Source organism: Quercus robur, chromosome 2, assembly GCF_932294415.1.
Source record: "Quercus robur chromosome 2, dhQueRobu3.1, whole genome shotgun sequence".
Classification (NCBI taxonomy): Eukaryota; Viridiplantae; Streptophyta; class Magnoliopsida; order Fagales; family Fagaceae; genus Quercus; species Quercus robur.
This window is the reverse complement of record NC_065535.1, coordinates 81,583,764-81,655,636: the sequence shown is the minus strand read 5'-3', so window position 1 is coordinate 81,655,636 and position 71,873 is coordinate 81,583,764. Positions and strand designations below refer to the sequence as shown.

Sequence of the window (71,873 nt, the reverse complement as noted above, 5' to 3'; positions counted from 1 at the left end):
CATCCACTTCCATAGGACAAGGATTGGAGGGTTTGTTTAGTTATGACCATTATCCCCAACCTAATTCAACACCTTCCTCTTATCACCCATCGCCACCTCCATCTTATGCTGGGCAATACAATTATGGCCAAGATAGCCAAGACAACTATGATTTCTGCACACCACAACCTTCCCAACCACCCCCTCATGTTGGTGATTTTTGCACGCCACAAAATACATGGGCATGTGCTCCAAACTCCGAGGAAGAGGCTTCCGTAACAGACTCTGAGGAAGATGCCTCAAATGAGGACAGTGGGGAAGATGCAGAAGATAGCCAAGATATGGAGGTATCTTCAGATAATGAAGATGACGACTGTGGTAATTATCAAACAGAGATTGATATTAGAACACAGCCGAGGCGCATGGGGAGAAGTCCTGTGCAAGCACGAAGGTACCCACAACGAGAAAATAGGCATCCTCCATGTTGTGGAACACAGCAGAAATTGAATGTACCCCAACGTCGCAATCACTAAACAATGTAAAATGACTGTTTATTAAAAATATATTAAAGTATTATCATTATTTATGCATCATTGTAGCAAAAAATATTATGCGTAGATAGTATACATAGCACATTATACTACTAACCATAAGACCTTTGTGAAAACAAGAAATGTGTACTTATTTTTTCGCATTTGAAATTAGTGCCCAATTAATCTAATCATACATCTATTTACTATAATTGTCCATTCCTAATCCGACATAGAATCTATGTGTAGCCATAACTGTAGGCGCATAATAGGTGGAATAAAAAAAGTGTCAAACTTCAATAAATGGGAAATCTTTTGTCCTTTGCATGATGGCTACTGTGGTGTACATTTTTATTTTCAATCTCCACAGCCTCTCTTCCAAACCCTCGTAAAAGTGTCAAAGACAAAAAAGAAGTACATAGATTCTTATTCTCCACAGCCTCTCTTCCACAGCCTCTCGTACATTGATTCTTATTCTAAAGTGCACGTTGCAAAAAAAAGTACATAAATTCTTATAGAATAAAAAAAATGACTGATGTGCACGTTGTAAACAAAAAAAAACAAAGAAAGTATATAGATTCTTACAATAGAAAAGAAAAAATGATTGATGTGCACACTATAAACCAAAAAAAAGTAAAGAAAGTACGTAGATTCTTACAATATAGAAGAAAAAAATGATTGATGTGCATACTGTAAACAACAATAAAGTATATAGATTCTTACAATACCGAAGAAAAAAATGATTGATGTGTACACTGTAAACCCAAAAAAGCAAAGAAAGTACATAGATTTTTACAATATAGAAGAAAAAAAATTGATTGATGTGCACGCTGTAAACAAACAAAAAAACAAACAAAGAAAGTACATATATTCTTACGTGCACGCTGTGAACAAAAAAAAGCAAAGAAAGTAAAAAAAATAAAACAAAGAGTCAATCAACCAATCACTTCAACTCCTTATCTCATTTGGTTTGTGGCAATGGCATTGCCGAAATAGAGGAGAGAGATATAAAAAAAAGTACGCATATGAAAAAAAGTATCCTATAAGGATAGATTCAAGTACAATGACATTGCAGAGATTCTTTTCAGTATTTGTGGCATTGCAGAGATTCTTTCAGTTTTTTTTTTGTTGCGAAATAGAGGAGAGAGAGATAAAAAAAAGTACGCATATAAAAAAAAGTACCCTATAAGGATAAATTCAAGTACAATGGCATTGCAGTGGCATTGCAGAGATTCTTTCAGTATTTTTTTGACCGAAGGAGTTTTGTTTGTCATATTCTTTTATGGTAAAAGTACCTATAATGTCACTGAATTTAACTGATATGAAACTTGCATCCTATTTTAACAGCACTAACGTCACAGAAATTTTCATAGTTCTTCTTTTTTACTCTTTTTCCCCTATAAATTCCATCAACCTTCTTCTCCACTCTTGTTCCCCTCATAATTTTACCAACCATTTTCAAATCATGCGTGCCAAATATTCTACAAACAACTATAAGTAACAACACTTGCAAATATCTATCCGTTCGTTATCTCTTAGAAGGTGAGTTATATTTCTTAAGTAGTTACTTTTCTTTTTATAATATTCATGTTGATATGTTTTAGGGGCATAGCTAAGCATGAAAATCTTGTTTTTGTTAAATTATTTGTTCATGCAAATCTTGTTTCTGTATTATGTGTTTTGCAATATGAACTGATTTGTATGATATGTTTTACATTATTTATTAATGAATTCTTGCCTAAATATCAAATTTGACGTATATTTCCTTAAAGAAATACTTAGTTTGTTAGCCTATAATATACACGTATGTTTAATACTATTATTATCAGTGAATATTTTTAATGGATTACCTTCTTGTATTGCATTGTAATGGTTGTGTTGTGTTAATTTATTAATACTATTATTATGTTTTAATGTAGATGGCAGAAAAGTTGTTCATTTTTCTCATCCATTCCAGTGGAATAATTAAACATGGAGAAAATGGGGTTTATTACGAAGGGCCACCTCCTTCTATGCTTCCATTAAGCCGGGGTGTTACATTTGAAGATCTATGTGATGGAGTAGCATCCACGCTTCATATAAACAGAGAAGATTCAAAATTGACTATTTGATATAGATTTCCATTTCAATGTCATCCACATCCTGTGACTTACCAGCAAGTTTTGGTAGCAGATGATAATGGTGTCAATGCAATATTCGATATGTTAGACCGCCAATATGGATTTGTAGGTGCAGAGTCATTCCCCAATCAACATTGGCGGTGCTGACTATCATGCTCCATATACCCATGTTGCAATTGAGGACCAACATGTTCCTTCTCGGCCAATGAACAACAGTGATGCTGACTATGATAATCCAACTGAGCATGTCACACAAGAGACTACTTGTTTTGAGTTTGAAACTCAGTATGACCAAACCGCCACTCAGAGAGCTGCTAATGATCCCAATGATACACATCGCATAGCTGCTACTACTGAAAATGCGGTCCATACATTATCAGAAAGGATGCGGACCATGGATAGTGATGACCAACTTGATGACGATGAGGTCCTTGATGATATTGGAGATGAACAAGAGCCTCTAAATGAAGGTAATCATGAAAGCAGTCCAACTATGGCAGTCCATCAACCTTCATCACTAAGCTTTTCACAGAACACGTGGGATAATATGATTGATCCAACCTTACCATTTGAAAATCCCACTCAGAGTATTTGGGACCCTACCCAAGAGTTTTATGTGGGCTTGCTTTTTGCCGATAAGGATGAACTACAAGCTGCTGTTAAACGCTATCACATCAAGAGGAACCAAACATTTTGTGTAAGAGAGTCAGATCCAGAATGTTGGTCTGTAAGGTGCAAAAATTGTTCTTGGCGTCTTCGAGCATGCTTCCGGGCTACATATGGGTTGTTTGAGGTTAGGAAATACAATGGTCCACACACATGTACAGAGTCCACTCTCACACAAGATCACGAGCAATTAGACACCCATGTTATTGAGAAAGAGTTGAGGGATGTTGTCAAAAATGATCCAACCATAAAGATTGCTTCACTTCAACAGACTCTTTACAATAAGTACCAATACAGGCCTTCTTATTTTAAGGTGTGGGAGGCAAAAGAGAAAGCAATTGGTAGAGCGTTTGGTGATTGGGACAAATCTTACCAATTATTGCCAAAATGGTTGAAAGCTTTGACTGATTCAAACCCGGGCAGCAGGGTTATTTGGAGAACAATACCTGCTACTATGCCAGGCTGTGCGATATTCGAGAGAGTGTTCTGGGCTTTTGGTCCATCAATTGAAGGTTTTCAACATTGTAGGCCAGTAATTAGTATTGATGGAACTTTCCTATATGGTAAGTACAAAGGTACGTTATTGATTGCATCAACGTGGGATGTTGACAACAGACTTTTTCCACTTGCCTTTGCCATTGTGGAGAAGGAAACTGATGATAGCTGGTATTGGTTTTTGCGTTGTATTCAGATTAATGTCACTAATCGAGAAGGGTTATGTGTCATATCTGATCGTCATCCTGGTATAATGGCAGCGATACAGACTATATGTCAATCGACACGTTGGTATCATCGTTTTTGCCTTCGCCATGTGGCTAGCAATTTCAATCAACAAATTGGGAATAAAAACTTGAAGGCTATGGTAATGTGGGCAGGCATGGAGAATCAGTTACGAAAGTATCAAATCACTAGGGATAGAATTACTCAATTAAGTGCAGATGGTGAGAAGTATTTAAGGGAAATACCAGTGGAAAAGTGGACGTTAGCATACGATGGTGGACATCGTTATGGGGCAATGACCACAAACTTGTCTGAAAGCTTCAACGGAATTCTAAAGAGTGCTAGAAATCTGCCCATAACTGCATTAGTTGAACTTACATACTATCGTTGTGTCGCCTACTTTGCCGATCGGTATACTAAGGCATGTGCAGAGGTTACTACCGGTGAACGCATTACGGCCTATGCAAAAAATAAATTCAATAAATGGGAAAAAAAGGCACCAAAGCATTCAGTTATTGTGTTCAGTCATGAAGATGGTTTGTTTGAAGTCAGAACACCAATAAACCCTAACTCTGCATATAGGGGTAATCATCGTCATGAGGTAAATTTGAGGCAGAACACTTGTAGTTGTCAAAAATGGCAGGTTTATAAGATTCCATGCTCACATGTCATTGCTGTGTGTAAATATCAAGGCATCTCTGCAATGCGATATATCGACCGTTGCTACCATTTGGAAGAACAAGTTGCTTGTTATGCACCTAGATTTCGCATGGTTCCAGACAGTGTACATTGGAATGAGCCTAATTTCCCGGTCTTGTATCCTAATGTCAAGCTGCGCCGTGAAAAAGGTCGACCAAGAACAACTTGGCTTCGAAATGAAATGGACGAAGGGGCAGAGCATCAACCAAGGCCATTGTGCAGTCTCTGTAGGCAAGAAGGCCATAATAGAAGAACATGCCCCACTCGAACTGTGGCTGGCTCCACTAGTGGCTAAACTAAATGACCCAACATAAGTATTCAATCTACTTCAGTGGATTGGTTGGACTGTTGTTTTTTTTTTTTTTTTTTTTTTAATTATGTTTTTAGGAGTTGGACCATATTGTTAGTTTGTGCAATATGGTCCATATGTTATGATGTTACAGCGTGCACATCAGTCATTTTGTAAGAATCTATGTACTTTCTTTGTTTTTTTTGGTTCACAGTGTGCACATTAATTATTTTTTCTTTTCTATTGTAAGAATCTATATACTTTCTTTGTTTTTTTTGTTTACAGCGTGCACATCAGTCATTTTTTTCTTCTATAAGAATCTATGTACTTTTTGTTTTTGTTTACAGCATGCACTTTAGAATAAGAATCAATGTACCAGATAGGGTACTTGAATATATCCTTATCTATTTCTAAAAGAACATGACAAACCAAACTGGTTCAGTCAAAAAAATATTGAAAGAATAATATGCGTACTTTGTTTATATCTCTCTCCTCTATTTCGGCAATGGGAACAAATGTTTTTTCTCCTATTTCAGCAATGTCATTGCCACAATTCCATTCCATTATTCCCCTCCCCATTTTCGGCAATGACATTGCCACAATTATCCCAAAAAAAAATTCATCTATTTCGGCAATACCATTGCCACAATTACCAAAAAAAATTCGCCTAATTCTTTTTTTTTTTTTTTTCCTCACATTTTCGGCAATCCCATTGCCACAATTCTCTTTTTTTTTTTTTTTTTTTTTCTTTTCCTCAAATTTTCGGCAAACCCATTGCCACAATTCTGTTTTTTTTTTTTTTTTTTTTTTTCACATTTTCGGCAATCCCATTGCCACAATTCTCTTTTTTTTTTTTTCTTTTCCTCACATTTTCGGCAATCCCATTGCCACAATTCTCTTCTTCTTTTTTTTTTTTTTTTTTTTTCCTCACATTTTCGGCAAACCCATTGCCACAATTCTTTTTTTTTTTTTTTTTTTTTTTTTTTTTCTTGTCCTCACATTTTCGGCAATCCCATTGCCACAATTCTCTTTTTTTTTTTTTTTTTCCTCACATTTTCGGCAATCCAAGTGCCACAATTACTTTGCCACAAATTTTTTTAACTAATAATAATTAATTACATGTGATTTATTGTAAAAATGTTGTAAAAATATTGTGGACATTACACTTTTTTTTTACTCTTTTAGATATTTTGGAACCACTTTTTTTTTTTTTTTCTTTTCCTCACATTTTCGGCAATCCCATTGCCACAATTCTCTTTTTTTTTTTTTTTTTTCTTACATTTTCGGCAATCCCATTGCCACAATTCTTTTTTTTTTTTTTTTTTTCTTTTCCTCACATTTTCGGCAATCCCATTGCCACAATTCTCTTTTTTTTTTTTTTTTTTTTTTTTTTTTTTTTTTTTCACATTTTCGGCAATCCAATTGACACAATTACTTTGCCACAAATTTTTTTAACTAATAATAATTAATTACATATGATTTATTGTGAAAATGTTGTAAAAATATTGTGGACATTACACTTTTTTTTTACTCTTTTAGATATTTTGGAACCACTTTTTTTTTTTTTTTTCTTTTCCTCACATTTTCGGCAATCCCATTGCCAAATTTTTTTTTTTTTTTTCTTTTCCTCACATTTTCGGCAATCCCATTACCACAATTCTCTTTTTTTTTTTTTTTTTTTTTTCCTCACATTTTCGGCAATCCCATTGCCACAATTCTTTTTTTTTTTTTTTTTTTTTTCTTTTCCTCACATTTTCGGCAATCCCATTGCCACAATTCTTTTTTTTTTTTTTTTTTTTTCTTTTCCTCACATTTTCGGCAATCCCATTGCCACAATTTTTTTTTTTTTTTTTTTCTTTTCCTCACATTTTCGGCAATCCAATTGCCACAATTCTCTTTTTTTTTTTTTTTTTTTTTTTTTTTTTTCTTTTCCTCACATTTTCGGCAATCCCATTGCCACAATTCTATTTTTTTTTTTTTTTCTTTTCCTCACATTTTCGGCAATCCCATTGCCACAATTCTTTTTTTTTTTTTTTTTTTTTTTTTTTTTCTTTTCCTCACATTTTCGGCAATCCCATTGCCACAATTCTTTTTTTCTTTTTTTTTCTTTTTTTTTTTTCTTTTCCTCACATTTTCGGCAATCCAATTGCCACAATTCTCTTTTTTTTTTTTTTTTTTTTTTTTTTTTCTTTTCCTCACATTTTCGGCAATCCCATTGCCACAATTCTCTTTTTTTTTTTTTTTTTTTTTTTTTTTTTTTTCTTTTCCTCACATTTTCGGCAATCCCATTGCCACAATTCTCTTTTTTTTTTTTCTTTTTTTTCTTTTTTTTTCTTTTCCTCACATTTTCGGCAATCCCATTGCCATAATTCTTTTTTTTTTTTTTTTTCACATTTTCGGCAATCCTATTGCCACAATTACTTTGCCACAAATTTTTTTAACTAATAATAATTAATTACATGTGATTTATTGTGAAAATGTTGTAAAAATATTGTGGACATTACTTTTTTTTACTCTTTCAGATATTTTGGAACCACTTTTTTTTTTTTTTTTTTTTTCGGCATGGCCATGGCGACAATTACCAAAAAAAAAAAAAAAAAAAATCTTTTTCTCCCCTATTTCGGCAATTGCATTACCGCAATTGCCTTTTTTTTTTTTTTTTTTTTTTTCCCCTGGGCACTCCACACACGAGCACATAGGAGAGAGGGTTGGGCAGCAGAACTGGGCAGACGAATTTCGGTAACCACGTTGCCGAAATTCAACATTTTCTCTTTCCTCCTTTTGCATCTTCTCTCTCATACTTTTGGCTGAATTTCGGCAACGGTGATACCGAAATTCAGTCTCTCTCCTCAAAATCCCAAATAAGTTTCAATAGTACCTATAACGCAAATTAATTTCAGTTTTTGCAATATTAACCCAAAAGACTCCATGAACATTGCTGGGAATACGAGAGAACATGTCTCCTTGGAGTCTTTTTGGCACAATATTGTAAAAATTAGAGTTTATTAGGTTTATGTATACTGTGCAAAGTTTTTTAGCTAAATGAGGAGAGATGCAATTTTCGGTATTGGTGATGCCGAAATACAAGTAAAAGAAGAGAGAGAAACTGACAAATCTGATATAATTTTGGTATTTCGGTATCCATGTTGCCGAAATTCAAGAAAAATGTGGAGAGAGAAACTGACATAAATTTCGTCAGTTGGATTGCCGAAATTCAATTTCCGTTTGCTTCTTTTTTTCGTTAGTTTTCCGTTTGGTTAGTTTATTTTTATTTTTAAAAAATGATAAGCGCAGCCCAGGAGGGTTGAACCCTTGCACAAGGGTTGTTCCACATAAGAAGCAACCAGCAGACTACCGCGCAACTTGTTCAACAAATATGGGAACTAAATTAATTTATTCTAAACCTGGTAGGTATTTCAAGTTTTCAAAAACACAAAAACACACACATTTTTTTATATACTTTCCAAAAATTGATAGTTATGATAACAAGAATGGTAAATTGAAATTATAGTTCATCCACGATGATGTCAAAATTAATTAATATTAACTAAATAAAAATAACAATTGAATTTTTTTTTTTTGTCTGAAGGTTAATGATTTACATTCATCATAATTCGGAATTTCTACATTTTTCAATTACAAAAATACCCAGGGTATGATGAGATTCAGGCATTTATGGGTGAAATAATTTTTTTCGCATAATTCTCATCACACCCTAGTTATTTTTGTGATTGAAAAATGTAGAAATTCCAAATTATAATGAATGTAAATCATTAGCCTTTAGGAAAAAAAATAAAAGGGTTTCTAAGTACGCACATGATAAGTATTAATAATCCCAACCATACAAAACTTGAGGATAGAACTGTAAAAATACCTAGAGTTGTGATAAAAAAAATTATTTCACCCACAAACGCACAATATTCATCATATGTATTTTATGATTACAAAATGTAGTAATCTCTTAAAAAAATAGAAAGCTTCTAAGAAGCGTGTGATAATTACGGAATACTAGCCTTTGAGCACGCACTCGTACGTATGCTTAGAGACTTTTTTTTTTTTTTTGGTAAATATTAATAATTTACATCCATTGTAATTTAGAATTACTATATTTTTCGATCACAAAAATACCTAGGGCTGTGATAAAAACATTATTTCAACCACAAACGCATAACACTCATCATACCCCTAGGTATTTTTTGTGATTAGAAAATGTAGTAATTCCAAATTATAATAGATGTAAATTAATACATATTAAAAAAAAATGTATTTTTTTTAATTTTTACTCTTGAAATAAAATATTATTTTCCAAAAATTTAAACTATATTACCGATTTTAATCTATTTATAACGAGCCATACGAATTTTCAAAAGAAAAAAAAAAGTCATGGAAAAATTATGCTATACAACTCAAGACACATCATGCAAGTATGACTTGTATTGCCAACTTTGATTACTAAAAGAATTATTATGATATACTATTAAAATAATATAAAATAAATAACAAAATTTATCTTAAATTTAAAAATATTAACAATATCATCTTCTTTTTTTAATTCATGTAATATGTTTGTAAAATATTCAAATTTTTTTCGATAATTTTTTAATTAGACAAAATTTAGTTACAAAATTGGTTGTAGCCTTACTCAATAAAATAAAATATTACTGCATATTTTGATAATTTAATCGTTGAATTGTATGTCATTTATGCTTTTAATACACATGTCAAATTTTGTATCAATCGAATATTATTTACTATATGATATGTGGGGTCAGGGAACTTATGATCCGGCCCACGCTCTATTAGGGCCCGGGGCCCGTGCCGAGGAGGGTATTTGCCGAGGACGAATGGGGAAAGGCCAAAGTGTCGAGTGGAGCAGCCGAGGATGACCCTATCCTCGACATTCCAGGACTTCAAGGGGAAGAGCAACGTCTCGATATAAAGAATATGAGTAAAATAAAGTGAAACGTATAAAGTCTTGAAAAGAAACATGATGAAGTTGACATTTAATAGTAAAAAAATAGATACTAATCATGATATAAAAAGTAAAATGTAATCCAAATCCATTGCTTAAGTAAACTTGATACTCCTTTCATCTCAATCTTTTTATTTTTATTTTTATGCATCTCAAAATAGAGATATTCACTCTCTAATGATGAAAGATCTTACTTTTTTTTTTATTACTATGTTATCCTCGCCATAAACAAAATTATTATCATAATTTGAAGTTGTGGATGTGCCTAGCTGCTTTTCTATTTATTTATTTATTTACAAGATAAAATTTATACTCTAGCTTAATTTTTGTATATATATGTGTGAAACTCTCTTCTGGAGACTTGAACCCAGTCCCTTGCCCCTCACACCCCACAAATACTTATACTTGTAGAGTGACTACCGCACTAAAAAGGATGCACGACGCTTGGCTGCTAGCTATACGTTTTCACCTTTTTATTAATTGGGAATGGGAAGTGAGTAACTTGGTATATTCCACACTGCAACAAAATATTTTTTTATTTTTTTTTTATTTTTAAAGGACCGCATTAAAAATGTAATAAAGCAAAGTAACCCAAAAAAATAAAAATAAAAATAAAGAGTTCGACAATTAGACTTATGCCTTGTAAATAGCATAAGACTGTTTATCTCAACCAAAAAAAGAAAAAGAAAAAAACATAAAACTGTTAAAATAATAAAGTCAATGATATATTACTGAATCACACGTTTTAACTGCACATAAGAGACCAATTAACCTAGCTGATAATATGAAATGCAATGATAGTACAGTATCAATACAATTGTACAGGGAGTAATGTATGGGATCTTCCTATCTCTAAATTTTGTCAAAATTGACTCCAATGCAGCTATCAATAAGGAAAAAGCTTGCATAGTGGCAGTGGGAAGGGATTACAAAGGAGAAGTCGTCTTTGTATTGACAGAGATTACTCAAGACCAAGATCCCCTTAAAGCATAAGCTAAAGCTGTCTATCTCAGAGTAAAGAACAGTAGCTATGGGATTTAATTTTGTAATTTGTGAAGGACATGCATTGAATGTAATTCCACCACTCTAAGACTCCTCAACCTCTTGTCATTGGGCTATTAATTTCCATCATTGCTAGGAGTATATCAATTTTAAATTCCTTTATTGATTGGATTCTTATTCATTCCTATAGGGAAGGTTTCTCACAACTACAGGTATGTATCTAACACACCAACCGACAAAATTGACCCACAATTTTTGTTGGTTGGTAAATTGGGTTGGTTGGTATTTTGCTTTGAGTCATAGGTTGGGTCAAATTTGGGTTGATAGTTTTTTTAATCCATTTGATCTAATTGGATCCACCATATATATAAGTTTTTTTATTTTTTTTTTGTTATCCTTATTTTTATTTTTTAGTTTGATTGATTTTGGTTCCTAAGAATTATGTTTGATGAATTTGGAAATTTGGAATATAATTTAAGCATGTTATATGAATTGTAATAATTCATTGAAAAATGTGTTTAAATAAATTATGAAACCCCAATTTTTTACAAGACATAAAACATGCATTTACAACCCATCGATCCATCACAACTCAACATGGCCAATGTGGGTTGGCATGGGTCAAGTTGGTTTCTACACATTTGAAGGATTGGGTTAGGAATTTCTCAACTCGATAAGGTCGGGTTGGGTTGAAGAAACCCTCTAGTCCAGCCCGTGTAGACCCTTACTGACAACATCACAAAGTGGGCCCTTTTTGATTAAGCATGAGGAAACATCTATTCATCTATGTCTCCTCCATCACTAAAATTTTCATGGGGGAAACTAAAAGCATGATGATTATTGTTCCGCCTTTTTGTAGTTTTTGTTTCATTTGGTCATGAAAACTATTATTCAGCCAAAAAAAATAGTACGAAATGAACAATTGAATAGTATATAGAGTACATTGAGCCTATAAAAGTGGAGGGTTGAATATTCTAAGAGTCCCATTAAGGATCAATATGTATCACAAAAAAAACTAGCTTAAGTTTTGATAATAAAAAAAAACAATAAAATGCACTGGAGAAAGTGATTTGGTGAAAAAATTAGCAAGTTAACCATGAGAGGCAATACAATGAAATTGTATATAGCCCTGAAGGAGATGGTGACAAATCAGTGACAATCGATCTCAATGAGTTTTAGTCATTTCCATGGAAGACAAAAGTATAGGCAGGCAATATAAATATTACAATATACAAGAGTACTAGAAGAAAAGAAAAAAGAAACTCTCATATCCTTCTCCAACTTTCATAATCAAAGGAGGTCAAAAGTGGTGTCTATTATGACACAATACTATGCTTTTGTGCTAGATTAAGCAACAATAGTTTAGTGGGAGGCTACTAAATAAACATAGAGTATAAGGGAAAATTCATCCAAGACAAGGCCGACCCAAGATAGTCACGATTGTACTACTTGTGGTCAACCTACCTCATCCCATCAAATTGTCTCAACAAGAGGTTATCCCATCAGCGAAAAGTAGCATTGTAAAGCAATAATGCCCCCTACCATGCCACACTTGCTGTAAAGAGTATACATACCCTTCCCCGTCTTTGTTGGATAGAGGTAAGCCATAACTCAAGATCTTCCCTTCAACCTTTTGCTTTCCAAAATTAGCAGTTGACTTGAGTTTTGGAGTGCTCATTGATGCTCAAAGCGACATATTCGCTAAGCTTTAGCAGAACTTCTCTCCCCTCGAACCATATCTTGTGAACTCCTAGTACCGGACCATTTCTCATGCAAGGCTCGTATTGAGGATTAGGGGTGTGGTTCATAAATAAAGAAATTTATTGTAATGAGTTAATTAATCAATCCACAACAAATTTATTTCTTATTGTGCCAAGATATAAGTGAATCATCAAGCAAAAAGGGGTTATGAGGAGGAGTAAGCTATAAAATTATTTTTTTATTTCTTATTGTGCCAAGAGATAAGTGAATCATCAAGCAGAATAGAGTTAGGATGGAGAGTTATCCTACCATCTTGGCCACACGAGATCTCACTTTCTCAGAGCATAACATATGGTCTGCCATCTAAAGACAATATTCAGGTATTGCCGGATTGGATAACCAACAACATCAACCAAGTAAAAAGGTTAAAAGGCAAGTAGATTGCGCTATTTTTTTTATTAGGTCCCATTCTACTTTGCGTTCGACTAGTCATGTCGGTGTCGGATTTTAATATTTTATGGATATATGCCACTTTATTCTTTTCAAAATTAACGTTTTTTTGAACATACATATGTTTTCAAAGATTCAGATCAGCTTATATAGTAACCTAGTACTATTGTACTAGTACCGCACCGCATGTACGATAACAAAATCCTTGAAACGTAGTAAAAAAAAAAAAAAATCAAAATCAAAATCAAATCAAATCAAATTTCCCAAGAAAAAAATAAAAAAGAAAAAAGGAAAAACCTGAAATATATAAATATTAAAAAAAAATAAATAAATAAATAAAAGTCAGCAGGCTATATAAGAGCAGATCCACTTCTATTTCTCCTTTGCGCTTAGCCCTTCTTACACTTTGCTCTGTTCTCTAACAAATAGTATTTTATATATTAGAATTTTTCAATTTTTGTTTTATCTTTCTTAACTTTTCATATCCCAAATATCTATTTTACTTGTAATCATATATCAGAGCCATTGTTGAGGGTTAGGAGGTGTGGATTAATTCCCACCTGTGTTCAAAATACCGCCATTTCTCTCTCGCACCAATTTCCTGTAGATTTTTTAGGGTTAGGGTTTCCAATATATATATTTTAAAATTTATATTACAGATCACACAAAAAACCCGTAAATTAAAAAAAAAAAAAAAAAAAAACTGTTAGTAATTAGGTTTTGTTGGTATTGTTGTTATTGTAAGTGATGGAAAAGAAAAGGGTGGCTGTTCCGCTGGTTTGCCATGGCCATTCTCGGCCGGTAGTGGATCTGTTTTACAGTCCAGTTACTCCAGATGGGTTTTTCCTCATCAGTGCAAGCAAGGGTATGCATTTTATTTATTTATTTATTTATTTATTTTATTTCTCTTATCTTAATGTTGAGTTTTGATGAGGTAGATAGAGACCTGGTTCTGTTTGTTTAGTAGTATTTTTTGGTCATGTTAAATTGGATAATAAATTAATGGGTTATCGATTACAATAGCAAATTGCGGTGTTATTGACTGGGTTGTGCCTAATTTTTCTAGTTAGGCAATGAGATATTAGTTTATTGAATTACTAGCTGTTAAGTAATTCAGTTGTGTAGATGGATATTTGTGTCAACTGTGGTTTTGTGAACAATTTTAAAGTTGTTTATATATGTTATTGTTTTGAGAGTAAGAGCGATTTGACTCAAGTTGAGGGATTGAACATAGGTAGAGAATGACCTAAAATAACATTAGTAGAGGTCGTAGAAAAAAAGGAAGTGTTAATTAAGAAGGTGATAGAAAGTATGATTTTGGATACAATAGAATGCTGGAGAAGAATACATGTGAATGACTTTGATTAGTCTGTTGGGGATCTATAGCCAATTTCATAGTTTTGGTTCTAAGGCTTTGTTGTTGTTGGATATGCATTTTTATTGTACAAAGTGTTACATAAGGGAGTTTTTTTTTTTTTTAATATGTTATGTTAATCCAATGTTTAACACTGATCTTAATCATGGTACATGAAAGTGTGGCACTGGGACACATGTAAATACATGAATTTTTCTTGCAAAGCTTGTTTGATGTAATGGAGGTGATGGTCTGAGTTTTACTTGTGTGGTTCTCAGATTCTAATCCAATGCTCAGAAATGGAGAGACCGGAGATTGGATTGGGACATTTGAAGGACATAAGGGTGCAGTGTGGAGTTGCTGCTTGGATACTAATGCTTTACGTGCTGCTACTGGTTCTGCAGACTTTACTGCGTATGTGATTATATTTTTTTTCCTTGTTTATGTTTAATTGATCTTTTAATGCATTTGATAAATGCTTTAAACTCTGTGTGGCAGTAAAATCATTTAGAAAATTATGTTTGGAAGAGAAATTTATTTGAAACATTGGAACTGCCAAGAGCTTTGAAGCTCACTGGCATTGTTTGGTCTCCCTTATGAGGAGAATTAGGGTCTGAATCCCCCCTACCCCACTTGTTGTGACAATTGAATTATCAAAAAAAAAAAAAAAAAAAAAAACCATTGGAACTTTTTTTATGTTCAACTTACCCAGGAGACTTTTTCAAATTGTTTATTGCTGTGCAATATTAGCATTTTCTGTGTGATTTTGTTGAGACTTAGGTATCTTTTTGGTTTTGGCATTGTCTGTACAGCATTTTAAAAGATATTCTCCTTATTTTCCACTGTATTCTAAACATATTGACCATGCATTTCTAGTCTTTATTTACTTATCTAAAAGCTGGAAGATTGGCAAGTCTGCTGTTGTACTTGATGGTTTGTTTTACATCTTATCAGCAGAAAACACATTTACTGTTAGTTGAGTGTTTTGGTTTCGTTTTTAATAATTTATCCCCCCAAAAAAGAATAAATGAGTGGGGTTATAGTTTAAAGTAGTTATATTCAACATTATAGTTCCATAATCTAAGAAAGACTGAAATGAATGCCACATCTCATTAAGTTGTGTTTATTGATTACTCATAAAAAAAGTATTGTGTGTTGATTAAAAGTTATTATATTATGTGCCTTGATTTCATGTGCAGGAAAGTGTGGGATGCATTAACAGGCGATGAGTTGCACTCTTTTGAACACAAGCACATTGTTCGAGCCTGCGCTTTTTCTGAGGTAGATTTGAGTTTTTTTTTTTTTTTTGGTTCATTATCATTATTACTCCTTATTTTTTTGGATTATTTCAAATAGTTCCAACTGTCCAAGTGCTTATGAGGGAAAATTTAGGTACAATTTCTTAGGTGTAGTACGTAAGTTTCCCCATGTAATTCAAACACATGGATGCATTGACCCAATGAAGTATAAATAGTGTTATCTTCTCTGAGGACGATTAAATTCAATACAATTATGTGTTTGAATTCAATCGGGGAACCTAATTTATTGCACCTAAGGATCTGTATCTAAGTTTTACTTGTATTTATGTACATAAGTACATGAGTGATTCCATCAGTATTTCAGATTTCACACACACACATGCATCCATGCACACAGATGGACAGAGTGTATGGACAGAGCAGAGGAAAATATGGGAGGTGGATTGAGGAGACTTAATATTAGTGTATAGTGATTTGTTTAGAGCAACTCAGTTAAAAATACTGAGTAATTTCCATTTCTTGGGGCCTTATCTTTCCCATATTTTTTAGGGTTCAAGCTACATTGACCACTCCTTAATGGATTCAAGAAAATAATTTCTGGCAATATTAATTCTGTCACGAACGCCAATTATTGTACATATGAAAATAGTTACCAAATGGGTATCTCTCTCCGGGGAGTTACCTTTAATTGGATTTTGGTTGTTATTCCTTCTATTTTTGTTGGTGGACGTGACATTAGGGAGCTGCTTTAGTACTTTTCTGCAAGTACGGTGCAAGTTCTATGTGCTAACTTCTTGTGATCAACACTGCCTTTTGGACTTTTTACCGTACACATTGGTTTTAATTTAGGTAAAAATACACAAAACCCCATCAGTGAGCAAATTACTCTTTATCTTCAGGTGTTTTTAATGGTTTACAAATAAAACAATACCACATGGGGTTAAGTATTTTTTCCCTTTATTTTTATCTATACTTATTGTTCATCTAGTTATCCTTCGGTTTTAGCTAGCGTCTATTTTATTTTTATGGTTGGATCCATTTACACTATAGCTGTTGTCGTTCTGGTGGAATCATTCATTGTTGCTCATTTTTATGTTGTCTGTTGTTGAAATGGGGAATAGTTGTTTGTGGACACTTAAAATATGGGTTTGCCTATTTCTTCCCAACTATGTGTTTCTGTGTATCTCACTCTATTTTTTTAATCTGAGAACAGGACACACACCTTTTACTCACTGGGGGAATAGAGAAAATCCTTCGTATATATGATTTAAATCGTCCAGATGCACCTCCAAGAGAAGTTGATAAGTCTCCTGGTTCAGTCAGAACTGTTGAATGGCTTCATAGTGATCAGACAATTTTAAGTTCTTGTACTGATATGGGGGGTGTAAGGTATAAACATGCACTGTTGAAGCCACTTTTGTTTGAGTATTACTTGTTGAAGCTAATGTTTTTTGCCTAAATTTTACTTAAGTTTCTAGTAAATTTACAACAGATTATGGGATGTAAGAAGTGGTAAAATAGTCCAAACACTTGAGACCAAGTCATCTGTGACCAGTGCTGAAGTGAGTCAAGATGGTCGCTATATCACGACTGCTGATGGTTCTACTGTTAAGTTCTGGGATGCAAACTAGTGAGTTTCAAGCCAGGTTTAGTCTGTTTCTGGTGCCATAATTGCAGTTCTCATGGCTTATGATCTTTTATTTGTTTTCAAGCTTTGGGTTAGTGAAAAGCTACAACATGCCGTGCACAGTAGAATCAGCTTCATTGGAACCAAAGTATGGGAATAAGTTTATTGCTGGAGGAGAAGATATGTGGATTCGTGTATTTGATTTTCATACTGGTGACGAGATTGGTATGTGTTCCAACTTAAATTGGATCTGCTTAAAAATATCCTAATGTTACATGATTTCATTGTATAGATTTTTTCATACTTCTTTCTGGGTTTATTGATTTTCCATGTGGTTATTTATTTGATAGTCTGAGTTGTAATATGTTTCGATTTAAACTGCATGTAGGGTTAGATTGGATGGCCTGTCTGAGGATGTAAAGATCTTTTAATCTTTCGCTGAGTTTCTTATATGTATGCTGTAATCATTTATTTTTATTTGGATGCAGCATGCAATAAGGGTCACCATGGTCCTGTACACTGTGTGCGTTTCTCACCAGGAGGAGAGTCATATGCCTCTGGGTCTGAGGATGGAACCATCAGAATATGGCAGACAGGCCCTCTGACTCATGATGACACTGAGACACTCACAGCAAATGGATCGACTGGAAAGGTGAAGGTAACTGCAGAAGAGGTTTCACGCAAGATTGAAGGATTCCACATTGCAGATGAGGGAAAGTCCATAGAGAAGGAAGAGGCAGTGAATGAGTGACACGGCCAAGTACTTTATTTGCCTATTTGTGGCATATTGCTATGCTATCCTTGATAGAATCTCATCTTACAGATATTGACTGAAGTTTCTGAATTGATTTTTTTTTTACAATTTTTCAGTTAATGCTGCATTACATAGAGATATGGATCAGACCAGATGAACAGCTTTCTTGCCAGATCTGCACTCTTTTGTTTTTTGTGTTATGGTAGTATGTATAATGGAAGACTGCTGATCAGGTGGTGTTGAGCCCTATCTCCATCCGGACAGCCTTATTCTGGAAATCTTTTGAAATCAATAGAAAACAGACAGTGATAAAAGTAAAGGATTGTGGCCAGTGATTTATTTTAATTTTCCAATCTCTGTTTCATTAACCAGATCCTGGTTAATGCATCACCAAGTCTTCTAGATTGATTGGGCACATATGCTAGCACTGGTTTTGATATGGCTATTGGTTTTGAAAATTAACAGCCAATCCCTTGCTTCTGGATATTTTTTATTCTACTGCAAAAAGCTGATGCAAGATTTAATGATTAGACTCAGACATGTGAGTCTCATGCATTTTTGTTCTAATTGTGAATGTGTAAATGCTTATGCTGGCAGGCATAGGGTTGAATTTATATTTTTATAAGATCAAATAGCTGAAGATTCAGCAAAAAAAAGAATCCTTCTCTGAAGGTAAACGATGGTGGACCAGTCAAATCAATGAATGAAAACCCACTATTATTATTATTATTATTATTATTATTATCTATTAACTATATAAAATGCGGCTATGCCACTGCAATATTTATGTACTGTTTATATCACTTTTTTCCCTGTTTATCTACAGTGGAATTTTGGTGAGGCATTTGTCTTTTTTTTTTTCTCTTTTTTCTTTTTTTTTTAAGTTTTGAACAATAGCTACAGTAGTTACAGTTTTTTGTTCGGGTCGGGTTTATGCCCAACCCACGACCGACCAGATGACATCGGGTTTCTGACGAGAAGACCCGCCGCTGACCGTGAAAACCCACGGGTCAAGTCGGATCGGACCCGGTTGGTCGGCGGTCGGGTCAATCGAAGTTGAAAATATGCTGCCAGAGGTTCAAATCGGCGGCAACTACGTGTTTTTTAGCCGGATCTTCATCGGATTTGAGCAAAACCACTCGATCTAAGCAAAATAACACCATATCTTCGTCGGATTTGAGGAAAACCCACCGGATCTTAGCAAAAAATTACCAGATTTTCGTTGGATTTGAGAAAAACGCACCAGATTTGTGCTGTATTTGAGCGAAATCCAATAAATCGTAGCTGGATATGAGCGAAAATGAGGAGATCTGAGCGAAAATCAGTATGTTTTCGCCGGATTGGAGGTAGATTTGGCCTTTAGTCGGTCGGATCGGGTGGCTCGGTTTTTGGAGAAGGAGATCCGCCATCCGACCCGTTGGCATCGGTTTTGAACCTCTGACTGCCGACCGCCTCTCTCCTCGGGTCGGACGGTTTCGGTTCGGGTAGCTCCAAGTCGGACGGGTTTTGCGGGTCACGGGTGGGTGTGGACAACCCTAATACTAACACAACAAATTTCACAATATTTTCATAATTATTGAGATGTCAATTTCTTATAAGTCAAAATAAAATAATAAAATATGAAACTGTGACCAACCACAATTGAAAATAAATGTTTTGTAAAAATGTTGTGAGACTTGTTAGGTAAATATGTAAAAGCTACATTACTTTTGGTTTGTTTAATATGTAATTTTTTTTTTCAATCATTGATTTGTGCTCTTTTTTCTTTACACACTATTTTAAGTAAAAACACATAGTTTTGCATACAAAAACAAAAGCAAAAACTTAGGAAAAAAACATTTTTCATCCTTTATGTTTGGGGTAGTTTACAATTCTTCCTTAAACTTTAAAATCATGTAATTTTTCCATTAATATTTTAGAAAAGAGCAAATATATCATATTGTTATACTCTCAGTTAAACTCTTACGAAATCTTATGATTCTTAAAATATTTTATTGTGTAATGTCTAAATTACTCCTACTAAATTTTAACATCCTAAAAATTTTCTTTACGTATTTTGAGTTTTAAATGATAAAAATTCTTAGAAAGTTAGAATGATGATATTTAATGACACAAGCCTCTTTTTTTTTTTCTTTTTTTTTTTTAATTTTAAATTTCTTAACAAAACTCAGTTGTTTATTGTTGAAAAATGATAATATTCATTATCATTCTTAGAAGTTTTTAGATAATAGATATATTATCTTTAGCAAGTAGGTACTAAAAAATTATTATAATTAAAATAAATATTTATATGTTAAATAGCTACCCTAACTTTGTGGTTGATCAAAATTCTTAAACGAATGAGATTAATTTTTTACGACATAATTATCAAAATTCTTAAAATTAATGTCTCTTTTTATTAATGTAAATCTCTATATATTTTAAAAATCAAATGATTCATATATTTGTTTTATAATACAAATAAAATCTAGAATTGACTTTAATTATTACAGTACTTTTTTTCCACGGCAAGCACGTGCATTGTACATGCTGCCCTAACTAGTTATTATACATGGGCTAAAGATGAAAAATATTAGTCCACAGGCATGATTTTGTTCAATAAAGTTTGCAACATGCCATGCCCGCGGCTCCAAGAGTGATATTTCAACTTCTTGCATTCTTACATAATAATAAGCGTCATTAATTAAATTTATGTTAAAATTACAATTGATCATTAAAGATTAGCTCAAGCAATTTAGTATCTAAAATATGATTCTAATATTTGAAATATAAGAGGTATTCACACTAACCTTTGCACCATTTTAGCTTATTTGACATCGTCTTATGCAGTACGCACGAAATGCTTGGAGGCATAGTTGTTAGTATCGTATGATACGCGATACGTATCGTACGATATATATCGTATCGTGTACAAAAAGTTTCGTATCGTAGGGGTATATCGTAAGTGCTCATGAATCGTCCAATACATAGGTGCATACTATATGAATCGTATCGTACGATACATAGATATGTGGGTTTAAAATGGGTTTTTTTTGTTAAAATTTGTGATTTTATTTGATTTAAACAAGTTGTTAGACTTTGTTAATACAAAATTATTAGGAAACTTAATTGAGTCTAATGAAATAGCAAGTCCATGAGTTTTTTTTCCTCCTTTCTCTTTCTTCTACAAAATTTAGACTATACTCATAACACTCACTTTCATATGTACAAATTTATTTTTTATACTATTTGTGGGGTCGGGGAACTTATGATCTGGCCCACGTTCTATTAGGGCTCAGGGCCCATGCCGAGGAGGGTGTGTGCCGAGGACGAATGATGAAAGGCCGAGGTGTCAAGGGGAACAGCTAAGGACGACCCTATCCTCGGCACTCTAGGACTTCAAGGGGAAGAGCAACGTCTCGATGAAGGCTATCCCCAAACAGCCCCCTGAAGGGGATGCGAGTAGAATGGGGCCCATGTGGAGGTACGATGCAAAATTGGTTCAAGGTAAACACGTCCCCTCCGCATTAAATGCACCGGCCAGCGTCCTGACCATGTTAATGAGAAAAGACGTCTGGGCAGGGCGACTTCGATCATCGCAACTAACAGAAAGCAAGGAGGGACAGCTGATGGGACGGGTACAGAAGTAGACACCTACCTGACCAACAAGTGGAGGGCTAAGATCAACCAAGAAGGGCTATATAATGTAAAAGTTAAAGCACCAAGAGAGGGGCTGGGAAAAATGGCCAAAAACCAGAGCCTCCCAGCCCGCCTCCAGGACAGATTTTATTGGGGCGAACACGATTTAACTATGTATGAACACCACAGAAAACCCACCGTCTAGTGACTAAGGCCTAACCTTTCAAACCCACGCTCTATAAATGATAGTGTTTGGGCCTTTTTACGTGCGAACTCGATACTATTATGGGTCATTACAAATCGTGTCCTTACAATGTATTAAATGAAAATATAATTATTTTTTATTTTGTTATTATTATTTTGAGTCTAAAAGGCTAGAATGCCAAGAAAAAATATAAAGAAAAAATTATTAGAATAAAAAAACAAAAAACAAAAAAGAGTAAATGTTGATAATAATAAAGAAAATGTCTATGAAAAAATGATTTTGCAAGATGCTGAACAAGATGATAACATTGACTTAGATGAGATTGATTAGCCAATATGATGAAAAAATATTATTATTTTGGTTCATATATCATGTATTACTTCTGAGTTTAATCAATTTGAATGTGCATGTTATAAACATAAGTTAATTTGATTTATTTAGTTAGTTTTGTTATATTTTATTACATAAGTAATGATTAAATTGGTCATTAGTTGAATATATTTTGAATTTATAATGAATATACCTTTTATATATGTATATCTATAATTATTTTATAATTTTATTAGGTATTTGTGTATCTTAAGATACATGATTCGATATGATATATGATACAAAAAAATAAAAAATCGATCCACGATACGATTCACGATTTGACAATTATGCTTAGAGGTAAGATAAAGAGTTTTGGAGGTAAAGAGTTTTAGATTTGTAGGGACAATTTAAAAAAAAAAAAAAATTCACATTATCTATTCTATTTAAATACTATTTTTTCTCTCTCCGACAATAAATAAATATTTAAAAAGTATTCCTTAAAAAAGAAAATTAAAAAAAAGGTATTAATGGATATGACATTAATTAGAATTTTTTTAAAATAAAAAATTCAAGAAAGAATTTTGAATATTTTTTATTCAAAAAACTTAAAAAAAAACCATTAAAAAAAGGTTTTTTAAGAAAAACAAACCATAAAATAAAAATAAAAAAGAATTTTTTAAGAAGGAGTTTGATTTACCTCTAGTACTTTTTTAATTGGATATTTTTTTTTGTTATTTTTAAATATACAATGATAAATTGTAATGAGTTTTAATCTTCGTCTTTTATTTAATTAGTGAATAATATAGTAATTTCTCATTTAAAAAAAATTAACTTAAAAAAAAATTGTAAGCCAAACCCTAAAACGTCGGAAAATAAGTAACCAGTGACACAGTAGGATTGTTTTAGTTACGAAGTTCGAGGGGTCTGGGTCAACTATTTTACTTTTCCAATAAAAAAAGAGAAAAAAAAAGAAAAAAAGAAAAAGAAAAAGGAGATAGTATTGGATAGGCCGATGCCGTAACAGCAGAGTATGGTATCGTAAATAAGCGGAAAAGAATAGGGTTAGTTTTGTAAAAGTGGTGGCGTGGCGTGAATAAATAAAACAAAACCCTCTGGAAGCTGAGGCAGTAGTGCCCGGTTATATATATATATATGACATATCATTAGTCAGCAGCAACGAAGCAACCTTTCTCAGTTCTCTCGATCTCAAAACAAAACCAAACCGAAACCGAAACCGAAACCCCCTCTTCTCTCTCTCTCTCTCTCTCCTAGTACCCCAAACTGTGTTTGCTCTCCCATCCCAGCCAATTTACCTCGTCCAATTTTCCTTAAACAAATCAAATCTTTTTTCTTAAAAACCTCGAGGGGTTGGCGGGAAAAATAAGAAGGAAGAAGAAAGATGTCGGGAAAGGGCGCAAAGGGTTTGATTATGGGGAAGGGGGCAGCGGCCAACAAGGACAAAGACAGCAAGAAGAAACCCATCTCTCGTTCCTCTCGTGCTGGCCTTCAGGTCCTCTCTCCTCTCTTCTCTTCACTCTTCAGATCTCTCTCTCTCTCTCTCTCTCTGTTTTTCTCTTTCAATTTTATACTTTCTCTTCCCCCCCTAATTAGGACGCTTTGTTTTGCTTTGTGCACTGTTTGGCTTGGTTCCTGAAAAATACTGTAGAGATTGTTTGATGACTGATTTTTTATGACTTGGGTATGGTGATATTTCATTCCTTGGGGACTAAACAGCAAAACATAATTATATGATATAATATAACATGTATAAAATTTAAAAATTTGCTGGCTTTTGTTTTTAGTAGGAACCAAACAGGGTTTGTTGTTGGAACGTGGAACATTTAAAATTCCCTTAAAATTCTTTTCGTAACGTTTTTCTTTTCTTTTTTAAGGGGTTTATTTATTTATTTATTTTTGTTTTTGGAAGTCTATTATTAGTCTATCATTTGTGATGTGTATGCAAATAGCTTTGTGATATTTGATTAATCCGTTTTCTTCTCTCACAATTGTGGCTGGAGAGTGCCGTCGTGGCTTGAAAAGGCATTAATGGGTTCGCGTGTAGCTTACACTTTAAAAAAAAAATAATAATAAATCTTTGTGTAAAACCCTTTTTATATTTTTTTAATAGCTGTTTTCCTTTACCATTATTTTCAATCGAGTCATGGGATGGCATGTTTGGCTGAGTAGATGTCCAAATAGTAGGGCAAATCTATGTTATGATGAACATTAGCGTGAATAACTATACTGTTGCAATCCAAAATATGCATGTCTTGTCATATAGGCTTTTGTAAATGGGGCGGGCTCACCTTCCTTTATAATATCTCCAGTTCTCTCATGTTTCTACACCAATGAAAGACACGTGGCAAGCAACGAATCCTAAGCTTATAAATAAGCCACATAATTTTCTCTCCCTTTTAACCCGATAGGTTCAGTTTTCAATAAAACTTTTCTGGGTTTGCTTCAATCACCTGTTACGAAAAATGATCCTTCAAAATCATATTTTGATGGTTTCCACTATCACAAAATGATCAAGCCACTCCAGACCCATATCTAGGAAGCTCAAGAACTCTTTCAAGAGCTTCAAAGTTTGATGGGAACAACTTTTGATGGAGAACAGAACAATGAATTGGGTCTTTGATTTGGGTTTTATAAATTGTGATTTGAATTTGAAGAGAAAGGTCAATTAATTGGATAAATAAATAAAAAATTTAAGGAATAAAAGATTAGAGAAGAATATCATGGCTGCTTTCAAAGCTTTGAAGAAGGAGAGGAAGCTTTGAAAGCTTCCATGGCTGATTCTTTCACATCTTTCAAAGCATATTCAGAAGTCTCATGCAAACCCACAACCCATCGGAACTCCCACGGCCAGATATCCATATCAAACCTGATGTCTCACCTCCCCAAGCTCGCCGGAGGACCTCAATTTCACACTCCTCTGCCAGAATGAGCCTCGATGCTCACAGCGGCATATCCATGAAACCTTGTCAATCCAAACAGCAATGGTTTCTTGTTTTGCTATGCCAATCTTAGCTGTGAAACCCACTGTTTTAGCCCAAACCCATTGCCATCAAGTTCCGAGCTGCCAATTTGGACGCATCTGATGCTCAGGTAGGTGAGGTCCCTTAGGGTGGGGATGGAGAAAGATGCAAAGAAGAAAGAAAGACAAAAAATTGAGAGAAAAAAGTGGTATTTGACGTGTGATTTTTCTAACCTTAGGATTTGTTGCTTGCCATGTGTCTTTCATTGGTGTAAAAACATGAGAGAACTGGAGATGTTATAACGGGAGGGGAGCCCACCCCTTTGTAAATAATGTTTTTTTTTATCAAAGCATTACTCGTTGGAAGATTGGTTGAGCTAAGAGTATCATTTGAATTTATTAAAAGAAACAGTCCAATTGTCGGTGAGATTGACCTGTTATATATGCTTATGGTTTTTGAGAAGTACTGATGACTTCTATAAGGTAGTAGGCGCCTCAGTTTTATGCAATTTGATGGTGGCTTCTGTACTTGGTGGCTCCGTATGATATTTGAGTTATTAATTTCAAAATTTGATTTGCATGGCTTGATGATTTTGTAACGTGTAAGGCAGATGTGATACACTGTTTGAAATGAGTACAACGGTTTACATCTTTGTACTTGAGGATTGTAAGAATGAAGAATAACAATATCATTGCTTGTGTTTCTTTGCCATGTCATTAATGGTGATTATGTATCATGTCTTTTGCTTCAGGTACTAACTTTGTTCAATCTTTCAGAGTCTATTCATATGTAGATATTTTCTCTGTTTGTAATTCTTTAGGCTCCTTAGTGTATTTCTTCATGAATTAGTCTCGTTGCAATAAAATTATTTTTACCTATTTTATGTATACATATCCGCAGGACCTTGGCAACAATTTTTTGTTATAAGTTTTATTTGCATCATGCTGGTTTTGTGGCTAATGTGTAGTCCTTGGCACAGACTGAGGTTTGATTGACTTTATGCATATAAACTAAGTAATATCCTGAGAAACCTAGGACACTTATTATTATAAAATTTGAGTTAAACATGCCCACTAGTTTGCTCTCCACGCTGTATTTAAATGGGGGAGGATGTGCAATATGAGCTACAGCTCATGGGCCTAATTGAATTGAGTTAGGCTCGGCAGATCAGTGTATGTTGTTGGAGGTGGGCTTAGTTTTTTACTCTAGTCCCTTTTGCTTCTTCTGGATATTGGGGAAAGGATTGGTGCTGTGTTTTTTAACTGTCCAAGAAAATAATGCAATGCTGGATGATAGACAAGCTGAAACTAACATTATTGAGTGGTTAGGTTTGCTCGCATTTAATGTAGGCAACTGTCCTTTGAGCTGCTTTTTACATGGACTGCTTGCCTGTTCTCTTCCTTTCTTCACTTTGTGGTCACTTCAATGTTTGCTTGAATAGTGTTGTAATTTGTGGTGACAACATATCAAAAATTTGTCAACCAATTTTTACTTATTATGAGACTTGGTTTGACTTCTGAGATGGTGGAATTTGAAACCAAAGCAGGGACTTGTTTTTGATGGATTAATCATTAGGTACTGATGTTAGACATTGGGATGCTATTGGAAAGTATACTCTGTGTTTTCTGACTTTTGTGATTTGTTCTGGAATGAATAATTGCAGTTCCCAGTGGGTAGGATCCACCGTCTATTGAAGTCAAGGACCACATCTAGTGGGAGAGTAGGAGCAACAGCTGCAGTCTACTCTGCAGCAATCTTAGAGTATTTGACTGCGGAGGTGTTGGAGTTGGCTGGCAATGCAAGTAAGGATCTCAAGGTCAAACGTATCACTCCCAGGCATTTGCAGCTTGCAATCCGAGGTGATGAAGAACTTGATACTCTCATCAAAGGAACCATTGCAGGTGGAGGTGTGATCCCTCACATCCACAAATCACTTATCAACAAGTCATCCAAGGACTAGATTACAAATGGATTATGGCTGCTTACATTTGCCAACTTTCTAGGAATAGATGCTCCTTCGTGGTACTTGAGTCATGGATTTCTGTTCTCTTCTTTCTTTGGAAGCAGGGTCTCCAATTGTGTGTTCAAATCATTATTGTTCATGCTTGATCTCCCTGTTTCTGAACTAGTTATGTTTCTGATTATATGTGTTGTGGATAATGTCATTGTCTGACATTTTATTTAAATCTTAGGCTGACTTTTAGACATTCGGGTATTGTGTAGTATCAATTGCTATTTTTAATTCGAATTCCTTTGGGACATTTGGATTGCATCTGTTTGTTCCATTGTATTGGTTTTGCTCGATCATTTATCTTGCACAGATTAGTCAGCAGGAATTGGCTAACGCTAAATGGAAGCTTTAATCTCTCATATGATGATAATATATTGAAATCGTGTAATTGCTTGATTCACGTTGAACTTACTATACCATATGCTGTGGGTGTAGGTTTCATATTATCATTTTGTTAATGTTGATGTCTAACCTTGGTGATGTGAGAGTTCATATGTAGTCCTTGATAAATCATGCGCTTTATGGAAATGTTTCACAGAAGATTCCACTATTTCACTTTCTATTGCCTTCTGCGGACTGCGGTAAAGGCCTCGCCATACATTTTAAAGCACCATCAGTTCGTTCGAATCAGGAGCTAATGTGTAATAAAATAGTAGAGATAACTTTTTTATTTTTCTTTCTATTTTAACTATCTAACTTTTTAGATGGGCCTGCATTAATCTCTCTATCCTTTCCTCATCTCTATTTATTCTGTTTATATTTTACATTATCCAACCATTTTTTTTTTACTTGTATAAAAAAAATTTATCCAACCGGTTTCAACCGTCCTAGGCACCACACACTGGCATCGTCAACCTCCACGAAACCGATACAAACTATGCCGTTCAAAGTCACCCATGAGCAACATCCTAGTCATCCACACAGACTCTGCTATCCATCACTATTGAATTACTTCTTGGTCTCCCTCATCGCCGAACCTTCCTCCACCCATAAGTCACATGTTCTACGATTGAATCCTTGATGGCTTTCTCCCTCTTGACTGAGAAGCCTACCCGCAACAACCACACCACTGCTACCAAACTCCATCAAAGTCATCCACATCCATGTTCAATGGCATGCCAATTTCTGATTAAGGAATTGGGAGTTGATGCTCTAGAAGGATTTTGGATGCATGGGCACTGGTTGAGAGAGAGAGAGAGAGAGAGAGAGATGAGCATAGATAATAAAAAGTATTAAGCAATCACTCATAGAAGTGGCTTAGTGGTCAAGAAACCCTTGTGACCATCATCTTGAGAGTTAGAGATTGAGTGTTCGAATAGTGGCAAGTCCTACTATTGTGCGGGTGGTTCTATGTCATTCATGAATAAGGTTTAAGTGGGCCTGAGGATAGTGACCGCACCTGCAAGCTTTCTTATTTATTCATCAAAAAATGAAAAATAAAAAAAAATATTAAACAACATAATGAAGAGGGTCACTGAGGCTATAGTGAACAGTGACTCATATTGGTGCAAAAAACGAGTCACCACAGCATTTAAAAAAAAAAAAAAAAATAGAGATCGATAGGTAGTGAATGCAGAAGAATTTTGAAGTTGACTAGCCACAATTAGATTTAAAAAAGGATATGAAGGGCGTGAGATGTGAAAGCCGTAACAAGAGGAAGAGAAACATTGCATGAAGAGGATCACTAGCCAGTACCCAGTACCCAGTCTGTGGCCTATGGGAATGCTTTACCACTGCGCACAGCACTGTGCAAATGGATGTAATGCATGCCGGTTTTTTTTTTTTTTTCTTCTTGAGAAAGACATGGACTGAACACACACACAGGGAGTAGGAACCCGGGTTTAATATCACACAACTCGCAACATACAAAAGCCGGTTTTTATCAACTACAACTGTAAGTACTAGTGTTGGGTAGGTCTTTTAGTAAAAGGTAAAATCCAATTTTCAAGTTGTTCTACATATGGCGATGTAACAAAGCAAAAACTTAGCGAAGATGCAAGTAGGGACAAAATGCATAAGTCAAAGATGTTATTACTAGAAATAATTAGTACCAACTTCTAATTTCAATCTTAGATCCTAAGAGAATGCCAAAAACATAATTTGCCCGATGAATATCAATTGATCCAATAAAAATATGCAAATGTCCTCTCATCCCAAGATTACCATTCCACAGCCGTAAAAGCACAATCAAGTCCCCAAATCTAGATATGAAAAGTAGAAATGAATCCAACACCTCAGTTAAAAGAAAGAAAAAAAAAAAATTCACCATTCGCGAAAGCCAACACCATGTGCCAAAATTCACCATTTTTTTTTTCATTAGATTGCCGATATCTTTGGAACATCCACTGGGAAACTATGAATTTCATCCATCCAAGGGCTCTTCTCCTTTGCTGGGTTTATGGTCCTTAGAGCCTTCCAAACAGCACTGTTACATTTAAACCCTGAACCAAAAGCTATTTGCCATGTCCTATCTCCCTTCTTCATTCTTCCCTTTGCTTCTGTATAAGCCAATTCATACCACAGAGAACTGCTTGAGGTGTTGCCAAATCGGTGGAGTGTCATCCTTGATGGTTCCATATGCCAATCAGATAGTTGCAAATTCTTCTCCAGTTCATCCAAAACAGCTCTTCCTCCAGCATGAATGCAGAAATGCTCAAAAGCTAGTTTAAAATCTGGAATATAAGGCTTGATCTTCATCTTGAATAGTTTTTTCCCAATCAATGTAGCAAAGAATAGCAGCTGTTCTGACATTGGCAGAACAAGAGGCCCCAAAGTGGTGATGTTGGTCTTCAGGGCATCACCAGCAACTGCCATAAGATCCTTTGACAACGTAACACCAACCTTCCCATTGGAGTCTTCTTCTTGGGTGACGCAGCCAAAGCACTTGTCATCTGCACCCTTGTGGGTACGAACAGCATGTACCAATTGGTATTTGGATCTTCTTCTATCAGAGCTTTTGTTAGAAAGTAGTATTGCCGCTCCTCCCATTCGGAATAAGCAATTTGAAACGAGCTTTGATCTGTCATTTCCAAAATACCAATTCAAAGTGATGTTCTCCATGCTGATGACCAATGCATAGGAGTTGGGATGGACCTGAAGAAGATCTTTAGCAAGTGCAATTGAAATAAGACCTGCACTGCAACCCATCCCACCCAGATTGTAGCTAACTATGTTACCCCGAAGCTTGTAGTGATTGATAACCATGGCAGAAAGAGATGGGGTCGGATTGAACAAGCTGCAATTCACAACCAAAATGCCAATGTCTTTTGGCTTGACAGAGGTCTTAGCAAAAAGCTCATCAATAGCACCATACATCACAGCCTCAGCTTCTTTTCTAGCTTCTTTCATGGAGGGATTTGGAGGAATATTCAAAACAGCCTCTGGCAGGTAAGTAGAATCACCAAGGCCAGATCTCTCAAGGATCTTTTTCTGGAATTCAAGATTCTCATCTGAAAATGTACCAGTCAGCCGAGATTGATCCATGAAGATCCTTTTGGTGCATTTCCGAGACTCTTCAGGCTTGTAGCAAGAGAAATTGACAAGGTATACAGGACGAGGACGAGTGACAAAGTACACGGTGGACAAGAAAACAAGGAGAGTTGAGCAAATGATCACGGAGATTAGATTGTATTGGAGATGCTCCCAAAGATCATAAAGATCTTGGAATGAAAATGTTGAGAGCTGCACGGCAATTAGGACTACGAGAGGGGTGATGAAGAGGTACATTCCATGGGTGATGAGGTAATGGTAACCAAGCTTCACATATTTTAGTTTAATTGATTTTTTGAAATCAGGGAGATTTCGCGATGATGATGACGGTTTCAAGGACACGTTTGATTTTGTCTCTGTCATTCTTTCCTGCTAGACATTCAACGATTGGGTGAGATCAAATACCAGGAAAAAAAAAAAAATCATATTTACAATCAATTCTAAGCACACATTATGAACATTTCAAAAGAAGATAAGAATTATACAAAGATGTTCCAAGATACTTGATCAGTCTTTCAATAGTAAATTTGATCAGAAATGGTAGTCAAAATTTTGAATTTAGGGTTCTAAATGGAGTCTCTAAAAAGTGGGCCCTCTCTGAGAAATCTAAATCTACAAAATTGAAATACATACATTGCAACATTAATACAAAATTTCTTGTTTTTATCTTTTTTAATATTGCAAAACCCATCATTTCAAAATTTAAAAACATACATCAAACTAAGCTATCAATCATCAATCCCAGATCAGAATCCCACCTCAAAAAATAGATTTTGCACACATCTATCGAAACCAAGAGCAGAAAAAGACTTTAACAAACCCAGATCAATATTCACATCAAAGACCAGAATTTTCAACAATCTGAACAAGTTAGTAGCAAGAAAAAAAAACCATAAAAAAGAGAGGAGAACTCCAAAAAAAATTACAAAAATTTCATGCATACAAAGATAGAAATAGCAAAATCAAACAAAACCCAGATCGAAAAAACAGACCTTGAACGTCGAATCCCACCAGAGATCGTAGAAAACTCCCCAGAGCAACCAAAGGGAAAGACAAAAAGAGAGACCTCCGAGAGAGAGAGAGATTAAATTAAATGGTAATAATTTAAAATAAATAAAAAAAAAAGGTTTGGAAAAATGTTAAGATAAAACTAATTTTTTTAAAATTATTGGATGTTGAGGTTGTGCGAGGCCGAGGTGTGAGGTGGGAATAAATTTATAGAGGTGGTGGAGAAGATAATGCCAAAACAAACAAAAGCCATTGATAGAATAGACAAAACAAACTTTATTAGAAGCCGTAGAGGAAAGCCGCGAAGACTACGCGTTTTTAAGATTTTAATTTTAATTTTAATTTTTTCTTTTATTTATAAATTTTTACCCTTCAAGGCGGCGCTATCCAGTTTTGATTTTTTTTTTTTTTTTTTTTTTTTTTTGAAATGTTGATTTTGACTTTTCTCAGAACAGTGTGGGTTCGTCGGTCCTTTCGGGAAATCCCACGGTCGTGCTTTGCTTTGCCAGTTGCCATATTAATACTTTCACTTATGTGTAACTAGAGATCTAAGCTTATAGTTATAGCCAATTGAACACACAGCAAATTTGACGTGGCAAATTGTTAATAATAGGTAAAAAAATGTTTAAGAACTAGAAGAACAAGTTTGCTAAGTATAAAAAAGGAAAATGTTATACAGTATCGTAAAGTGTTTTTTAATGATAAGTTATTGTGAAATTTAGCTAATAAAAAATTGGCATGAATTGATGAAAGGTGTTGGAGATTATGCTGAGATATAGCTAGAGTGATAAGTAAAACTTAAAAGTTAGCTTTACTAGCTCCATAGTCCACATTTAGGGGTAAAAAAATTTGGCTTAAAGCAAAAAAAGAAAAAAAAAAATGTTATCAAATTTTTTTGTTTAGGAAGCGTTGCTTAATATAACTATGTTTTCTACATTTCTATGCTGGGCAGTCTAGAAGTATCCTTTATTTTGAAAGATAAAATAAAAATCCTATTGCTCTAACTATAGCGTGTTTGGCATCTTTACTCAAATTGTATTTCTCTACTTAGTTCGTGGATAGTAAAATGCGGGGGAAAAAAAAACAAAAAACAAAAAAAAGGTGTTTAACACTTTTTTCAGGTTCTAGAAAATGCATGTCTAGAATAGTGTATTTTACTTCATTCTATAAAAAAATAAAAAATAAAACATCTCTCTCTCTTAATTTTCTTTTTCCTTTCAACTCTCAACCTTTCTTTCTTTTCCCTTCTTCTTCTAAGGTTCTGTTTAGAATCTCCTTATTTTGCTGAAATTAAAAACTTTTTACTGAAAGTATTACAAATAAAGTTAAAAGTTAACTAAACACACACTTAGTGTGCGTTTGACTCTAGCTTAAAAAGCCAATTTATTTTACTATTCAGTTTATTTTTGCTACTATTCATAGGCCCCACTGCACTTTTGGTACTATTCATGAGTCACATTATACTATTTCAGCCAACTTTTACCTTTATCTACGGTACTTTCCGCAAAAAGTTTTCAATTTCAACAAAATAAGCGGATCTCAAACAAATCCTAAATATCTCCTCTCCTCACTTCATGCTTGTGTATTCTCATGTACTCCTTGATATGAAAATCACAATCATTATTAGATCTCGAGGCGCAAGAGCATCCTCTACGCTTATGTGGGCTGTGCCTATTCAATTTCAATATTTAATTATTTTTTCATCCAGAACAATGTGTCTATATCTATATATTATGTATCTTTTTCTAGAACAATATAACTATTCACAATGGCGACTTCAAGAATTTTTTTGAGGGTAGTTATTAAAAAACTTAAATTATACAAAATCTAATAAAAAAAGAACTTTATATGCAAACACATAAAGTCTTACAATTCCTTTCACAAATTTTCTTATTTTGAAATTGTTATATAATAGTCTCATTATCAATATTGCAAGCCACATATCTTTCAAAATTTTAGTTAAATAAATTTTTTCTTGAAGTTTTTCTTTTTGTTTGTAAGGACCTAATATATTATTAAGGGGATCAAAGTTTAAGGAAAAAGTTTGGCTACAAACTTAGTTGTAGCCTAAGGCTACAACTCCCACTAAACAAATTAACATTGTTACATATTTTGGAAATCTAATAGTTAAATTGTATGTTCTCTATATTCTTAAAACACATGTCAAATTTCATGCCAGTTGAATATTATTTACTATTCAATCTATAAACTTATTTTATATGTATAATTTTAAACTACAAAAATTAAAAATTTAAACATTTGATTGGTGACTATTGATATTTGATCTTCTTGAAATTTTACAAGTATAGAGAATATAAGAAGAAAATGTAATTAAATGGTGGATTTGTCAAAATTCACACCCAATAAAAAATATTGAATAGAGTTGTAGCCTTAGTCTACAACCAAGTTTATTGTCAAAGTTTAATTATGTTGGACCTAAAAAAAATTAGGGTTGTCACTAAATTTTTTTAAGGATAAAAAATCATAAATTTTTAAAATTTATACATAATAATTTTTTTTTAAGACCAAGGTGGTCCTGTGAACACCCTAGACTCTATGTGGAGCCGCCCTATTCACCTTGTACACATTTGAACAAATTTCATGCCAATTGGGTGTTTTTTGCTATTCAATCCATAAACTTATTTTATATGTATAATTTTAAACTACAAAAACTAAAAATTTAAACATTTGATTGATGACTATTGATATTTGATCTTCTTGAAATTTTGCAAGTATAGAGGATATAAAAAGAAAATGCAATTAAATAGTGGATTTGTCAAAATTTACACTCAATAAAAAAATATTGAATGAAGTTGTAGCTTTAGTCTACAACCAAGTTTATTGTCAAAGTTTAGTTATGTTGGACCTAAAAAAATTTAGGATGGCCACTAAATTTTTTTGAGGATAAAAAATTCATAAATTTTAAAAATTATACATAATAATTTTTTTTTTTTTTTTTTTTTTAAAGCCAGGATGGTCCTGTGAACACCCTAGACTTTATGTGGAGCCGCACTATTCACCTTGTACACATTTGAGCAGCTGCAATCATGTCTATAAATATTTTGTCACTCATTCATTTCGGTTACTTTTTCTATTTCATCTTTTCGTGCATGACCATTGAACTGCTTTAAATAAAATTGTCCATATATATATATATATATATATATAAGACTTTTATGGAACACAAAAAATGATAATTTGTAAAGGATTATGTGCATGCCAATTTCTTTTTTGATACTGTAAGCTCCGAGGATGGGTTTGATGGGCCAAACCACTATTTGGGCTTACAATCTATTTATTTGGTGGGTCTGGGTATCCTACCTTAGGTTGTCCTAGGCTAAGGGACCCAATGCAATCACTTTTCTCCCTCTTTCTCAATGTTAACTCCTCTCTCTCTCTCTTACTCTTTCTTTCCTTCAGAATTGCATTCTCTAACTATCCATTCATTTCTCCTATTTATAGCCTTTGTTAATGGGGTGATCATCATTATCTTCTCCCTTAGTGCCAAGAAGGGTCCAATGTCAATGGGCTTAAGTGGGTTTTTAGGTACGAGTGGTTTTGGAAATTGTTCCCACTTCAGTTAATGTGTTCGGCAGCGGAGTTTCCTAAGGTTCTGCCAGGCACGTAAACGACGATGTGTTCGGGCGATGTGACCGAGCATGTGCATAGTGCCCGGAAATGGTTTCCTGATCACCCTGTGAGCAGGGCATATGCAATCCATTTTCTAATTGTCCGGACAACACTCAGTCCACGTTGATTACTATTCGTGGGTTTGGGCCGGGGCCTTTGTCAATGTGAAGATTAGATCCTCGACCCATATTATTGATTCATGGTCCAAGGCCCAATATAAACTTGGGCGTTTAGGTGCCGTACAATAGCCCCCCCTTGATTCGTCCTCGGACCTCGGGGACGAATCAAGGAGTCAGAGAGGCAGTGTTTTGCCCGAGAAGTCCAACGGATGTGCTTGGGGGGTTACAGCGGTCCATAAATGCACTTTTCAAAAGATGCATCGCTTTAGATCCTGTGGCTCTGCCGTCATTATTACCTGTCGGTTCACAAACCGAGGCGCGCGTGTGGACTGCTCTGGGCATTTCTAAGGTCACCCCTTTTCTACTTCATCATTGCTAATTAATGTTACTCATTGCACACCAACTGATGCTTTCCTTAGCTCGTATAAATAACCCATCTTAATTCATTTTCTCACTTTTCACTCTCTGTCACTTCGAAACTTCTCTCTGTCGAGCATTCCCCTGCGCTCCAGTCCACAAACCCAGAATCCTCCTCTCCCTTAGAGCCAGAAGTAAGTTTTCTTCCCCTTTCCTTTATTTTCATTTCCTTCCCTAGAGCCCCCTTTTAATTTCTAGTCATAGAATGGGTTTTGCTTACCTTTTGAACGCCGGAGCTCCCTTAGCCGTTTTTAGGCGAGCCTTTAGCATCCCTGATGATGTGGAGTTGACTTATTGTCACGAAAGTGAAATAACTCTCCATAGAGGGGCAGGCATGGCCTTTTTCCCACTGATGTTCGTCTTAGAAGGCGGGGTCAGGTTTCCCATAGACCCACTTCTAATTAACACCCTTAGATACTATGGGTTGAGTGCCGACCAACTTCCCCCCAACTTTTACCGGGTAGTGAGTTGTGTGGGTAAGTTGAACCAAACGTTCGGCTTGCAATTAGACCACCACAACATAAACCACATGTACAGCCTTTGTGGAAAGAAGAAATCAAACTATTACTTAAAGACTAGAGATAACAGAGTATGACTGATTTCTTGTTTGCCGGACTCTAATAGGAATTCCGCTGGGGAATTTGTCTAGGTGCGCGGCAATTGGTTTGCCGATGACATCCCTCCCCCTTTGTCACGGCGTGAAGTTGGTTCGTCCTAACCTTCAATTTCTCATGTTTCCCAAAATTGTAAATACATTATTTCTTCTAACCTTGATTCGTTTTCTTTTTGCTGCAGACGATTCAGTGTTCACTCAGGAAATCAGAACAGTCCACGTCTGAGACCTAAATTTTGTGCTAAGGTCTGAGATCTTCATTCACCGGGACGAGCAACTTCGTGCTTCTCACCTCATCCTCGGCGTAGACCCGGTATACTCCACTTAGCAACCTTTCAGCCAAGCCCTCCTTGTAGATAGCCCATTCCTTTCTTATATAGATGTTCGGCACGCGAACTTCCTCCCCCCCAACATCACTGTAGGAGAAGCTCGTGACCTTAGCCCATGGTATACCTGTTTGGATGAACTTGCGCCTATAAGGGATGAATCGGCCGAAGTAGCATCCAGGCATCTTCGGGAACGCGCTCACGAGGCCATTCAGTGTGAAGCCGTACAAGCTGAACCCGCGAATCCAGTTCAAGTAGCCGCGCAAGAAGCCGCGGAGTCCAGTGACTCTTCCAGGACCCATTCCACTCCTGAAGACATGGTGACCAGAAGGACTTTGACCGTCAGCCGTTTCATCCCTAGGGCAAGCCAGGTCGTTCAGCAGCAGACTCCTTCCTAAGGGCACGTCCCGGCTCCTCCTGTTCATCCCCCGCCTCCCCTTGCTCCTGGTCGGCAATGAAAGAGGCAAAGGCTTACCGATCAATCTTCCACTGGCCCGGGAGAGGGTTGAATTCAAACTCCACTTCAACCTTCTCGGGGTATTTCCATTCGGGAGCCACCGGCCCAGGTCGGAACAAATGTGGCCTCATCCTCCAGACCGGCGCATCTGTGGCACCCAACGTACGAGCTAGACGGCACGCCCCTTCCGGCTAGCGCAAGCGTTCGGGGCTGGGAGAAGGGTGAGGGGGGCCGTGTGGCCCAAAGCTTAGCCTACGGTCTCCTCCTGCCTGTGGACGTGAGCGCATTTACAGATGCAACCGATGAGTCCATGGGGAGAAGGCTCCAATGGCACACCATCGCGGTTAGTCCTCTTCCTTCACACTCTTGTTATTATCATTTTCCTTCCGTGCACGTCCTTATATTTTTGTATTTGTTGTAATTTTAAGTCGTGATAACATTGTCTTTAACAGGCCACCCAGCTAGCCCATATATTGAATGAGAGGGTGAAGGATCTTACCGAGGAAGTTGGTCGGGAGAAAGCCGGTAAGGAAGTGGCTGTGGAAGCGGCTAAGGAGAAAGCGAACATTGTCGAATCTGCCGAGAAGAGGGCTGTTGCTGCGGAGAAGTCCCAAGCTTTGGCAGAGAAGAAATTGGCGGAGTTGGTGGCGCGGCAAAATGAAACAGAAATGAAGCTGGCCGAGACAGCAAGACTAAACTCCACTCTATCTGAAGAGGTTGCTGATCTGCGGGCTACCCTTGAGGCATGTGAGAGTAAGTGGTACGATGAGGGGTTTGCCAATGCCGAGAAGAGCGTGGAGCCGGTGATTATGCAGACTCGGCAGCTATCTTTCCGAGAGGGCTGGATGGCTGCTCTACAAGCCCTAGGGATGCCCGAGGACTCCCCTCTTAGGGACCCTGATCAGATCCCCGTTCCAGTCTCTATCCCTACTGCCCATAACTCAGCCGGTCCAAACGAAGAGGAGGAGACAGATAGCTTGAAAGAGCAGGTGGAGCAGATTGATGCCCATATGGAGATGATCGGGGTAGAAGTAACCAGCAACCCTCCCACTGAAGGCCCCCAAGGTGAAGATGCCCATACCCAGCCCCTCGTGCCCGAGCATCGCCCAGCCGAAATGACCTTTGAGACGCAGCCAGTGGAACTTTCTTCTTAATTGCCGAACTTGCTTTATATTTCCTTTATTCGCTTTTATTTTTATAGTTTTTTTTATTTAATTTCGAGTTGGTTTGCCCAAGTCGCCAGGCTGTGGCGACTAGACAATTATTTCCTGGTTTTAAATAGTTTGCTTGTTTTTTGAATTTTAAATTTCACCGGGTTTTGGTGATGAAAAAATTGATTTATCATGCTTGATTTCAAATTTGTGTTATTTGCCGATTAATTGTGATGATGCATGTATATTTTCCCTTTCTTGTGTTTGTTTCAAAGTTTCCACAAATGTATGCGCGGCTTTCCCTTGCTGGTTGATAGGGGTTTAACTGGGAAGTTGGATTGTGCTTTCTGGAATTCCGAGTGAGTTTTTTGCCTACTTGGTGATGGGGATTGAACCGAGAGGTCGGGTTGTATCCTTAGAAAAGTTTTAGTGAGGTTTCTACCCGCTCAGTGATAGCAATCGAACCGAGAAGCAGACTTCTGTCCTTAGAAATATTTTAGTAAGGTTTCCACCTGCTCGGTGATAGGAATCGAACTGAGAAGCAGACTTCTGTCCTTAGAAATATTTTAGTAAGGTTTCCACCTGCTCGGTGATAGCAATTGAACCGAGAAGCAGGCTTCTGTCCTTAGGAATATTTTAGCAAGGTTTCCACCTGCTCGGTGATAGGAATCGAACCGAGAAGCAGACTTCTGTCCTTAGAAATATTTTAGTAAGGTTTCTACCTGCTCGGTGACAGGAATCGAACTAAGAGTAGGCTTCTGTCCTTAGAAATATTTTAGTAAGGTTTCCACCTGCTCGGTGATAGCAATCGAACCGAGAAGCAGACTTCTGTCCTTAGGAATATTTTAGCAAGGTTTCCGCCTGCTCGGTGATAGCAATCAAACCAAGAAGCAGACTTCTGTCCTTAGAAATATTTTAGAGCTGCTTGAATCTCCTTAGCTTCCCACTTGTCCATTAGCCAGACACAGTGAACAAAAAGAATTTGCCCGACAAGAACGAATTAGTTGCATTTTTATCATGAGTCAATACAATACATATTTTTTCAAGCATGGCTAGTCAATGATAAAACTTCTTAAGAATATAAGCATTCCAAGGTCAGGGTAATGGTACTTCGTTCATGTCTTCAAGATAATACGCCCCCACGCCTGCAATAGCGGTGACTCTGTACGGTCCTTCCCAAGTTTGGGCAAGCTTCCCGACATTCGTATCTCGCATGCTTCCTATTGCCTTTCTTAGTACCAGGTCTCCGGCGTTGAATTCTCTCACCCTTACGCCTTGATCGTAGCGCCGGGCAAGCTTTTGTTGATACTCTGCTAGCCTTATGGTTGCTGCTTCTCGGTATTCTTCAAGCAAATCTAGGCACCTCGTCAGCTGACCTTCATTCTGTTTCGTATCGAATTCTGAGACCCGTGCGCTACATAGGTTAACCTCGGCTGGTATCATGGCTTCAGCTCCGTATGTGAGAGAGAATGGGGTTTCGCCTGTGGATCTTCGAGGAGTTGTCTGGTATGCCCATAAAACATTTGGTAGTTCTTCAGCCCAATTTCCCTTCGCTCCTTCCAGCCTTCGCTTCAAGTCGTTCACAATCACCTTATTCATGGCCTCAGCTTGGCCATTGCCCTGAGGATACGCCGGAGTAGAGTACCTATTCCTGATGCCGAGATTGCTGTAAAATTCGGGAAAACTTCGACTATCAAACAACAGCCCGTTGTCTAATATAAGAGAGTCCGGGACTCCGAACCTGGTGATTATGTTCTTCCATACGAATTTCTTCACATCTACATCCCAGATATTATCCAAAGCTTCTGCCTTCACCTATTTGGTGAAGTAATCAACGGCCACCAACATGAATCTTCGATTGCCAGTCGCTCAGGGAAAAGGCTTGAGTATGTCTAGCCCCCATTGCACAAAGGGCCAAGGACTGCTAATCGGGTTCAAATGCCCGGCAGGCCGGTGTATCTGAGGGGCGTGCTTCTGACACTATCCACGCTTCCGAACGTATTCCGCGGCATCCTTTTGCAACCGGGGCCACCAGAATCCCTTAGTCATTGCCCGGTGTGCCAGTGATCGTCCCCCTACATGGCTGCCGCATATCCTTTCATGCAACTCGGCCAGGAGCTGGCCTACTTTCTCCGGGTGTAAGCATGACAGATATGGCCCTCCGAATGACCTACGATAGAGTTTCCGGTCTCCGGACAACCAGTACCGGGCAGCCACCCTGCGGACCTTGTTAGCCCTTTTCTCATCGTCCAGGATCCGATCATTGGCCAAGAAATCTACGATGGGGTCCATCCAGCTCGGACCAAGTGTTGCGACTGCTGTGACTTCGACTTTCCTAGCCCCCTCACTTCCTGCCACCTTAATGCTGGGCTTGGGGACGAGTTCCACTCTGATAAGCCAGGGAATATCCTTGGCAATTGACGATTCTAGAGTGGCGTGAGAGTCAACATGTCTGTTCTGTGCTAAGGCCATTTGAATCACCTTCATCGTACAAAAGCCGTCCATGACCTGCTTCACCAAGTCTAAGTATGCTTTCATCCGAGGATCTCGAGTTTCAAAATTCCCCTGTACCTGGTTGACAATGAGTCTTGAATCCGAATAGATCTCCACGTCCCGGGCCTCTAACCGTGAAACAACCCTCAGTCCGGCAAGCAAAGCTTCATACTTTGCCTCATTGTTGGAGGCATTAAACCCCAGCCTGAACGAATGCTCCAAGAGAATTCCTTCTGGGGTGATTATGGCTACCGCGGCTTCGGCCCCTTTGGCGCTGGAAGCCCCATCCATATGTACCTTCCACGGGCGATACTCCACCTGATAGACCATTTCCCCCTTAGGAGAGAACTCTGCTACAAAATCTGCTAATACTTGTGTCCCTTTACTGCACTTCTCGGCTTGTACCTCACGTTGAACGCCCCGAGTCGTGTTCCCCATTTAGCTATTCGCCCTGTAAGATCAAATCTTTTCAATAATGATTGTAAAGGATGTTCGGTCAGCACATATATGGTATGAGCCTGGAAGTACTGAGGCAATTTTCTGGCAACATGCACTAGGGCCAGCACCAACTTCTCCAAGGGCAAGTACCTGGTCTTGGCGTTAACTAGAGTCTTGTTGATATAATATACGGGCTGTTGTACTCCTTGGTCCCTTAAAAGCACAGCACTTACAGCATGTTCGGACATTGAGAGGTACATGAATAATTCCTCTCCGGGCTCTGGTGCACTCAACATCGGTGCTCGCACTAAGTACGCCTTAAGGTCCTAGAAAGCCTTTTCACATTCATTATCCCACTGAAACCCCTTCCACTACTTTAAAAGCTGATAAAAAGGACGGCGGCGATCTGAAAACTTTGAGATGAATCGGTTAAGAGCGGCCAGCATCCCAATCAATACTTGTACTTCTTTCGGGTTGCTCGGCGCCTGGAGTCGCTTCACGGCTTCAATCTGGTCGGGATCGACCTCTATCCCCTTGTTGGTGATCAAGTACCCCAAAAATTTGCCGGCCCCTACTCCAAAGGCGCATTTTTCTGCGTTAAGACGCAATCTGTGCTTTCGCAACACCTCGAACACTCCCCGGAGATCCTTTACATGCCGGATCTCTTGCTTGCTTTTTACCACCATATCGTCAATATACACTTCGACCGTATGCCCAATTTTATCCCGAAACATCCTCGTCATCATCCGTTGGTATGTCGCCCCGGCATTCTTTAGCCCAAAAGGCATCACGGTGCAATGATAATTGGCATCGGGGGATATGAACGCCGTTTTCTCCTGGTCTTCATCGGCCAGGGCAATCTAATGGTACCTTTGGAAGGCATCTAGGAAGCTCATCCTCGGGTGCCCATAAGTGGCGTCCATTAATTGGTCAATCTTTGGCATGGGGAACGGGTCCTTTGGGCATGCCTGGTTCAGATCCTTGAAATCCACACAAACCCTCCATTTGTCGTTCTTCTTCCGGACAACAACGGTATTTGCTAGCCATTCCGGGAAAAAGGTTTCCCTTATGGCCCCTGCCTCCTTCAGCTTCTCCACCTCCTGTCTTACTGCCTCAACGTGGTCTTTGGCCGACCTTCTTGACTTCTGCTTCTTCGGGGGATATGAGGGGTCTACATTGAGTTTGTGGACGATAAACCCGGGATCGACCCCGGGAACTTCATATGGATCCCAAGCGAAAACATCTAAGTTTTAAACCAGAAATAGTAATACCTGGACTTTTTCCTCGAGACTCATACTTGCTCCAACCTGAAAATATTTATTGGTGTCCGGCAATATTTTCACCTTTACTAACTCCTCAGCACATCCAACCCCCATCCCTTCTCGGGGATCCTTTAATTGCTATAACGGTTTTTTCCGGGACACATCTTCCTGTTCAACGCGCCCGTGTTCGGATCGCTCAGCCTCCATGTCTCCATCCAATTGCCCAGTGATTTCTCCCTGACTGATCTGATTCCCCTGCTTCTAGTTCACTATGGCAGTAAGGCATTGCCTGGCCGCTTGCTGGTCTCCTTTTATTACAATAACACCCCGCTCGGTTGGGAATTTAATCTTTACATGCAATGTTGATGGGACGGCCCTTATTGAGTGGATCCATGGTCTTCCCAGGATGACTGTATATGGGGAAAATGAACTTACTATTGTGAACGTTACAAATACCTCCTTCCCTCCCATAATCATGGGGAGAGAGATTTGCCCTTCAAGAATCACTACTTTGCCATCAAATCCAACCAAAGGTGAAGTGTGCTTTATGAGGTCCTCCTTCTTTAGACCAAGCCCCTTGAATAGATCGGGATACATCACGTCAGCCCCGCTTCCCCGGTCTATCATCACCATTTTTACTAAGAAGCCGTTTATCCGGGCCGTGACCACTAACGCGTCATCATGTGGCTGAATCGTCCCTTCTAAATCGCCATTGTCAAACGAGACTGGCTCTCGTGCAAACTTCATCTTCTTACCCGGCAACTGTAGACCCGGGTTACCTTCTACCGGCACTACTGTCAAAACTCCTTTCCTTCTTCCTACAATGAACTTCTCTGGCGCAATATGGATTACTTCAATTATCCCCACAGGGGGTGGGAGAGGGTTTCCCCTTTGTCAGGTATCTTGCCCTATGACTTTGTCCCCCCAGTCTAGCACGAAATCCTTTAAGTGCCCGGCCTTAACTAGCTGCCCGAGGTGGTCCTTTAATACCCGGCACTATTCGGTGGTGTGACCTTTGTCTCGATGATAAATGCAATATAGACTTTGATTCCTTCTGGATGGGTCCCCGCCCATCTTGTTCGGCCATCGAAAATGCAGCTCGTATTTGATTCGGTCAAGAATCCTGTGTACCGATTCCTTAAATGTCACGTTCACTTCTCCCATTTGTGTGGCCGGTTCTTGAATTGCCGGACCCCCACGAGGCCTGAACGGGAAACCTGCCTGCCGAGGATGAGTTATCATTGGCGCTTTGCCTTTGCTCTATGGCCGGTCATCTTCTAATCGTTTGTATTCCTCGATGTGTCTCATAAGCTGCCGGATGCCTTCGGGCGGCTTTTTGGTCAAATTCTCTCGTAACCCTGAATCCTCGGGCAACCCCATCCTAAATGTGCTTGCCGCCACTCTTTCATTAACCCCGCCGATTTCGTTGTATAGCTCCTAATACCGGCTGGTGTAACCACGGAGGGTCTCTCCCTCCCTCATTTTCATTGACAGGAGCGCGTCTACTGGCTGAGGTACTCGGTTGCACGTCACAAACCGGACTCCGAACTCTTGAATCAGCTTGGAGAAATTACGTATGGATCCTTTCCGTAACCCATTAAACTACTTCAATACAGTCGGTCCCAAACTCGAGGGAAATACCTTGCACATGAGCGCATCATTATGAGTATGCAAAGACATCATCTGAATATAATGGCTGACGTGTTCTACCTGATCAGTCTTCCCGTTATAGCAGTTGAACGGTGGCGGGCAAACCTGTTTGGCATTTCGGCTCGCTCAACTTTGTTCGAAAACAGGGATCGAGCTGCTTTTCGCAGAGCGCGACTTATGGCGTCCATGGCAGCATTCCGGGGTCGCCTCTCTTCCGGGGAAAGCGAGTCCCTTACTTGATTTTCCCGAGAATGTGAACGGTCTCGGCGTTGCCCTGATTCTCGGGAGGGAGATCGGTTCCTATTTCTTTGAGACCCTCTCGAGTGCGAACGGTCTCGGTATCGATGGGATTCCCGGGAATGTGAACGACTTCGCCGCAGTCGAGGTCCAGACTGATTGGATCTCTCTTCATATCTATTTCCCCTAATCTCGTCCTCCTGTTGCCGGTCATTTTTGTCTCCTCCCCGGCGCCTACCTCTCACTTCCAGCTCCAAACCCCTGACTAGTTTGCGGAGCCGTTTGAGTTCTTTATCCTGTTCCTCCCTCTGCCTACATCCCGTGGCACCAGAAACTGTCTGTTGGGTTTGGTACGACCCCTCTCCCGTGCCGGACATCACTTCTAGTAGGTCATGCCTTCTATCTTCTCGTTCTTTCTACCTGTGCTCTCGCCAACTTGACCCCCAAGAGGACCCTTCAGATCCGGTTCTCGCATGGTCCCCCGAACGCCTTTCAGACATTGTCTTCGAGTTTGAGTCCTTTTAGAACTACAGCGTCGTAGGAGAGCCCCACGGTGGGCGCCAATTGTAAGCTCCGAGGACGGGTTTGATGGGCCAAACCACTATTTGGGCTTACAATCTATTTATTTGGTGGGTCTGGGTATCCTACCTTGGGTTGTCCTAGGCTAAAGGACCCAATGCAATCACTTTTCTCCCTCTTTCTCAATGTTAACTCCTCTCTCTCTCTCTCACTCTTTCTTTCCCTCAGAATTGCATCCCCTAACTATCCATTCATTTCTCCTATTTATAGCCTTTGTGAATGGGGTGATCATCATTATCTTCTCCCTTAGTGCCAAGAAGGGTCCAATGTCAATGGGCTTAAGTGGGTTTTTAGGTACGAGTGGTTTTGGAAATGGTTCCCACTTCAGTTAATGTGTTCGGCAGCGGAGTTTCCTAAGGTTCTGCCGGGCACGTAAACGGCGATGTGTCTGGGCGATGTGACCGAGCATGTGCATAGTGCCCGGAAATGGTTTCCTGATCACCCTGTGAGCAGGGCATATGCAATCCACTTTCTAAGTGTTTGGACAACACTCAGTCCACGTTGGTAACTATTCGTGGGTTTGGGTCAGGGCCTTTGTTGATGTGAAGATTAGATCTTCGGCCCATATCATTGATTCATGGTCCAAGGTTTATTTGAACTTGGGCGTTTAGGTGCCATACAGATACCATTGTAGAAGAGAGCTAACAAAACAAATTTCAGGGACTACAAGTCCAAGGCGTAGGCGTTCTCTAGGACAAAGATGTCCTCCAAGATTTGTTGAGTCTTGCGTGGGCCAGATACATTTAAAAATGTTTAATATATTTTTTGTTTATTTTTTAATTTTGGTAAACTCTTAAATTTTTTTTGATAAGAATATTGTGTGGATCAAAATATCAAGGATGGGGTAAATGATCGGCACAATTAATTTATAGGTTAATTTCTTTTTTGCTGGATTTAGGCGCTATCCCTTCTGGTTTGTCAGGTATATTTCTGTTGGACTATAGCCCTCCATTGGTTCTTTCCTTGCTTGCTTACATCGTCGGTCGAGTGTTGAGGTCGTGCCTCCTCGGCTAGCAACCAAACTGCAGTGAAGGCCATCGTTGGGATGGAGTCCACGGTCCCTAAGATGGCTTGGACCTTGCTCTTTCATGGTGCTTGGTTAGCCCTTCTCGGTATCTTGGACTAGGCCTGAACCTTTCTTTCTTTATCCCATCCCCATGGGCTAAGGGTCCGTTGGCTTTTGTGCAAACAAACCGACCCCCTACAAAAATCATTTTGTCAAATAAAAGATGGTTGTATCTTAATTTTTTTATTTTATAATATAATTTTGCCTTTATTTTTGAAATTAAATAAATGTCTAATTAGTTTGTGTGAGTTATTTGAACCTCTTATGTCAATTATAACCAATAGATGTTACTCTTGTCATGAGCTTTGTAACTCAACTGACACTTCTTAGTATTTCCAGTGAAAATATCCAGAGTTTAAATCTCTTCTTCTATTGTAACTATCCACTATTGAATTATTAGAAAAAAAAAAAAATACTGCTCTATTGTCAACAAGGTGCAAGCAAAGAAAATGGTGTATTTTCAGAACTTTGGCATAGATAATGAATAAACGAACAATAAGATTGTAACTATCCACTATTGAATTATTAAAAAAAAAAAAGTAGCAAAAAAAAAAAAAAATACTGCTCTATTGTCAACAAGGTGCAAGCAAAGAAAATGGTGTATTTTCAGAACTTTGGCATAGATAATGAATAAACGAACAATAAGTCACATCTTGTTTCACACCATAGGTAATAAATGAATGAGTACTTAAACCTAAAGATAGACTTACTAGTTTGAGATTGTTGAGATGCAGTTTGTGTAGAGCTTTAGCTATAGATTTTTTTTGCAATAAATAGTTTAATGGAAAATCATTTTAGTGCTTAGTATGTTTAACAAACTGTAATAATGATAAATCACTTTTCAAATTATTACACCGGTTTGGTAACCAAACTAATAAAGAATTGGATAAATTGCAAATTACATTTTTAAAATTTGAGAGTATTTGGATTTTTTATCTTGAAGTTTCAAAATATAGATTTTACTTTTTAAAATTTAGAGATGTTTAGATTTTACATTTTGACGTTTTAGAATTTAAATTTTACACTCTAGAGTATGGTATTTGAATAAGTAGTCTTTTTTTTTTTTTTTTTTTTTTTAAAATTTTTTTTTAGTGCTGGGTAAGTGTTTATGCAGGGGATAGAACCCGTGAACTGTTAGGTCACTAGGAGACCGGTACCACCTGGGCTAGAAGGCCTGGTGGTATTTATGTTAATTCATTATATCAATTAAAAATTGGAATATTGCATTAAAAGTCTTATGCTAAAGTTTGGAATTATTTACCAAAATAATAGGAATTAACTTTCTAAGTGGGCCAACCCAAATTTACAGTAAATAATTCCAAACTTTTTTTGGTTAATGTTTGGGCCAACCCAAATTTACAGTAAATAATTCCAAACATTAACCAAAAAAAGTTTGGAATTATTTACTGTAAATTTGGGTTGGCCCACTTAGAAAGTTAATTCTTGTTATCATTTTCAGAGTTCATGAGGTGCGGCTTGGTCACATGATGAATCTCATTCTCCCACATGGCTGTAAGATTCCTCCATGTGTCCATGTGCTAAGCTGTTTATCCACTCCGTATCTCCGTTTCTTTTGGCCCACAATGCAGATCAAGAATTAATGCAAAGAAACATTAATAATTAAGTGAGATTAACAATATTTAAACAAGCCAATAAAATTTCAAAAGAAAGAGGGAGAAAGATTATTGCGCATTTCATTTTTTTTTCCTAAAAGTTATTTAATTAATACATTTTTTTTTATGTACAACTTTTTAATTATTATTTTTTAAAGAATAATGCTAGAGATACAAACCATTTTACGAAAATTTTTACAAACTGCTAATGTGGTGGTTGATTATTAGTAAATAAAAAAATGATATTAATTGTGGACCTAGATGAAAACTAATAAAAAATTTACTATATCAACATTTTGTAAAAATATTGTAAAATAGTTGTGGCTGTAGCATCCCTCTTTTTTAAATTTGATTAGAAACTTCATAAAATATCTGTCGTATTGCTATTCTTTTTTTAAATATAAATTAATCAATTAAAGCCAAGAGTTTTGTAACTTAATTTGTAAATGTCTTTTTTTTTTTCAACAATATTTTTTAACTGAGACCTTCTTGTTAAAAAAGTGAAGAAAAAACCCATCCAAACATCTGCATATAGTATTTTATATTTAGAGAAGGAAAGATAGAATGCTAGGAGAGGAACCACAGTTATAATAAAGTGGAATCCTGGAAAGCTTGAAAATTTAGTAGTAAAAATTTCACAGTTCACATGCACTATAGTATTAGAGCACCCGCATTAGATGTGCTAAATGTGCCAAATGCCAAATTTTTGGCACATTTGGCACACCAAACACAAAAATGGAGCTTTATCATATGTTCCAAATGTCAAAAATTATGCCACATATGAACAGTACCGTTGCAAATTTGCAACGGTACAGACGAAAATGGTATAAGTTTTATTAATTTTTTATTCTCTTTTCTCTCTCCTCTCTCTTCACTTTATTCTTTTATCTTCTCTCTTTCTCTTTCTCTCTGCCTCTCCATCTCTGTCCATGTCTCCTCTTTCTCTTTCTTTCTAACTCTCCCTTTCTTTCTTTGATTGTTGATCTTTCTTTGTGGGCCGAGTTGATTTCGTGGGTGGTGGTGGATCGTCCTTGTTCATGATTTCATGGGTCTAGGTTGATTTCATGGTTCGGTTATTCGACAAGTGTGATTCTGGGTTGATTTTGTGGGTTTGGGTGATGGTGGTTCGGCAAGTGTGATATGATTTTGGTGGGTTTTGTGGTTTGATTTCAGTGGGGTGATTTGATTTTGTGATTTGGTGGGTTCGTGGGTCTCTGACCGGCATGGGTCATCGGCTAGGAGATCTGTTGGTCATTGGCGTGGGCATCATGGTAGTTGTTTGCTAGATTTCATGTGTTTGGGTTGTGTGAAATGTGATTTGTGGCTTAGTTGGTGGTTGATCTGTGGGGGTGGCAGGTGGTTGTGGTTGTGTAGTGTTTGTTTGAGTTTTTTTTTTTTTTTTTTTTTTTTTTTTGTTGTAGCAGTGGCTGATATTGATGGTGGTGGTTGATCTGTGGGGGTGGCCAGTGGTTTGTGGCTGTGTAGTGTTTGTTTGAGTTTTTTTTTTTTTTTTTTTTTTTTTTTTGTGGTAGTAGTGGCTGATATTGGTGGTGGTGGTTGATCTATGGGGGTGGCCGATGGTTGTGGGTTGTGGCGGTTGATCTGCGGGTGTGAGTTGTTGTTGTTGATGGTGATGATACGGAGGAGATAATATATTATTTTAATGTGTAGTAAATATTATTTTAATGTATAGAATTGAATGATGAAACATCTGATAAATGAGACGTTGTAAAATGATGTGGTAAAATAATAAAGTAGGTCTTTGGTATGACAATATGACATAAATTTTAACACAGCTGCTGTGGATGCTCTTAGTACATGCATTTATGATTTATTTGGTAAACCAACCGACTGTACCAGATATGCAACGTGTGCTTGAGGTAAACCCAAGTGTTGGGTGAGACTGTGTTGTCAATAGTTGGAGACTCATCGGAATAGAAACAAGATTCTAGTCTTTATTCATTCCACATTGGAAGATTTTGGAACATTGTCTAGAAAATAAAAAAGCTAGTTTTAGTTGCCCCTTGGATATCGGCGTAGGTGTGGCCTGTAGCTAGGCAGAGCATCTTCAGTAAATTCATCAAATTTTTGTACTGTTTGGAGAATGAACAATGACTTTTATTTTTTATTTACCTAGTTTTTCAAATACATTTTTCAACAGATTCTCTATCCCACTCTCTATCTCATTTAAATATTATTTCTTCATTCATTATTTATTCTTTTTTTAAACAACTACACATCTTCTAATATTTTTTTATTCAACACCTGATTATTATAATAAAAAAAAAATTTGAAGAATGAACAGTAGCCCATCAGACTTGATGAGCTACTGTTCATGAGCCAAAATAATTTTTGGGTATAGAGAATCCATTGGAGTGGCTTTTTTTTGGTCTCATTCTCTATTATAGAGAATATTTTGCTTTTGCATAGATTATTAAAGATGCTCTTAGAGTGCTAAAGGAAACAACAAAGTCAAGCTCAAAATTAAAAGCAAGAAATATTTCCTACTCCACAGAGAAGAAATGTGATTTTTATCTTTGGATTATTCCAAATCCTACCGGTAAAAGAAGTATTTAGTTTTTAGTGTCCAATAATGATACAGCGTATAACACATAGCAATGGAGAACGCTGCCATGGTTTGGAAACTGGCAGATCTTAGAGGGAATTACAAGTACAATAGTGTTTATTTCATTAGATAGTAAATGGAAAACTGAGATCATAATGAACCCAACGAGAAGATGCAGAACACTGTGGTTGCTGAAGGGTAACTATAATAATGTTAAGCTACGCCTATATTGTTTCCTTCATTACAATTCATCCAGATAAATTCATGCCAAAATAAAAAAAAGGGCAAGAATGATCAACCTGAAGTGCAGATCAAAGGGTGGCCACGTTTAATTCACTAATCCAAAGAGAACTCCTCAAGCCATATCAGAACCTCATTTCTCTTCAATGCAACCAAACACCAAAAATTACATAAAGTAGTGTCAGTAATTGGTATGGGAATTGGGAAATAGACAAAAACTGAGTAATCATTTTTCATAGGGGTAAGCAACTAATAAATGTTAATGAAAGACAATTTTATAAAACTAGCCGTGGCATTAACATAGCTGGTTTAACAAACTAAGGGAAATTTTTTTTAACATAGGGAACCTTTTTAAAGAAGAGTCCTTTGGACTAACCTTTGGCCAGTAAAACCTACACGAAGCTAAACCCACTCGCCAAAACCAATTACCAGGTAATCTAAGAGTATTTGCCCTTGACGGGCTAACAATTTATGCTCATGCCTAAGAGCAGCAAAACAAAACTGACTTCTATCTGACATCATAATAAACATCAGAGGTAATGATATTTGCATGGAAGAATAATTGATTAGTCTTGAATTTGGTTGAATGTTAGATTGCATTAATTGAAACATATAGCAGAAAAACTGGCCTATTTACAGAAAGGAATAAGATCAAGCCTACTACACTTAGAAAAATGAAGCATAAGAATGAAGCTGCGAAGATCACTAGCATAGGAGATTCAGAATTCCAATATAAAAAATGTGGTAAGTGGATATCAACACAAGTTTTTCCATCATTCTTGAAACAAAATGGTACTCAAGTTAACTTAGAACATGAATTCATCTATATTTGTCATCATTCTACACTTCTATTTCCTCCCTCAATAAAAGAGTTTGGAATGCTCTATTTGTAGATATCATAGCTACAACCAATATCCAGACTTCTTAATCGAGTTAATATTTCATTCAAGTAGCTGACAGGAGCTCAAATCCATTTTAAAGTTCCTTGGGTGGATGGATGGCTTCTATGAAGCTTCAAATGGACAGAGGCATTTTCTTCTATAAGAATTAAAGCTCTTATGATGGCCTTTACATATTATAAGGATTTCCTTACGCTGTGCTTGGTTGCCAAACAGAAGAAGGAAATAATTTTTTTTTTTTGAATCTAACTACCACCATTCTAGCCCCATGCCCCCCATCTAGTTTCTTAGCTGCGCTTCTTTATTAATTTTATTCCATGTGGAACTAATGTAATTAATCATATTTCAGGTTATCTAAATGGTTGAAATAATTTTTAAATAATATACCGGGACAAAATAGAGGAAGTAATGTTAGGATACCATATCATACCATTTCAAAGCTCCATGTTCGGCCTGGATCATTGTATTGTGCAAGCAAACAACCTGTCTTTGTTTTGAGGCCATCATTTATAAGAGAAGAGCGAAGTGCTTTTTCTTTCTCTCGAACAACATCTTCAGTAGCTCTTCCACTGAACTTCAAAACTGCAACAATACCTCCTTCTACCTTTCTCATGCTAATTGTTTCTTGATTAGGATCTGGTAAACTGGGCAGAGATACATGCTTAGTGCTGAACTGCTTACATTATTGAATAGATTTAATGAAATAATTTTGAAATGATCATATCTCTTTGCTACTGTCTAACTAATGAAATGCATCCAGTTGCATTGTTTTAAAACAAATTCAGATACCAAAATCCTTTTTTTTTTCTTTGGTATTTAGAGTCCAATAAAAGTGATGAGCCTCACCTACTTATATATTTCTCCAATGGAAGAACAACTTGGATGGATACTTTGGAAAGTTCAGCATCAAATGCCTGCGTGAAGAGAGGAGTAGTCATTGGTATCTTCTCTGATCTGGAATTCTTTCCAAATATGTACCTAGAGAGATGAATTATCATGTGTTATCCAAGAGAGCAACAACACAATAGCACAACTGAATTGGATTCTTAAAGACACTCACCCGGTAACATCATTAAAGCCAGTTGACCCAGCTAATTTGTCTCCATTTGCTTCTACCACTATAAATGGTGTGTACTTTCTCACCTGTAGAATCATTTGAAAATCTTGTGAACTCATATAGTTTCTGGACATTCCTGTATATATAGTAAGCTCATGAATATCATTGTAAACACTGATATCATGAGTCATTTGTCGGTAATGATAATTAAAATCAATACAGTAGCAGCAGAGGCATAAGTTGGTAAATGACTAAATGCGGAAACAATTTCTTTAAGAAAAGATTGAGAAACCTCATAGTTAGCAGTTCTTTTCAGTATCTGATATTTGGGTGATTCCAAGTCTGGAGTTTTGTATATCTGCAGCTGCAAGAGTTCCAGTCTCCACATCAGAAGGGGCATTAAATTACACAAACACAAAGATGATCATCTCATGTCATTTAAAGTAATGACAGTGCCAGTACCTGCTTTAACACATCCCACAAACCTTCTAGAGAAAAGTAGTCATTTTTCTTTATGGAATCCCAAAAATCCTACAGTTTACAAGAATATTATTATTACTAACATTTTTTATTTGCCATACATTCTGTTCTTCTCTCATATGGTAAGAGGAATTAACCTTACCACATGGCTGCAAAACTTTCCTGTCTCTGGGTTGATACCCATGATAGAGGTTCCCGTAATGACCAATTCTGGGTTCCATGGCAGAAGGATAAACTTCATGATCGCAGTCCACCTTGTAGTAATTTCATAAGGTCCTGTCTATAGCAACTCAATCAGTCCTGTCTACAGTAATTTCATAATGTGATCTCCTATTGGAATTTACAGTCACCGTTCATACTAAACTAACTCCTTGAAAATGCACAAAAAGGTTATGCCAAAGCAGAGTAATTGACCAAGTCATATGTTGCATTCGTAATTATACTGATTCTTGAAGTCCACATGAAAAAATAGAGTTACATTTGATTACTTGGTGTTTGTGAGAAAATTTAAGGACTTAATTCAATGTGAAATTAATCAATTGATGACCATTAATAGATCAAACAACAACAACAACAACAACAAATGCAAACCCATTGGCGTGGGATCAAAAATCAGAGAGTTAATTTCTTCTTACAAATGCATAGTGCCAAAGAAGGTGAAGAAAAGAGCAATTCCAGAAAACAAGAAGTAGTGGTTTACTCGCAAAAATTCCAAAAAGAAAGCATTAAAAAAAGAGAGAACTAAAAACTAAGATTAATACAGAAAAAAGATTCCTATAACCAGTCATACACATCTATCTATCTATCTATCTATCTATCTATCTATATATATATATATATATATATTATATCTAAAAGCTAAAACTTAGTATTTATTATTGTTGCACTTTTGTTTAGTGGCTACATCATCTACTTATTTTCTACATCTCCTTTTTTCTTTTTAAACTTTTCTTCTCTCTATTCTAAAAAAAAAAAACTCTTCTTTTTTCTGTCAGTCCACACCTTTTTCCTCATCTTCACCTTTTTATCTCCCCATTACTCTCTACTTTTATATTACACCTCCTTCATTATTTTCTCTTTCTTATATTTTAACTCTTCTTGTTCTCATTTTATTTTGCATAAATTTGATATTATTTCTACCATTCAGTCAATATTTTTTTCACACAAAATTGTAAGTACTCTCTCTTTATACTTTCTTTTAGTGTATTTTTATTCATTTTTATAACTTTTTATTTTTTGGTTCTTTCTTATAACTCTAATTAAGGTTGATGGTTTTTTTTTAATATGTATTTCAGTATTGTGTGTGTGTGTGTGTTTTTTTTTTTTTTAATTTCCCATCACAAAGTCTTCTCTCTCCTTTTTATATCATTGGTTGAATTTTAGCTTGGCTTAATACTTAATTTTTTTTTTCTCAATAAGAATTTAAGTTTATATCAAAACACAATCTACCTGGCTATGAATTTGAATTTGCCTACCTATTGTTCGAGTAATAAATAATTATAAAGTATATATTTTATTCTTTTGATTTTATTTTAATTTTGGTTAAGATAATATAGTAATTTTGTGATGAGTTTTGATTATTATGATAATCTCCTTATTCCTTAAGAGTTGAGAAATTTGAATAATAAATTTGAAACTTAAAAAGTTTAGTTGTATATTAGGTAAATATAACACACTGCAACAGAAGTTAGAAGCATATAATTCACCTTAAAAAATATTAATCAAACACACAAAAAAATAATAGAATGATATATTTGTAGAGATAAAAATAAAAAAATATTTGTAGAAATCTTTTTTTCTTATATAAACAATACTTGAAATAATTTTTATGTTTTATATATTACATGGCCCATTACATAATATTTAGAGTAAAATGCAAAACTAACCCTCTAAGTTTCTTCATATTTCATTTCAATCCTCTAACTTTGCTTTTGTTTATTTCAGTCCTCTAACTTTCAAGTTTATTCAATTAAGGCTTTTCTATCAACTTTTGTTATATGTTGTGGTTAATTTTTTAATTTTATAAATTTTTCTTCAAATTTTTTAAATTAAAAAAATTCAAATAATGATTGAAAAATATTTTTCAGATTTTTTTTTTCAAAAAATTTTAACAAAAATTAACGGAAATGCCTTAATTGAATAAATCTAAAACTTAGAAGACTAAAATAAATGAAAGCAAAGTTAAAAAACTGAAATAAAATCTAAAGGGAGTTAAAAAGTAAATTTTACATTTTAACCTAATATTTATCTATTCCCATGTATCGCTTAGCTCTACCGTTAATTACTATAAGAAAAAAGTTTCTCTCCAAACTAGTTTGGAGAGAAACTCTTCAAACTCCTTGTATATTTTTATATTGACTGTGAATTTTGAAAAACTAACCGTTAGATTGTATGTTCTTATTCTATCCTTCATGTTTGCAAAATTTCAAGAAATTCAAAAATCAATTGCTATGTCATCAAACAAATATTAAAATTTCAAGTTTTTGTGATTTAAAATTATGTATAACAAATAAGTTTATTGATCGAATAGTAAATAACATCCGATTTGAACGAAATTTGATATACATGTTAAGAACATAAGGAACATGAAATTCAACGGTTAGATTTTCAAAATTCACACCCAAAAAAGAGATATATGAGAAGTTTGAATAGTTTCTCTCCAAACTAGTTTGGAGAGAAACTTTGTTCTTACTATAATTGCTAACCATTGTGCTCTAAACATCAATCAACAGAACTCTCCTGAACTTAGGTAGCCAACGTTAAAGTTTTGTAGTCAACATCATGAGAGGCACTAAGACACACCAAATCATTATTAAAACATCAAATCACATTCAAAAGTACGGATTAACAGAATCAAAATTCAGGCTACATCATCTTCATTGTTGTCCGCACTACAAAAGTACTCATATAATTTATATATAAAAAAAAAAGTACTCATATAATTTCTTTACAAACAATCCCATTAAGTCAACGCGCCCATTAACTTTATTTTTAACAAAAACTAAAACAAGAATCATAGTGAAGCAAACCTGTTTGACCCAGTGCAACTGTAACTCAGGCCTGAAGAGTGTCTTCAAGAGAGCAATGTTAAACAGGAACCCACTTAGAGTGTCAAGCTTGGTAATTGGGTCCCTGAATTTCAAAAGCTCATCGTACGCCGTCCGATCAATCCCCTGATCATCAAAGACATGTGGAAGATCATCGTATAAAAAACCCACTAACCGTTCCGCATTGACCGTTTGGTCCACTAGGCTAAGTCCAATGGCCCATTCGAAGCTTTTTTGGTCTGCTTTAAGTTTAAGAGCTAAGCTTTTGTTTTTGAAAAATTGGAGGTGAAGTCTGGTGGTGGTGGGGCTCAGTCGGCGGGAGGTGACATGGACGGCAGGGATTGGACTGAAAGTTTGATGGGAGAGTTTGGTATTGGCCATTTGTTTGGGGTTCAAAATTCAAATAGTGTGTGTAACTTGCTTTTCTGTAGAGTGTGTGAATCTTTGCTAAATTAATACCATCACTTATGTAACTGGAGAAACTTTTTAGATTAAAAAATGTTGGTGTGGCAAATCATTGACTGTCACGTTAAAATTTGAGTCAGCAACAAGAACGAGTGCAAGTTTGTCAACTCAATATTATCATATATATATATATATATTTATTTATGAAGCATTGCCTATGTAAATAACATGTAACTATGTTTTCTATATTTCTACAGATGTTTGGCAGTTTAGATGTATCCTTTATTCCCTTCTCAAAAAAAAAAAAAAAAAAAAAAGATGTATCCTTTATTTTAAAAAATAAAAATAAAAATGAAAATCCTAGTGCTCTAATATGTAGTACTCAGATCGTAGGTAGTGAAATGCGGAAATAAAAAAGAAAGAAAAAGACGTGTTTAACACTCTTTCAGACTTATAGAAATGTTTTGAATAACATATTTTACTCCATTCTAATAATTTAGAATTTTTTTTTCTTTGTCTCTCTCCTGGCTTCATGCTGGTCAGGCGCAGCCCAAGGAATTTTGGGGCATAATGCGATGTTTAAATTGAGGCTTATATATTTAAATTTAATTAAATAATATTTTTTATTTAAAATTTATTCTTCTAATTTGTTTAGATGTAAAAAAAAAAGTTTTTTTAATGAGTTTCTTGTTCATACGTGAGTTGTTCATCTTTTATTTATTTATTTTTATTTTTTATATATATAACTTTTGTTTAATTTTTTTTAGATATATACATTTTTTATTATTATATTGTGTTTATTGCTAGTAAAAAATGATTTAGAGAACCCTTTTGAAATTTAATTATTTTTTTACAAAACTTAAAATTGTTGTTGTTAACAACTTTTATATATATATATATATATATATATATATAAAAGCTACAAAGATTCAAAAATAAATAAATAAAAACAAAGAAATGAGTAGACAGTACCTACATTTTACTATTTCCCCTTTTTTGTCTTTCAATAATGTTACATCAATAATATTTTTCATAAAAATTTCATTACAAATCTTAGGCAATAATCTATTATTAGTTCTAATTTGAGTTCACTACTGATATCATTTTCTTTTACCTATCAATGACAAATTATCATTAATAATTTATTGTGAAAATGTTGTAAACATAGCATATTATTCTAAACAGTTTCTTTTGAGTAATGATAAGGACACAAAAATTTCACATCATTCCTAAATTATCATGGCAAAATATTTATATTAGAAATTGTGGTGAGCCTATGATAACTACTTTAAATAAAATTGCCAATTTATGTATATAAACTTTTATGGGACATAAAAAAAAAAAGATAATTTGTGGAGGACAATGTGCATGCCAAGGCGTTCTCTAGGACAAGATGTCGTCCAAGATTTGTTGAGTCTTGCTTGGGCCAGATGCATTTAAAAATGTTTATTTTATATATTTTTTGAATTTTGGTTAACTTTTAAAATAACTTTATAAGAATATCATTTTGTCAAATAAAAGATGGTTGTATCTTTTTATTTTTATTTTTTATATATAACTGTTGAATTAATTTTTCAAAAAAAAAGAAAGTCTATTAGCTTATGTGAGTTATTTTAACTGGTTTTGGTTTATCTCTAGTACTTTTTTAATTGGATATGTCATTTTGTTTTAAATATATAACGACAAGTGATAGTGGGTTTTAATTTTCACATTTTATTTAGTTAGTGGATGATGTGGTAGTTTCTCATTAAAATAAAAGTAGATTTCAGTTAAAAAAGTACTAGAGATAAGCCAAATTAATGTTATGAATACCATTTCGAAACCCATTTCAGTTTGTCCATTGAAACAGAATATTTTAATACCGGTCTATTTCAGCATACCATTTCAAGTTGTTTCAAATTTCTATATATATATATATATATATATCTTTCAATAAATTTTTAAAAAGATAATAATAAGTAATTAATTAATTACCAAAGTAACCACAAATAAGCAAATAATGAGTTGATTATTCATTTTTTAAATATTATTTATATACTATTAATTGGGTGCCTTTTTTAAGAACAATGTGTATTTTTTTTTCTTCTAAACAAGTAGTAGTGTAGTACTATTTTTAATTGTCAGCACATGTTAGACTTTTAGTTATGTGGCACTATTTGGTAGGGAAAAAAAAAAACGTGGCATCATTTGCTTGCTTTCCCATTTAAAAGATTCCACCTACCCCACCTAACCCCAACTACTTTACCCAAGTCCTAGCGTCTAAACCCTTTACTTTGGAGGGAATTTGCAGTATTAATGAGGGAAAGAATATAATAAGTTGATATGAGTGAGGAACAATACTGTAAACTAGCATCTCGAGTTTTAGAGGCTTGATTTCAATCTAAATATTGAGTTTCAAATATTCGAATTCTACTTGTTGATTTGGGTACTTTTTGCCACATAGATCTCGAGTCTTATAAACTCGAGTTTGTAAAAAGTAAATTCGAGTCTACAAGACTCAATTTCTATAGTGAAACAGACCAAAACAAATAAGATCGGGCAGGAACAAAGAATAGAGGGACAGAGGCAAAGAACAAAGGAACAGATCAAGAAGAAGAAGAAGAAGAAGAGGAACAAAGGACCAGATCGAGAACAAAGGACCAGATCAGGCAGGAAGAAGAAGACTCAAATCTGAAAGGAAGACTCAGATGTGGAAGGAAGAAGAAAAGAATTAAGGAAGAGGAAGACTCAGATGTGGAAGAAGAATGGGAACTCGAGTTTCAAATACTTGATTCCCACGTGGGTTTTTTCCACCTCATCCTGCCATCACATGCAATTCAAGTCTTAGAAACTCGAGTTCAGATCTGAACTCGAGTTTTAGAGTCTTGAGATGCTAGTTTGTTGTATAGGTTGCAAACCTGACAACTAACTAAAATATTTAAAAAATAATGTTAAAAGAAAAAAAAAATTCCTTTACTTTGAGTCTGAGTTTTTAACTTTTAACTCGTAGCACTCTCTTTGTCGCAAGACTTTTTCTGCCACTCTCTTTGTGCTGCAAAATTGCAAATATGTGAAGGTTGAAGTTTCATGAGTAATCTACCTCAGACTCAAAGAATGATCCAAGTTCACCTTTGGGTTTTTACCTCTCTCTCTCTGTGTTCATCACTTCATTGTTGTGGATTTTTGGGTTGTATTTGATGCTGTGAGGTAGAATAGAATTTGTGGAACTCAAAACGTTTTTGCATGTAATGGTGAAAAATATCCTTAGGTTGAAGAAGGGGAAAAAAAAAGAAAAAAAAAGGGCAAAACTCATTCCGGATGAAAATTACATTTCGGCCAAAATTGCTCGGAAATGACTAGAATGCCTGAAACTAGTTGAAATTGGCTGAAATTTGATTTGAAGTGGAACAGAGGCTATTCCCGTTTCGGTTTGCATACTGGTACGAAAAATTCCATCCGTTCCGGCCGGAACAGAACAGAATTCATAACATTGAGCCAAACCCATTTTAACCTCTTATGTCAACTATAACCAAAAGACGTTATGTTTGTCTAGAACTCTGTAGTTCAAATGACACTTCTTAGTAATAATGGCGAAGATATCAAAGATTCAAATATCTTTCTTTATTGTAACTATCGAATTATTAAAAAAAAAGAAAAAAGGAAAAAAAAGAGGGATATTGCTCCTATTATTGAATATAAGGTGTAAGCAAAAAAAAAATGGTATATTGTCAAAACTCTGGCATAGATAATGAATGAAAGAATAAATGAACAATAAGTCATATCTTGTTTCACAGCATAGGTAATAAATGAACGAGTATTTTTTTTTTTTTTTTTTTTTAGAGGTAAATGAATGAGTACTTAAACCTAAAGATAGACTTGCTAGTTTGAGATTGTTTTTTTTTTTTTTTTTGAGAATGAACTAGTTTGAGATTGTTGAAATGCAGTTTATGTAGAGCTTAAGCTATAGAATATTTGCATTAAATAGTTTTAACGGAAAATCATTTTAGTGCTTAGAAAATGTATAACAAACTATAATGATAAATCACTTTAAAATTATTACACCGGTTTGGTAACCAAACTAAAAAAGATTTTTTAGGTGTAAAATTAACCAAAATTGACATAATAAGCACGTTGTATTTCGTATTTTGAATATGTAATTCAATTAATATCTAATTTTTATTTAATTATTTTTGTCAACTTTTATTTCTGAAAAGAAGTAGGTATTGGATGTATTTTTAAAAAGAAGTGTAAAAATTTATGTTAATTCATTATATCAATTAAAAATTGGAATATTGCATTAAAAGTGTTATTGCTAAAGTTTGGAATTATTTATTGTAAATTTGGCCCACTTTTTAAAAAGCTAATCCTTGTTATCATTTTCAGAGTTCATGAAGTGTGAATCTCATTCTTCCCATATGGCTGCAAGAAAATTCCTCTGAGAGTCAATGAGTCCATGTGCTAAAAGAAGAGAGAGAGAGAGAGAAACTATTCTGCATTTAATTATTTTCCTAAAAAAATTTTATGTACAACTTTTTATTTTTTAGAATCAATTGGAAACTTTGGAAAATGTCAATTGAAATGTAAGATTTTTATCTATATACAATTTTTTAAAGCCATCATTTTTGCTATTATTATTTTTTTTAAATACAAATAAGTCAGTGCAAGTCGAGTTTGGTAACTCATTTGGGTTTTTTTTTTTTTTTTTTTTTTTTTTAACTAAGACCTTCTGGTTAAAAAAAAAAAAAAATCCATCCAAACATCTGCATATAGTATTTTACTTTGAAGGAAAGATAGAATGTTCGGAGAGGAACCACAATTTATAAAGTGGAATCCTGGAAAGCTTGAAAATTTTGGCAAAACTTCACAATTCATATGCCAAATGTGCCAGATATTAGAGTATTCATTCGACACCGGAAGATGTTGGAACATTTTTGTAGAAAATAAAAACATTATTTTTAGTTGCCCCTATCTAAATCAATTGGGTATGATTGTAGGTGTGGTGTGTAGGCATTAGCTGCATGCTAAAGGATACAACAAAGTCAAGCTCAAAATTAAAAGCAACACATATTTTCAACTCCACAGAGAAAAGAAATGTGATTTTCATCAATAATCCTACCAATAAAAGAAGGGGTAGGTTGGACTTTGGAGTTGGGGGGATAATACAGTGATTGTGGACATATTTGGTTTTTAGTGTCCAATAATGATACAGCGTATCCAATTCATAATGTAAGAAAAATTAGAACCTTTTAAGTAACACCTAGCGATAGAGAACACTGCCATGGTTTGGGAACTGGCAGATCTTAGAGGGAATTACAACAGTGACTATTTCATCAGATAGTAAATGGAAAACTGGGATCATAATGTACCCAAAGATAAGATTCAAAACACTGTGGTTGCTGATTACATTTCTTTACTATATCCTGGATGATCAATGTCTATTCACCAAAGGGTAACTATAATGTTAAGCTAAGCCTAAATTGTTTCGTTCATTACAATTCACCCAGATAAATTCATGCGCAAGAATGATCAACCTGAAGTGCAGGTCAAAGGGGTGGCCACGTTTAACGCACTAATCCAAAGAGAACTCCTCAAGCCATATTAGCACCTCATTTCTCTTCAATGCAACCGAACACCAAAAATTACAGAAAATAGTCAATAATTGGTATGGGAATTGGGAAAAACACAAAAACTGAGTAATCATTTTTCATAGCTGTAAGAAACAGGTAAATGTTAAAGAAGACAATTTTATAAAACTAGCCGTGGCATTAACATAGCTGGTTTAACAGACTAGCGGGCAAAGCAAAGCTGGCTTTTTTTTTTTTTTTTTTTTAATAACGCAAGGAACCTTTCTAGAGAAAAGTCCTTTGGACTCACCTCTAGCCAGTAAAACCTATAGAAAACTGATCCTATCTGCCAAAACCAGTTGTAGGATAATCCAAGGCATTCACCCCTGATGGGCTAAGCAGTTTATGCTCATGCCCAGGAGCAGCAAATCAAAACTGACTTCTCTATCTGACATCATGATAAACATCGGAGGTAACAATATTTGCATGGAAGAATAATTGACTAGTCTTTTATTTGGTTGAATGTTAATTTGCATCAAATGAAACATATAGCAGAAAAACTGGCCCGTGGTATATACAGAAAAGAATAAGATCAAGCCTACTACGCTTAGAAAAATGAATCAAAAGAATGTAGCTATGAAGATCACTAGCATAGGAGATTCAGAATTCCAATATAAACAATATGGTAAGTGGATATCAGCACTAGTTTTTCCTTTGTTCTTGAAACAAAGATAATGAAGTTGAGTTAACACATGAATTCATCTATATTTGTCTTTATTCTACACTTCTATTTCGTCCCTCAATAATTGAGTATAAAAGAGTTAGGAATGCTCAATTTGTAGATATCATAGCTATAACCAATATCCAGACTTCTTAATTTGAACTAATATTTCATTCAAGTAGCTGACAGGAGCTCACATCCATTTTAAGTTCCTTGGGTGGATGGATGGCTTCTATGAAGCTTCATTCTTGGAAGAAATGTGAGCTTCAAATGGACAGGCATTTTCTTCTATTAGAATTAATGCTCTTATGATGGTCTTTATATATTATAAGGTTTCTTCCTTACACTATGCTTGGTTTCCAAATAGATGAGGGAAATGATTTTTTTCTTCTCTTTTTTGAATCTCACTACTACCATTCTAGCCCCTTGCCCCCCACCTAGTTTCTCAATTGTGCTTCTTTATTAAGTTTTCTCCATGCGACACTAATGTTAATGTAACTCAATAATCATATTTCAGGTTATCTAAATGGTTGGAATCATTTTTAAATAATATATCAGGACAAAATAGAGGAAGTAATGTACGGATACCATATCATACCATTACAAAGCTCCGTGTTCGGCCTGGATCATTGTATCGTGCAAACAAACAACCTGTCTTAGGTTTGAGGCCATCATTTATAAGAGAAGAGCGAAGTGCTTTTTCTTTCTCTCGAACAATATCTTCTGTAGCTCTTCCACTGAACTTCAAAACTGCAGCAATACCTCCTTCCACCTTTCTCAAGCTAGTTGTTTCTTGATTAGGATCTGGTAAACTGGCAGATATACATGTTTAGTGCTGATCTGCTTACATTATTGAATAGATTTAATGAAATAGTTTTGAAATGATCATATCTTTTTGCACTTGTCTAACTAATCAAATGCATCCAGTTGCATTGTTTTAACACAACTTCAGATACCTAAATCTATACATTTTTTTCTTTGGTATTTAGAGTCCAATAAAAGTGATGAGCCTCACCTGCTTATATCTTTCTCCAATGGAAGAACAACTTGGATGGATACTTTGGAAAGTTCAGCATCAAATGCCTGTGTGAAAACAGGAGTAGTCATTGGTATCTTCTCTGATCTGGAATTCTTACCAAATATGTACCTAGAGAGACGAATTATCATCTGTATTATCCAAGAGAGCAACAACACAATAAACTGAATTGGATTCTTAAAGACACTCACCCAGTAACATCATTAAAGCCAGTTGACCCAGCTAATTTGTCTCCATTTGCTTCTACCACTAGAAATGGTGTGTACTTTCTCACCTGTAGAATCATTTGAAAATCTAGTAAACTCATATAGTTTCTGGACATTCCTGCAAATATGATAAGCCACATATATGGTGAGCTCATTAATATCATTGTAAACACTGATATCATGAGTCATTTCCCAGTATTTACTAGTTTACAACAGTCATCTTTAAGGAAAGAACTATAATAAACCAGGTGTAATGTTCCGCATAGTGAAAATCAATACAGTAGCAGCAGAGGCATAAGTTAGTAAATGACTAGATGCAGAAACAATTTCTTTAAGAAAAGATGGAGAAACCTCGTAGTTAGCAGTTCTTTTCAGTATCTGATACTTGGGTGATTCCAAGTCTGGAGTCTTGTATATCCGCAGCTGCAAGAGTTCCAATCTCCACATCAGAAGGGGCATTAAATTACACAAACACAAAGATGATCATCTCATGTCATTTCAAGTAATGATAGTGCCAGTACCTGCTTTAAAACATCCAACAAACCTTCTAGAGAAAAGTAGTCATTTTTCTTTATGGAATCCCAAAAATCCTACAGTTTACAAGAATATTATTATTACTAACATTTTTTATGTGCCGTATATTCTGTCCTTCTCTCATCTGGTAAGACAAATGAACCTTACCACATGGCTGCAAAACTTTCCAGTCTCTGGGTTGATGCCCATGATAGAGGTTCCTGTAAAGACCAATTCTGGGTTCCATGGCAGAAGGATAAACTTCATGATCATAGTCCACCTTGTAGTAATTTCATAAGGTCCTGTCTATAGCAACTCAATCAGTCCTGTCTCTATAGTAATTTCGTAATGTGATCTCCTACTGGAAGTTACTGTCACCATTCAATATCATACTAAACTAACTCCTTGAAAATGCACAAAATGGTTATGCCTAAGCAGAGTAATTGACCGAGTCATATGTTGCATCTGTAACTATAATGATTCTTGAAGTCTATATGAAAAAAAGAAGTTTCATTTGATTACTTGGTTGTTGTGAGAAAACATAAGGACTTAATTCAATGTAAAATTAATCAATTGGTGACCATTACTAGATCAAACACAAAAACAAAAAATGCAAATCGATTTGGGGGTGGAGGGGAGTGGGATTAAAAAACAGAAAGGTAATTTCTTCTTACAAATGCATAGTGCCAAAGAATCTGAAGAAAAAAGCAATTCTAATATCAAGAGAAAATCGTCAGCATTAAAAAACAAGAAGTAATGGCTCACTCGCAATCATACAAACTGCCAAAAAGAAAGCATAAAAAAAGAGTGAATTAAAAACTAATATTGAAACAGACAAAGATTCATAAAACCAGTTATACACATTATTATAATTGCAAAGCATTGTGCTATAAACAAACAATTCTAACTCCAATAACATCAAATTAAAGAAGTCTCCCGAACTTAGGTAGCCAACGTTACGGGTTTGTAGTCAACATCATGGTACTTTATTGCATTACATAATGAGAGACACACCAAATCGTTATTAAATCATTGAATCACATTCAAAATTATGAATTAACGTAGTCAGAATTCAGGTCAGAATTCAGGCTACATCATCTTCATTGTTGTCTGCACTACAAAAGTACTCATATAATTCTTTACGTGCAAATCCCATTAAGTCAAAGCACCCACTAACTTATATATATATATATATATATATATATTTTAAATCATAAATTATAACAGAAATCATAGTAAAGCAAACCTGTTTGACCCAGTGCAACTGGAACTCAGGCCTGAATAGTGTCTTCAAGAGAGTTATGTTAAACAAGTACCCACTTATAGTGTCATGCTTGGTGATTGGGTCCCTGAATTTCACAACCTCATCGTACGCCGTCCGATCAATACCCTGATCATCAAAGAGATGTGGAAGATCATCGTACAAAAAACTCACTAACCGTTCCACGTCGACCGTTGATTTTGGCGGGCTTTGGTCCACAAGGCTTAGCCCAATGGCCCACTTGATGTGTTTTTGGTCAGCTTTAAGTTTAAGAGTCGAGCTTTTGTTTTTGAAATATTGGAGGGGAAGCCTGGTGGTGGTGGGTTTGGTGGGGCTCAGTCGGTGGGAGGTGACATGCACGGCGGGGATTGGACGGAAATTGTGGTGGGAGAGTTGGGTGTTGGCCATTTGTTTGGGTTCAAAATTCAAATGGTGTAGCACTCTAGCACTAGTTTGTGTACTACTCTACTTGCTTTTCTGGCTACGGGAGTGTGAATCTTAGCCAAAAGAAAATGATTGGTTTGTGTTGGTTGAAACTGGCGGAGTGACTGTGTTCAGTGTTGTGAGGCCCAAGTGTCTAAAACTTTTTTTTTTTTTTTTTTTGAGGAACAAGCGTGTCTAAAACTTAGTGCATATTAAATTTCTTAATTTAATTAAAATATATAGTTTTATTGAATTTAATTGTCTTTAAAAAAGATAATAATGATTCAGAAAAAAAAAAAAAAAAAAAAGACAATAATAATGTTGTGTTTTATTAGTTAATGTAACCATGTGTGAATTTAATTTAGAAGTCTAATGTTTAGCCTAAGAGTATCAGCATTGGAGAATGCTAATGCCAAATCTAAGGGCAATTTGGCATTTTAAGCCTCAAAATGCTTTGCATCAGAGAATGGTAAACCCAACTATTGCAAATTTTTTTGCAATACTGCTACAGTATAATTCCAAAGTTAGAATTGTACTGTAGCAGTATTCTAAAAAAAAAAAAAAAAAATTATTTACCTTTTTCCCCCGAAATTTATCTCTTCTCTATCTCATTATTTCAGTTCTCTTCTCTCTCTTCCTTCTCTATTTCTCCATCTGCTCTCTCCTCTCTTCAGACCCAAACACCATTCTCCTTCCAACATCAACATCACACATCACAGTGGCTCATTTTTTCTGGTGGGTTACGATCCGACGGGTTTTGTGGGTTTTTTTTTTTTTTTTTTTTTTTGCTGTGATCGGTGCTTAAAGGGGTTGTGGGTCGTGGTTGGGTCCAGTGTTTGGGTCGTTGGTCGTGATTGGGTTCAGTGTTTGGGTCGTGGTTGGGTTATGGCTGAAGTGGGTTGTTGGTCGTTGGAAATTGTCAGTGTTTGGATCCAACGAGGTCATGGCGAGATCGGCGTGGGTCACGGTGATAGGTTTGATGGAGATCGGCGTGGGTCACCGCATGGTTGACTGGTTCTTCTGGGTTCTGCCTTTCCAATGGGTTTTTTTTTTTTTTTTTTAATATGGGTTTTTGTTCCGGTGGGATTTTGGTGGGCAGTGGTGGCGTGGTGGGCATGGTGGAGGCGCGGTGGTGGTGACTGGACAGTGGAGTTGCGGTGATAGAGGTTGAGGGGAGGTGGAGGAAAAAATTGAAAAAAAAAAAAAAACGAAATTTATATTTTATTATGTAGGTATATTATTTTAATGTGTAGTATGGCAAAATAGAATTTTGGGATGTTGGGTGTGTTGTAAAATAGTATAGTATAACTGGTAAAGTAACTTTTTGAAATGGTAAAATGGGATAGAGTAGCATTTCCTGACGCTAATGCTCTAAGGTGAGTGAGTGACCAACGTGGAGACTGAGAGGACATAACTATACATAAATTTTATCTATTTTTAAATTATATAGTATGATGATGTTTAGGGTTGTTTGGTTTGTGTTTTCAAATAATAATTTTCAGTTTTTAAACAATATTACACGTATTTTCACACACTTTTTCACCCACACGTATTTCTACAAATATTTTCAAACAACAATTTTCAGTTTTTAAATACATGTACCAAATGGGCCCTTTGCCTTTTTGTAAGTGTTTCCACCACTTAAAAACAAAATAATGAGTTTATTTCACACATACTATTGTTACTTTAGAAATCATGATTTCAAGTTATGAATTCAGTGTAAAAAAAGTAAGTGTATGTTCTTTGTGCGCAAAAGTGTGTGAATATTAGTAATTACCCAAAACAAAATCTTATGGGAACCATTAAAAAATGTTGTTTGGTTGAATGTTTTCAAAAATTACATCTTAATAATCATGTAAGAAAGCACTCAACTAAACAATATTTATTTTTGATTAGGAGATGTCATAGGCGACTATTTTATGAGTTTTTCAATTAAACTCATCACTTTTTTTGCTTCACTTCACAATATGTCATATTAAAGTGTTGGCAAAAATTGTGTGCAGAAGTTGTGTCTATATCTTTTCTTCTGTTTTATTGTATGTATATGTAACCTCTAGAGTAATGTTTTCCTAGTATAGTATCTAGTAAGCAACTTAGAGCATATAACAAAATTTTGAAATCTGAGCTTGAATCAAGTTAAAAACTCACTCTAGAATAGCATGCGATTTTTTTTTTTCTAAAACCCTTCTTTATAATATGAAGTACAAGATTTGTTCTTTTTATTTTATAATTTTTCCATACATTTTTATTTATTTATACATATATAGATAGTTGAGGTAAAAGAAATATTTGAATTTTGAATGTTTTCACTAGAAATACTAGGAAGTGTCAATTGAGTTACATTTTTTTTTACTCTTAAGTTTGGAGAAGAGGGTATCAATTGCCAAATTATGGATACCTTTTTTGAGATCGTTAAGAGTCAAAGAGATACCAATATTGATGTTGTATTAGCTATTTTGCATTTACTAGGCCTATATAGAGAATATAATCTAATATGTAAAAATATGATAAGAATGTAGTGCAAAAATTATGGTTTACACTATCCAATAAAAGTTTATTATATCAATATTTTACTTAAAACTCAATACATCTTAGTATCTTACTACATATAATAACAACTCAATAAACTCTCTATAATTTCACAAACAATTTCAGATCAGATCTCTAAAATCCACTCTATTGACATGGCTAGTAATAGACTAATAGGTATCTATTGCTTATGGAGCATGGACGCACTTTGCTTTTAATGAATTAATTGTGTAAACTAAAATGAAAGACTGAAGTGGCTGCTCTGCATGGACACTTGAACTAAAGCAAATGGCTAACTCCAAAATTAAAGAAGTGACACAACTCTAAAAGTAACATTACTTTAAGTCTTGCGTTTAGCCAATAGTGAACTGGAATGCCATGGCCAAGTTCCAACCACAGAGACTATTATATAATCACTAATTAATTAGCCGAAGACACAAGAATGTTGTGATTTATTGTACACTGCATTTCACTAATATATACAGTACCATTATGTGCTCCATGTATTATAGTTTAGTATCATTAGTAATACTAAAGTACTGTACGTCTGCCTTCGAGGAAATGAAATGAAATTAGCTAAGGACAAAAGATTAATTATATAATACATATGGAGATCGATGGAGGTGACTCTTCAGAAGTTGTAAGAGCATTCAGGTCCACCAAATCAATTTGTTAATCATATTTTTTTGGCTGGACAATTTATGCAACCTATGAGCTGCGGCAATGTTGCTGTGGAAATCAACTTGTTGTCGAGGCTAATATATTTGATCTGGAAATGCTCTCAAATCCCACAATATTATATAGATTGTGGTTGGAGGTGCTCCATCACTATTATCCTTGCCCTTAATAATGATGTAATCTTTGATTTAGCTACCGTTTTCAAATCCATAAAGAAAATGCCAAATCTCTTCTACTTTACAATTTTCAGTTCCACGAACGTGCTAAAAGAAATCTCACTTTTCATTACTCAACCATGCACCGCAAGTCCAAACTCAAAAGATGCTCGCACCACCCATCATATGTTGTCATCTTAGTTGTGTTTAGTACACACAGATTAATGTACACATTATAATTTTAAGGGTAATTACACATAACCCACTTGTGGTTTAGGCGAAAATCACTTTGCCTACCCTTGGTTTGAAAAATGTCACTTAACTCACCTGAGGTATGTTTCGTTTGTTTTCCGTAACCCACCTCTATTAAAACCAGAGGTAAATAGGTATTTTTGCTCAAATTTTATGTCTCTCTCCTCCCAAAACAAAAAATAGCACAAAAATGCAAGAAAAACAAGATCAAAAAGTGGTATTTGTTTGTCTCTCCATTCGCACAAATTTTGAACATGAAGAACATACCAAAAAAAAAAAAAAAATCTACACAAATTTTAGCTTTCAATACAATAACATAAAAAAAATAACACCCTCTCTTCCCTCTCTTTGACCCGCAGCCCCTCACGACACCACCACCATCACCACCACTCATTGTTGTGTCAAACCAACCCAACCACCAACTCACAACCAACCCACGACAAAACCCACCATCGATTTGCCACTAGCCACGATCCACCACCACAAACCTAGCAACCATCAATCACCAATTTGCCACCATCCATGATCCACCATAAAAAACTCAGCTACCATCAACCACCGATCGACCACCACGAACCCAACCACGATCCACTACCAAACCCATTAACAAGAAAAAAATCAAAAACAAAATCGAGCAACCCAGACTACGACCATGATCCACACATGCATCAAAAACAAAATAAAAAACAAAACCCATTAAACCACGACCACGATCCACCCAAAGAGGGGAGGCATGGCAGTGAAATCTAGCAACCCAGCTACCACAAAACCCAGACAAAATCCAGCCACACCACCATTGACCCACAATCCACCACAAAACCAACCAAAATCCACTACCACAAACCCACTACCATTGCCAAAATCCACCACCATCAAACCCACAAACCATTAAACCCGAAACCCACAATGAACACGGTGAAACCCACGGCTTAAGTTGGCGAGAGTGAGGAACTGAAGAGAGAGTGAGGGTCGGCGGCAAGTGGAGGAACACGTTTGGGTAGGGGAGTTGGGTCAGTTTGTCTGTGGGTATATATCCATGACTCTATTCACATAATCTGAGTCATTAAGTCGGTGATCTTGTGTAGGTTAATCTGGGTTTTATTTTTTTGGGTATGTTTTTCATATTCAAAATTTGTGTGAATGGAGAGAGAAACAAATACCATTTTTTGATCTTATTTCTCTTGTATTTTTGTGCTATTTTTTTGTTTTGGGAGGAGAGAGAAACATAAAATTTGAGCAAAAATACCTATTTACCCCAGATTTTAACAGAGGTGAGTTACGGAAAACAAACGAAACATACCTCAGGTGGGTTAAGTGACACTTTTCAAACCACGGGTAGGCAAAGTGATTTTCGCCCAAACCACAAGTAGTTTATGTGTAGTTACCCCTAATTTCAATTATTTTTTCGTGTGTATTAAAGGTGTGCAGAACAAGTTTTTGCCTAGAGCAATAGTTAATATAGATACTAAGAGCATGAGCATTAGGAAATACAAAAAAGTGTCTATTTTACATTCTCAAAACTTATTTTATCTATTTTACTATTCCATTTTACAACCCACCCAACATTCCAGTTTCTATTTTTACTATAACTCATTAAAATAATATAAATTATACCAACAAATAATATAAAAAAATTAGCTTCTCTCTCTTCTCTTCCATCTCTCTTTCCTCTCTCTACCCTTTTTTCTCTTTCCTTATTAAGATGATATGTTTTTTTACATCCTTGTGAATAGTTAATATAAACATATAAAGACCCATCCTTGGACTGGATGTGGATCTATTTGGCTTTGTTGGTTGCTAAAATAGCTAGGGGGTTTTTACATACCCAATACTAGCGTTCTAATACCCACATTATACATCAAGGACGGAGCTAGGATTTTGAATGGGGGGGGGGGGGGTGAGATACACTCAAACCCAAATGCTTAAAAAAATTGTTATAGCCTAAACCTTCATAATCTAGCTCTAGATTAACCCAAAGATAACCATGTTTTTTATCCAAGCAATTTATAAAAGAATATATGTGTGTGTGTGTTTTTATCCCAAGCTTTTTTTGGAGAACTTCATCAAA

At 35.7% G+C, this 71,873-nt stretch overlaps 5 protein-coding genes across 13 annotated transcripts; 2 read left to right on the top strand and 3 right to left on the bottom strand.

Annotated features, from left to right (window-relative positions):
- The first annotated feature begins 13,508 nt into the window (after positions 1–13,508).
- LOC126715313 (uncharacterized) lies at positions 13,509–18,591 on the top strand. The gene is made up of 8 exons (XM_050415864.1): positions 13,509–13,993; positions 14,761–14,896; positions 15,682–15,763; positions 16,955–17,130; positions 17,234–17,371; positions 17,454–17,593; positions 17,857–18,128; positions 18,239–18,591. Exons 1-7 carry the CDS (start codon positions 13,876–13,878, stop codon positions 18,117–18,119), a joined length of 1,053 nt encoding a protein of 350 aa, XP_050271821.1. The 5' UTR covers positions 13,509–13,875; the 3' UTR covers positions 18,120–18,128; positions 18,239–18,591.
- Positions 18,592–23,391: 4,800 nt separating this feature from the next.
- On the top strand, positions 23,392–27,507 carry LOC126715312 (probable histone H2A variant 3). Its single transcript, XM_050415863.1, has 2 exons — positions 23,392–23,767; positions 26,899–27,507. The coding sequence occupies exons 1-2, from the start codon at positions 23,657–23,659 to the stop codon at positions 27,193–27,195; spliced, it is 408 nt and encodes a 135-aa protein (XP_050271820.1). The 5' UTR covers positions 23,392–23,656; the 3' UTR covers positions 27,196–27,507.
- Positions 27,508–29,336: 1,829 nt separating this feature from the next.
- On the bottom strand, positions 29,337–31,967 carry LOC126715311 (3-ketoacyl-CoA synthase 11). Of its 2 annotated transcripts, none has more exons than XM_050415862.1 (2): positions 31,728–31,967; positions 29,337–31,107 (listed from the first exon to the last, which is right to left on the bottom strand). In XM_050415862.1, exon 2 carries the CDS (start codon positions 31,096–31,098, stop codon positions 29,563–29,565), a length of 1,536 nt encoding a protein of 511 aa, XP_050271819.1. In that variant the 5' UTR covers positions 31,099–31,107; positions 31,728–31,967; the 3' UTR covers positions 29,337–29,562. The 2 variants fall into 2 exon arrangements, with proteins under 2 accessions (XP_050271819.1, XP_050271818.1); XM_050415861.1 differs by having other exon boundaries at positions 29,337–31,104; positions 31,728–31,966.
- Positions 31,968–39,551: 7,584 nt separating this feature from the next.
- Positions 39,552–41,387, bottom strand: LOC126704176 (uncharacterized). Its single transcript, XM_050403204.1, has 2 exons — positions 40,455–41,387; positions 39,552–40,271 (listed from the first exon to the last, which is right to left on the bottom strand). Exons 1-2 carry the CDS (start codon positions 41,385–41,387, stop codon positions 39,552–39,554), a joined length of 1,653 nt encoding a protein of 550 aa, XP_050259161.1.
- Positions 41,388–50,459: 9,072 nt separating this feature from the next.
- On the bottom strand, positions 50,460–66,330 carry LOC126715310 (uncharacterized). 8 transcript variants are annotated; one of them, XM_050415853.1, is made up of 8 exons: positions 65,754–66,330; positions 53,179–53,316; positions 53,019–53,087; positions 52,849–52,920; positions 52,560–52,642; positions 52,346–52,477; positions 51,930–52,143; positions 50,460–50,741 (listed from the first exon to the last, which is right to left on the bottom strand). In XM_050415853.1, the coding sequence occupies exons 1-8, from the start codon at positions 66,174–66,176 to the stop codon at positions 50,697–50,699; spliced, it is 1,176 nt and encodes a 391-aa protein (XP_050271810.1). In that variant the 5' UTR covers positions 66,177–66,330; the 3' UTR covers positions 50,460–50,696. The 8 variants fall into 8 exon arrangements, with proteins under 8 accessions (XP_050271810.1, XP_050271811.1, XP_050271817.1 ...); XM_050415854.1 differs by having other exon boundaries at positions 52,849–52,914; XM_050415860.1 differs by having other exon boundaries at positions 53,179–53,312; positions 65,754–65,899.
- Positions 66,331–71,873: the final 5,543 nt, after the last annotated feature.

Coding starts and splice junctions, on each gene's coding strand:
- LOC126715313 (XM_050415864.1), top strand. CDS start 13,876: ATGGAAAAGAAAAGGGTGGCTGTTCCGCTGGTTTGCCATGGCCATTCT. Junction 17,131..17,233: donor ACTGATATGGGGGGTGTAAG/GTATAAACATGC, acceptor AATTTACAACAG/ATTATGGGATGTAAGAAGTG. Junction 17,372..17,453: donor AAGTTCTGGGATGCAAACTA/GTGAGTTTCAAG, acceptor TTTGTTTTCAAG/CTTTGGGTTAGTGAAAAGCT.
- LOC126715312 (XM_050415863.1), top strand. CDS start 23,657: ATGTCGGGAAAGGGCGCAAAGGGTTTGATTATGGGGAAGGGGGCAGCG. Junction 23,768..26,898: donor CCTCTCGTGCTGGCCTTCAG/GTCCTCTCTCCT, acceptor GAATAATTGCAG/TTCCCAGTGGGTAGGATCCA.
- LOC126715311 (XM_050415862.1), bottom strand. CDS start 31,098: ATGACAGAGACAAAATCAAACGTGTCCTTGAAACCGTCATCATCATCG.
- LOC126704176 (XM_050403204.1), bottom strand. CDS start 41,387: ATGGGGAACACGACTCGGGGCGTTCAACGTGAGGTACAAGCCGAGAAG. Junction 40,272..40,454: donor AAAAGGATGCCGCGGAATAC/GTTCGGAAGCGT, acceptor TTCACCAAATAG/GTGAAGGCAGAAGCTTTGGA.
- LOC126715310 (XM_050415853.1), bottom strand. CDS start 66,176: ATGGCCAACACCCAACTCTCCCACCACAATTTCCGTCCAATCCCCGCC. Junction 53,088..53,178: donor GAAAGTTTTGCAGCCATGTG/GTAAGGTTAATT, acceptor TGTAAACTGTAG/GATTTTTGGGATTCCATAAA. Junction 52,144..52,345: donor TTGGAGAAATATATAAGTAG/GTGAGGCTCATC, acceptor ATCTCTGCCCAG/TTTACCAGATCCTAATCAAG.